Source organism: Sapajus apella, unplaced genomic scaffold (genome assembly GCF_009761245.1).
Source record: "Sapajus apella isolate SASKATOON/1434 unplaced genomic scaffold, GSC_monkey_1.0 scaffold72, whole genome shotgun sequence".
Taxonomy (NCBI): Eukaryota; Metazoa; Chordata; class Mammalia; order Primates; family Cebidae; genus Sapajus; species Sapajus apella.
The window spans coordinates 3,377,576-3,449,664 of NW_022437012.1; the positions used below are offsets into that span (position 1 = coordinate 3,377,576).

General features: G+C 39.0%; 1 protein-coding gene across 4 annotated transcripts; it reads right to left on the reverse strand.

Moving 5' to 3' along the window:
* Positions 1-15,534: 15,534 nt before the first annotated feature.
* INSIG2 (insulin induced gene 2) lies at positions 15,535-37,645 on the reverse strand. 4 transcript variants are annotated; one of them, XM_032250657.1, is made up of 6 exons: positions 37,519-37,645; positions 30,349-30,746; positions 22,919-23,043; positions 19,650-19,816; positions 19,363-19,462; positions 15,535-18,254 (listed from the first exon to the last, which is right to left on the reverse strand). In XM_032250657.1, the coding sequence occupies exons 2-6, from the start codon at positions 30,590-30,592 to the stop codon at positions 18,213-18,215; spliced, it is 678 nt and encodes a 225-aa protein (XP_032106548.1). In that variant the 5' UTR covers positions 30,593-30,746; positions 37,519-37,645; the 3' UTR covers positions 15,535-18,212. The 4 variants fall into 4 exon arrangements, with proteins under 4 accessions (XP_032106548.1, XP_032106547.1, XP_032106549.1 ...); XM_032250656.1 differs by having other exon boundaries at positions 30,739-30,746; positions 37,519-37,640; XM_032250658.1 differs by lacking the exon at positions 37,519-37,645 and adding an exon at positions 37,394-37,510.
* Positions 37,646-72,089: the final 34,444 nt, after the last annotated feature.

Here is a 72,089-nt window from a genome sequence, read left to right on the forward strand (position 1 = left end):
TACGGGCTCTGAGTAGGTCATTGATAAACACAGTGGAATTACTACAGCATGCTGCAATTCATGTCTAAGGACACATCAGGACCCTTTGGGTGGTCTTGGGCAATACTGCCCAGTTAACCACTTTGCAGTTCCTTTTTGTGGAAAGTAATGGAAAGATTGGAGTACAGGCTCTGCCAGGAGACTTGAGCAAATCACTTAAGGTTTTGTTTTCCTCTTTTATCCAATGAGAGCGTTAGACCAACATTATGGGCCTGGGATGGTATATGGTTTATCAGAACACATGCTAGGGCTATTTGTGCAAGAGCAAGCCCAAGTTAGCCTAAAGTTACTGCCACTTTTTGACATTGTGATTTTCTTTGCAATGGTCAATGGTAGGTAGGATCGATGACTATGGCTGTTCCATGGGCACTTGAAACTAAAATATATTCCCTCTAGTCCACATGGAGCAAAGAGACCTTACAGAAGGAAACTAACAAGCACATTTGACATTTAACTCTGACCTAAAATTCTGTGACATATTACTGCTCTTGTGTGTGATTCACTTGGAGTTTAATTTTGCAACAAGAACACAGCTCAAAGTGCCTTGTATAAGCTAAAATATTTAACATTAGTAAGGAACTTAAATTTTTGAACAGATAAAATGATCACATGGCTCAAAAAGGAAAAATGATATAAAAAGATGTACCTTAAGAACCTTGCCCCACTCATGCCCTGTCCCATTTTGTGTCCCCGTGAGTCACCAGCATCATTAGTTTCTCATCTGTCCTTCCAGGGCTTTTTAATGCAAATACAAGCATGTGTGGGATTTTGTCAAATGCATCTTCAGTATCTATAGAGATTATCACACAATTGTTTTGGTTTTTTTTTTTTTTTCTCCTTAGGTTTATTTTGACGAACTGTCTTTTCATTCTTAGAATAAGCTGACTTGGTCATGAAGTATTATGCTTTAGGGACGCTGCTGCATTCTGACTGCTAATGTTTTACTTAAGATTTATGCATCAATATTCATGTGTGGGATTCATTTATCATTTCTTTTTGTACAGCCTTTGTTATCAGTGTCACACTTGATAAAAAGAATCTGGAAGTTTTTCTTTTCTTTTGTCTAGGCTCAGAAATGGTTGAAATAATGTTGGAGTCATCCGTCTTTAAAGATTTGGTTAAATTTGATGGAGAAACTTCTAGTTATGGTGCTTTTATTAGTTCCTTCTTAATTTTCTCTAGTTTTTTCTATGAAAATCAGTTTATTTATATGTTTTAGAGTTGGTTTCAGCAAATTATATTCACCGAGAAAAGTAGCGGTATCTTTCAGATTCATAATTTTATGTACGTAAAATTGTGCAAAATAGTTTTAAATATCTTCTTGGTTTCTAAATTATCTTCTTCTGGTTACTTATTATTTTTGTTTTTGTTCTTTTATTCTTGATTTTCGATAACACTTATGTATTTTGCTGTTTGGATTCATCCAATGATCCAGTTTTTCACTTATCATTTAATTTGCTCTTCCCTCTGTTACTTAACTCATTTGAACCTTTTATTTCTACTTTCTTCCTTCTAGTTTTCTTTGTGGTTTTTTGTTCCTCTTTTTTTTTTCTGTTTTTGGGGGTTCATTCTTAATTTCTTCAATTTCATTCCCTTTATAAAATTGTTTTAGGCTATGACTATTTTAGGCTATTATATATGCTTTAGTTCTATCCTCTAGATTCAGAACCTAATATGTAGTATTTTCATTATCATTGTTTTTTAGGACTCTGCAAATTGGATTTGTAGCCAACTTTGACCCAAAATTTGTTTAAATGACAACTTTCATAAATTTCTCCAATTTTGCATTAATTTTTAATTTTACTGCATTGTGAACAGAAAATGCTATCTACATCATTGCTACTTTTTGACATTGTGGTTTTCTTTGCAATGGTCAATGGTAGGATCAATTACTGTGGCTATTCCATGGGCACTTGAAACTAAAATGTATTCTCTACCTTTAGGACACATGGTACAACATCTATCCATTATATCTACATTTATGATTATGTCGCTTAGGTCTTTTTATATCTTTATTCATTCACAGTCAAATTGATTTGAGAGGATGTGCTGCTTTTTCGACACTGAGATGTGCAGAGGTTGAGAAGGAGCCAGTTTCTGGGGAGAAGAGGAGTGTGGAGAAATCACAAGGTCTATAGATCATCTCCAATCAAACAGCACTCCAGCCGTAAAGAAAGCGCCCTGCCCCAAAATTCAACAGGATTTTATTTTCTAATTTTTATTGGTACTATTTGAAAGGAAGAAGAATCAACTTTTTATTCAATGATAATTTTTTATTGTTTTCTAACTTTCCCATAAATAAATCTTGTCTCCCAAATCAAGTTGGAAAATTCAGTCTTTCTTTATATCTTCATGATGGGTAGGACAAAGTCCTACTCACGGCTTGATGGATTTTAAATGGTGATGTTGGTAATAATTACACCTAAGCACTTACTATGAGACAAGTTCATACTTCATATGTTTTAGATTATTTAATTCTTACATCAATGTTAGCACCACCATTTTACAATTTTTTTTTTAAGCAAGGCATATGGATGTAAAATAACTTGCCCAGGTTCAGACTGGTAGTGAGAGGCAGAGCCAGGACCCCAGCCTGAGCCACTGTGCTCTATTGCTTCTTTTAGAGATCAGCTCATCCACTGGCTTCACTACATGTGCAAAGGAACAGAGACTTGATCTGCTAGCAAGCTGCCAGCAGAGCTAAAACTAGAGCCCTGGTATTTGGAGCTTTATCCAGAGCCTTCTTGCTGTGCAGCACTGCCCCTCACTATGCACAGAAGCTGTATTTGTGGTAGCAAGAGGTTGTCATTTGCTGGATGACATGGGTTAGTGGTTTAATAGCAACCCCTGTCTACCTCACCCCAGAGGGCTGCAGAGCCAACACCATAGAAAATATAAAGATAATATAATCAAATGCTGTCTAAATAATGTATATTTTTTGAGTCCTGAATAAATCATTCAGCTGTGAAATACATTCACGTTTAATATTACTAGGATACGTAAAATGAATTAGGATTGAGAGGATTGTAAACAAAGAAAGCTAAAATCCCTCAAGGGCTAAATCCTTCTAGGTGGGAAGACTTGTACTACTGTTTCTAAGTACCTCTCTCTCTCCAGTTCCCATGCACATGACCTTCATTCTTTGTTTATAGATTGTGGGTGTCACCCTTGGAAACAGGCACTTTCCCAGAACAAGTAAGAACAAATGTTAGCCAATAGAAGAGAATACTAGTCAGCCCTTAGGGGAGAGGATGGCCATTAAAATACAGTGCATAAAGGGATGAGCTGCTTGTGTTTATCTCTGGGTCCAGCTCACAGAGTCGTTCTCTGTTGCCAAAAGTGATCTAACATCTCCCTGCATAGCTTGGCTTCAGATGGTGAGATTTTCTTTATATTTTCATTCCATTCCACATTTATTCCAGTAATTATGAAAAAAAGAAAGGAGTTTATGACATATTCGGGGAGGCTGACCCAGTGTATCAACTTTACTAAGAAAGGACATAATGGTTTTGGCAAGATAAGAGAATTTCATTCGGAAATTCCAAAGACATCCTATCCCAATGGAATTACTTGACTCGCCAAAAATCAAAGTTGTTTAGCTGGCTGGGGCAGGGACCTAAGCCAGATGACTAAGGGTGACACTCCTGGACAACCCACACAAGAGGCTTTCAGAAAGGGATTCTGATGCTGCGGCTGGCAGTGTTCCACCTGCATTCATTCATGAGCCAGCAAGGTGGGATCAACAGGAAGCCCCAGAAACGCTGGCCATCTAGTGACACAGAGTCTCTGTGAGGTATGGGAACAGAAACAGTGGTCTTTCTCTCAAATCATGACATTATAAAGTAGTCCTACTACCTGCCTGCTTTTGGCCCTACAGTAGAAACTGAATAAAATGTGTTCCTGTTATCTTAAAGACCAAATTGATTCCCAAGCCCTCTAACCTAATATTAGTATGTGGTAAATGCCAGATGAAGATGAAAGCAGCTAAAAATTTGGGATGAATTTCTTGGAGAGATTCTAGAATTTCCTTTCCCAGTTCTGCTAGTTTTCATTTCAAACAAGATTCTGAAATGGTTTCCTTGTGGTTCAGTTCAGCTTCAGGAAAATTGCTTCATTGGTGTCTCCAGCCCCTTTGGCCTAAATGTTCTTACTTGCAAAGAAGATTCCACTTAAAAGGAAGTATGGCCAGTTCATGCTTAACCACAGCAACTCCTCCTTTATACCAAATGAGAAAGTTGGGCTGGGTGGAAAAATGGCTGCAAATGGTGAGTTTTGCATGAAACTGAGTGAAGATATTGTTTGAAAACCAGAGAACCCCAGAACCTTAAATTTCATGGGCCTCCAACATCATTTACTTCAAACCATACATCTAATTGCATCAACAATGAATAAATAGAAAACAATCTCTGATCTGTATTGCAAGCAGGTTTCTCTTCCCACAGAGAAACACAGTTAACCATAGGGCATGTATAACCTATACGTCACTGGAATCCAGCCTTACTTGGTAAAGGGAACATTAGCAAACCATCTTAGTCATGGTCATTTGTTTACAGAGAACAGAAAACCACTCAATTTTTAAATCATTTTTCAAAGAGTTTATTGGAAGGAAAGCACAGGTTTCAGGGGAAGTAGAAAGACAGATGCTCTCTCGCTCTCTCTCTCCCCCTCCCTCCCTTCCCGCTCTCCCCCATCCTCCCCTTTTCCTCATCTCCTGCCTCTGTTTCTCTCTGTAACTCATGCCTTTCTCTCACTTTTGTAGCTTTCTACTTCGTTATGATTATTTGGCTCTGACATTCGACAAGTTTGTTGTTGTTGTTGTTGTTTGTTTTGTTTTCTGTTTTTTGCATTTACCCTCATTTTTGTCATCATATTTTAAAACCAAAGCCATGGGAATTGGTTTTCAGCAATGGACACCTGACCTGACCAAAGCCAATAAATCATGAGACTTTTGCTGAGACTTCAGAGAGGTGGGATGTGGATGGGGGAGGACATGAGGCTGGAGCTGCCAAAGCCATTCTTCCCCCGTGAAGTGCAAGACTAAGGCCAACACAGCAGAAAGGGCGAAGGGCTGGAAAGAATCTAAGTCCTGATAAAGTCTGAATCCCAGCTGTCTGTAAAACCAGTCCTGTTTTTCGATTTGAGAACCAATCACTTTATTTCTTGCCTAAGTCATCCATTAATACAGCTGTCAGCCTTGGATTTGCCATTGAGTCAACCCCATTTCTCCACCTGGCCTTGTGCTCCAGTTTCCCAAGTAGCCTGCTTAAGAAGGATGTGCTCAGGGAGGATTGCAGTTTAATTTCTAGTATATTCTTTCCAGAGTAAATGGGGCAGAGGAAGAAAAAATAATCAACCTCTTCCATTTATATTCATTAATCAGAGCCCTTGATCTGACAATTAGCCTAATCATATTTCTACTGTCCTGTCTTCACTAAGGTTATGAATGTCAAAATATAAAAGATCAAAGTAAGCAGAAGTCACTTCAAACTTCATAAATAATGCTTGTGATTTTTTTTCATATGCAAGTCTAAGGAAAACTTAGAAAACGATGTGTGCATTTCATAGTTATTCTCTTGTGGACATGCCAACTTAAAACTGAAGGCTATATTTAACGACTTAGAGGTTCAAATTTAAGTCATAAATGAAATTGCACCTGGTAAGGTGTACTTTACATTCTGCTTCATTATGAGACCATATAACCCAATTATTTGACATAGAAATATTTCTAATAAGTTATGATGCAAATAATCTTTCACCTCACCTCGTTTCAAGACATCCAACTTAACTGCGCCACAAAAAAACTAAATCTCAGGCTCAGAGCTCCTTTGTCAAGAATTATGTTAGACAAATTGTTCATTGCCTCAATTTAAACTTACATTTGTTTAGAAAAGGCAAGAGCATAACTTTCACATATATCAGTTTAAGTTCCACATCTAACATTGCATAGGAATAAACCAGATTCCACCAACTTTCTTTGTTCACCCACAGGCAGTGCAGATTGCATCCTGGGAAGAACAAGGGTCTGGCTCCCTCCCAGCTGTACTTACTAGCTTTGTGGCCTTAGCAGGTTGTGTATAATCTCTCTAAGCCTCTGTTTCTTCACATATGAAGTACTGACCTTATACTTTACAGATAGTAATAACAACCTTATAGCTTTATTGGGGTCATGAAATGAGGTGGTATCTGTAATGCATGTAATAGACACTCAGTGTTGGTTACCAGCTTCTACTTAAGGTAATAATTGCCCTTCATAATAGAAACATTCATAATTCATAAATGCGCATTTCCTACCAGTTGTCAACATACATGCTATGTTGCTGTAAACCTTGCATAGTTATAAAACTAAATTTCCATCTTTAGTGAATTGAAATGTTAATGTCCTGCTAAAGCTACTGAAATGTCTGATTCTGCCACTGACTGGTTGCGTAACTTGGGACAAACACGTAATCAATGTGTGGTTTTGCTTCTGCGTTTGTAAAATGACAAGATTGGACTGTTCTAAATGAATTTTAGTGTCTCTTCCTAATCCACCATTCTTCTGAGTCTTATATGTCAGTTAAATGGCTGTTTAATATATACGAGTCATCACGGGATAATTGCATATTTATTTTAAAGAAACTCACAGTCCTCTCAGAGGAAGAAAAACTGTTGACACCTAAAATTAGTCTCTCAAATAATATTACCTCATGAAAGAGAAAAAGAGGTGGTGGTAGTACAATTCATGCTCAGATTTTGTAATTTGGGAAATGTCTAAAAATTGAGAGATGTAAGAGGTGATGGCAGAACAATTCACATGCTTACATTTTGTAATTTTGGAAATCTCTAAAAATTATTTTCAAAAGTGAAATTGAAGTTTGGGACGTAGAGAGAGTCAAAGAAAAATGTGTAGCAGAACATACCATTAGGTTTACAATCTGCAACTCCATAGATTAGCCTCCAAACCCAAGTTTCCTTAGTTATTGGAAATCCTAATGACTGACATATTTCTATTTTTCTGGAAATGCAAAACAGACTTGTGTAATTAACTATTCTTTTGGTATTTATTTTGAAACCAACTGTGCATTTCTTGGCCTCTTCACATACAAATAATGCCAACGCCCACACAATCCCACAGAATTCTTGTGCAGTTCTCACTCGCTCTGCCCATTTTTTTTCTTGCTGTCCTCTCCATTACTTCACAAATGGTGAACATTTCAGAAATGACAATCCCATTAGAAGAAGTCTCTGCATGTTCGCTTATAAGGCATGAGAGGAAAAAGTCAAAAGATGAAATTTGCATAAAAGTGGGAAAGGGAGCAGAAATGAAATTTCTAATGGACACAGCAGTGCAAGAAAGCGCTGTGCATCAAGAACCCAGCTTCTGACAGATGGTACACCGTGCATGCAGCTAGCTGGGCAGCGTTCAGGGGCTTGCTCCATTGCAAATACGGAAACAATAAAAATGCTTATTGATTTTTAAAGAGATGTGTAATTAAGTATGACATTCTAACTGATAGAGGTTTATCAAGGCAGAACAGCCGGATTTGAGGGGTTCCAATATAGGATACTGTTTAATTTATTTAAATGTCATTCCTAGAATGGTAGAACTTTAAGAACTTCAGTTTGTCTGTATGTGTGTCTCTGTGTCTGTGGGTTTATGTCTATGTGCGTGCATGTGAACACAACTGTATCTAAGGCTTTAGATGGTGCATACCCACTTGAAATTTTCTTGGAGCTTAGAAAAGCAAAGTTTGCAACCCTTATACTCAGTTGCCTTGGGCAAGCAAGAAAAATATCTGTCAAGACTCAGGTCTTGCTGTTAAGGCTGGAGTTGAGAAATGCCCTCCAAATGCCTTCAAGTCAACATTAGCTATGACAGAAGCAAGACTATTATTTAACAGTAGCAGCAAACGTCAAAAACAAACTGTGCCTGGCATTTTGACAAGACACCATTGAAAGAGAACCACTTTTTCAGCACTTGTGTAACCGTGGGGGAGAATCGACAATTAATATCCTGAGGTCTGGTAATAGGATTTCCAGGCTGCTTGGTGGTTTCCTTCTGATACAAATGAAAGGGGTAGGCAAGTAAGTGGAGGACATGAGCAAAAATAATCCAGGCAACAATGAGGCCTGGAGAAAAGGACTGATACATCAGAAATCAGGTACCTTGTGGCTTATTAAAATGTAACTCCTCCCTCAGGAGACTGCACTCTTGTGGTGGTGACACTATAAAGTATGAGGACAGAGCCATCATCCCTAGGTGAAAATAAGATGCTGACAAAACCTATCTCCTACCTCCCATCTCCTTTCCTCACTCTCCAGCAGCCTCGTGCCACCCCACCGAGCTTCCCTCCATGGAAGCAGCCCCTGCCTGACCTGGCCAAACCCTCAGCCCTGCCATCAATCAATTAATCAGTATAATAACAACCAGCCAGTTTCTTTCCTACATCCTTAGGAACTTGCTCCCTGTTAACTAACCGATGAGTGGAGCTGTGGCAAGGTGTCACCAGGCAGTGATTTGTGTACTGTGGTTCCTCTCATTTTGACAGAAACATTAGGGAAACAACCTAATCCAAAGAAAATGACAATGTGCTGGCTCCGCACTCATGCTTTGAAGTGAATGAGAAGAGAGGGAAAGGAACTAATATTTAACTGGACGGCCCTTATGAGCTAGGCCTATGAAATGTTATCACATTTAATGTTAACAGCTCTCAGACAAAGGTAGTATTGTGTCTCCATCTTATAGGTAGAAACCTGAAGTTTAGAAAGCATAAGAAACGTGCCCGGCGTCCCTGTCTGTAACTCACCCAGAGTTAAAACGCCTGCATTATCTCACTTCCACAACTGACTGTTTCCTGGCTCTCTCCACCACAACCCAAGATCACACCTTGATCAGACTCAGAATGTTCTTTTTCAATAAGAGCCTGACAATGATGCTGCTTAAAAAGGGAACACCATGAATTGTGGTGGGTGCGGCAGTCTTACTTGCAGTCCTCCTAAAAGGAATCCCCATGGGCAGCTGTAGATCCTGCCTGAGCAGACACATGCCCTGCCTGAGAAGAAACATGAGCGTAGGTTTTACAGGAGCCATTTAAATCCTCAAAAAGAAGCCAATCCTTATGTTTTAAAAGTCCTCCCTTCCACCCACTTCCTCTACCTGCGACCTTTACTGCCTCCAGACCAGACTTTCGGTTCTGGAGAGTACATGCACGTATCTGTCCACATGGGTTTCCTGTCCATCACATCCAAGGAGAACGGCCTTGGCCTCCTCCAGCTGGGTCTGCCCCTTCCTTCGAACCCCATCAGTACCTGTGCCCACACCTTTCAGAGCTTTCCTCACCAGTGTTAACACGCTGCTCTTCCTCTTACAGAACGCAACATCAATACAGTCCAGGCACACGACTCCCACAAAACTAGCACTTACACAGTATGGGTCACATAAAAAATGTGACAGCACCCAGCACAATCATTCATACACACTTCTCTCACACTAAACCTTTTTACAAGGTGAGAAGTCAAAACCTGTGAAAACTGTCTCTTTACAGCTGGGCGCAGTGGCTCATTTCTGAAATCCCAGCACTTTGGGAGGCTGAGGCAGAAGGATCACTTGACCCCAGGAGTTTAAGACCAGCCTGGGCAACATAGCGAGCCCCTACATCAACAAAAAACTAGCACTCTACAAAAAGTAAACAAAATTAGCCAGGCACGCACCTGAGGTCCCAGCTACTTAGGGAGGCTGAGGTGGGAGGACTGCTTGCCCCAGCTGAAGGTTGAGGCTGTAGTGAGCCATGATCACACAACTGCTCCACTGCACTCCAGCCTGAGTGTCAAAGGAAGACTCCATCTCTAAAAAAACCCAACAACAAAAAACCATCTCTTTCCTATCTGTCAGATTTCCACATGCTGTGGAAAGGGGCTTGAGGTCCAAGTCAAGGACATTCTCAGGCTTTCTATAAATCCTTTTATTAACTTTCTAAAGAAACTCAGACTCCAGAGTGGAGAACACATTCAACATGAATATGTCTACAAAATCTTTCACTTCTCTACTAAAAAGCTAAGATTCTATTCATACCAGAATGCCTACAATGGCAACTCACTTATTCTAAGCAACGGCATTAGAACTCTGTCAGAAATGCATATGCAACATGAGGCAGGAGCAGTGAAGGGATTTTCAGGGACGACAGACAGGTCTGTGGTGATGAGGAAAGTCTTGGGTCACTGGAGTGAAGTCAAACCAGGGTCTGAAACTCAATGCTGTGCCACCCAGAAAAACGTGGATGTCATCAGCTATAAAATGAGGTCAATACCCACAGAAGTAGGCTGGGGATATTCCCAGGAGGCACCAGGGAGATGCTTGGTTCATTCCCTCCCACACATTTTTTCTTTTAGATGAGATGAAAAGATGAAACTGAACCCCTTCCTTCTTTCTCACCATTCCAAGACTTAGATACAAAGTTTACATTTTATGCATTTTCGAGACCATAATTTTGTTTTAAACTTTGCCACCAAAAATATTTCCTTATACTCATGTTCACTATGAATCACTAAGGGAGAAAAATATCCCAGTGATCACCAACATTTGGTTCTCCTCTCCCTTTGGAGGAAGGGTTATATATCCCAGCCCCCTTGGAGTTAGGGCCACAGGATTAGTTCTGGCCAATGTGCGGAGCAGCACATTGCTTCTAGGCCCAAGCAGAGAAGAGTGAGTATGAGAACCTATGCCCATTCTTCCCCTGCCTTGGCAATGAATGAGGCTGCCTGTCTGCAGTGGGGCACCGTCTCCCACAAACCAGACTGTATGTCACGTAAGTGGGAAACAAAACCTGGCTATGTAAAGTCGAGTTACACATCAATGAAAGCAAGCTGCCATTTCAAAATCAGATTATCAAACATTTAAGCATCACTCATTTATTCTTTCTGGGGAAAAAAGCTGAACTAAACTCAACTTTAGCATGAATCTTACATATATTCTGGGAAGATATGTTTCAACATGCCCTGATGTGCCTTCTCAAGGACAGGCATGATCTTGATATGCACTAGGATCTGGGACTTTGAAAATCCCACAAAGATTTGTCTTTATAAACATCTTTAAGCTTCATCTTAAATTTGTCAGTCTGCAAGCTTCCCAAGTCCAGGGTGTGAGACTAAGCACCCCAGGTGCATCCAGCTGATCCTGAGGTGATGGGCCAGCACTTGGCCTCTCTGTGATGTCCTGCTGGAAAATCCCAAGCTTTTTTTTTTTTTAATCAATGTAAGGACAAAGAATCGTTTCAAAACAGAACTGCCACTGTCATACTTTGGCGGAGCAGACATTCCCAAAAGATCCAGCAGTGACATGAGATGACTATAAAGGGAATAGAAATGAGTTTGATCCAATGGCAGAAACTCCCAGGGAATGCATTTTAGAAACTTTTCTTCTGAAACAGTTTCAGCACTTGGGTTCTTTCTTTGCTTTGTCTACTCAATTGCTCATCAAAATGAATTGGTCCATGAGCACGTTCTGTGCAAGTTTTCTCAAAAAACATTTCTAAAAGAGAAACAAATCCTACAAACGAAACAGTCTCATGGAAGCACAGTAGCAGTGGGTGAATTTACGGATTTCAGAATGGCAATTGAAAACTATTGTTTTTAAATGGTAATATGTTTCCCAAGTGCTCATTACTTTTAAAGCCCACCTTTGGGAAGGCTACAGAATGATTAGCAGCTACAAATGCTGCCATGTGAAAGCAGAGGACGCAGTTACTAGAGCACAATTTTGATTTGGAATTAGAATTGCCCTTGTTGATGAAAATCCCCACAGAAACTGAAACCAGGGAAACAGTGAAAAGGAAAAATCGCCCACATATGGCAATCAGTTTTGACACGAGGCTCATCAATAGCCCAGTCTTTCCAAGGCACATCATTATCTATCTGATCTGCCAAATCCGATACTTAACAACATTGTCTTCAGAGCAGTTGACATAGCCTGGAAAAGTCTATCTTGTAAATCACAAAGAAAGATGACAGGTTTCACAGATCTCATCAGCGATAAAAAGAAGGGAGGCATACAAGAGCAGATGCCAGTATACTTGCTGGCACAATGAACTGAATGAACTATATGTATTTCAAGGAGGAAAAAAACCTCTATATCACAATTTTTATTGAGGCCCAGTAAGAAACCACTGGCTTTTTCTCCCCATGCTAAAATGCCAGATATAGGCGATGGGGAGGAAGGCAGCAAATCACACTGCTATGTGTGTACCTATGCAACAATCTTGCATGTTCTTCACATGTACACCAAAACCTAAAATGCAATTAAAAAAAAAAAAAAAAACACTGGCTTAATCTATTTATCTCAGCTCCTAACTAAACCAAGTTTTTGAAACATAGAGACAAATGATCAGGCAGATGGGATGATTTTGTGGCATAAAAAAGTGGTGTGGAAGGCTGAATCAGGTCAGCAGGGTAGACATGCTGCAGCTTCCTCCACCTACCCCAAATCCATAAAAATAACAAAACTAAAAGAGATTTTTTAAAAAGAAAAGGAATCCACAACTATATGCAAAATAAGTATGTTCTGTGAACCAGAAACTACAAGGAATCCCCAAAAGCAAGAAACAATTGTGGGCAGCTGGAAGGAGGAAACCACAGCATGAAATACTCAAGGAGAGGACTTGCTAAATATGAAACCAGGGGCATCCTAAGCTCAGAGGTAGCTGATGCTGGGAGCTGGAAATGCCAAGGACAATTGACCTAATGGGTTCGACCAGGCTTCTGTGAAATCAGGCAGTCTGGCCAACCCTTCTACACTTCTCCTACTTGCCAACCTTGGACCATGCAGAGACAGCATAGTATCTATTCCATGATGTGAGTGGTAAGTGTGGACAGTCTCAAGAAGCATGGCAATGTGCCCAAGCCAAACCAGGGGGCACTCACATCCAGAGACCAGCTGGTGACAGGCTCATCCCACCCTTCCCTGCAATGGCTCTTTAGAAGTGCTTAGAACTTTAGAAGGGCAACAAATATCCTGAGAAGAACACAAGAATGGCAATATACTTCCATTGAAAAGTATAGCAAACTTAGAAACTAAAATTGCTTTCAATAAAATTAAAAATTCAGCTGATGGGCTGAATGGATACAGCTGAAGAGCAACTCGCTGAGCTGGAGCACCAGTTACGTAATTTTTCTAGAAGGTAGTGCAACAAAGAAAAGCCTTAGGGATATATAAAAAACAGAAACAGAAGGGAAAATATATCTAGAAGACTTTTAGAAAAAAGAAGAGAGAAAGTGAACAAAGGAATACTAACAACAAATACAAAAGGAAATTTCCTAGAATTCAAAAGATATGTCTGACTGAACAGGATTACCAGAAAAATACCAACTCCTAAACATATTCTGGTAAAATTTCAGAACACCTAAGATGATAAATATCTAATAAATTAATAAATAAATAAATAATAAAAGGGGAAAGGGATTCTAATTAAAATCCCAATATAATCAAGGCACTGATATAAGTACCTACTCAAATGGTCAAAAAGAGTATAAATGACATCCTTCCTTCCCACCTGACCTTTGAGATCACTCCAGGTAACATCAATACCAACATCAAAAATCTGTTCTCCCATGCACTGGACCTCTGCTCCACTGCTGTTCACCTCTACCCACTTCAGTGAACTATGTAAATACAGTTCTTTAGATCACTCCTTGGACCTCATCAAGATCTGGAAATGTTCCACTACATTCCTCTCTGCTTACAAACTCCAAACCTACCACACTTGCCCTTAAACTGGATTTTTAATCTCAACACTTGCAGTCATTTGACCTCACCCTATTTCCTCAGGCCATCAGGTCAGCACTACTGATTCAACTTCCTTCCCCAATTTGCCTGGATCCCATGATTATGTCTGTGGCTATTTCACTGGGAGCCTCTATTAATTTTTCACATATCCTTGTGCCATGTCTACCAGTGAATTCTCAGCTAGAATCAACCTATTGCACCATGACAGGTCCACACTCCTGGGCTGCTGAGCCCACTAAGGCATGGCATAACCATGTCAATTGGCTCTCTATCCACACATGGATCCTTGATGGCCTCAAAACTGTCTGGCAGTTCTTTCTTCATCTCTGGTCAGTTCCTATTTCCATGCTTCATAGATGTCATCCAAATGTCCGCCATTCTTTATTAGTTCTCTAGTTGCCCCAAATCCCCTCACTCCCAATAAAAGACTCGGTATATAATCAGGCTTTTCTTTAAGATATTTTGTGAGCTATTTTATTAGTACACAGGGAGGTATTTTATATGCCAAGGTACAGCAGTTTAGAAAAACATTTTCAATGTAAAACAACATCTCCTTTATCATCAAGATGAACACATCCTTCCAATTGTACTTCACTGTACCAGTAACTCTCCGCCTGAAACTTCCTCCTGCCTTGGCTTCATCCCATCACTCTTCTGGTTTTCCTCTCACTCTTGATCGCTCTTCTCTTTTCACCATAACATGCTCCCTATGTGATTTCATCTACTCCTAAGGCATCATTTATTACTGTCACATGCTGATGGCTCCTCATTTACATCCAACAGCCCAGACTCAAATATCCAAGTGCTTACAACACCTTTATCAGATGTGCCCTACAGAACTCAACCTCAACATATCAAACCAAACTTGTTAACTTTATCCACTCACCTGCTTCTCTACATTCTCTTTTAGTTTATGGAAATATCCACCTAGTTTCTCAAGATAAAAAAAAAATGAACTTACCATTGACTCTTCCTCATCCTTAACCTTCACATATCCTTAACCTTCACATCCTTAACCTTCACTAAGTTCAGGTGATTTTATTCCAAAATGTGCCCCTCATTCTTCATTTCCAATGTCATTACCCATCTCATCTCTCTCACCTGGACTCACCCCATTATTTTACGCATAACTACACTGATAAGTGGCAACCTGGGCTGCATATCAGAATCACTTGGGGAACTTTTAAAAATCCTAATGCTCAGGGTATACCCCAGACTAATTATATCAGAGTCTCTGAGGGTAGAACCCAGACACCAGCATTTTCTATAGGTCCCAAGTGATTCCAAAATGCAGGCACATTTAAGAATTTTCCAGAATTGAAAACATGAGCCCACAAATTGAAAGTGCACACCAAATACCCAGCAAAAATAAAAATAAAAACAAATCTACAACTAGCCAAATCATAATGACACTGAAAAATGTTAGAAGATAGAGAGAAAATCATGCAAATGTCCTAGAGTGAAAGATAGATTACCTACAAAGGAAAGAAAATTAGGGTAATGGCCTACTTTTCTGCAACATTAGGTGACAGAAGACAATGAGTTAAAAAATCTTCAAAGTACTGAGGGAGGGGGGAAAAAAAAAACTATGAACCTAAAATTCTACAGCCTGCTAAATTATTCAAGAATGAAATAGACCTTTTCAGATACACAAAGCTAAGGCTCTACTATTCAGACCATCACTGGAAGAACTACCTTACACAGAATATACTTCATTATAAAGGTAAGTGAGCCAACAGGAGTACAGAAGTATTTATTGCTATTAACCAAGTCTGGCTTCTGCCTGGAAAATACAAGATGTATGAAATATACGCATCATTGAGAGGTCCCAATGTCCTTAATAAAGGTAAAACAGCTCAGTGCAAATAAATAAATTTTACATTAAAAGTATTAGCAGGGCTCTGGCTAATTTGAATTGTTTTCTTACATGTTTGTAGAATTTATTCCCAGTTTTCAACTGTGCAAATTTCAATAACTTTAAATAATAAAAGAAAGCACTGCCAATATAGCAATGTTAAAAAGTTTCCCATTTTCTTTCATTGAAAAAAATAGGTTTTATACATTTATATATTTATCAAAATATCAAAACAATTTTATTTTTTGCTATAATTATCTTATTTTCTAGATGACCTAAAAATAATTAAAGAATTCCAATGACAATCATTCAATCTCATCAATACTATATACAGTTGACCGTTGAACAACACGGTTTTCAACTGTGTGGGTTCACTAATATGCAAATTTTCTTCCACCCGTGATAGCAAGACCAACCCCTCCTCCTCTTCCTCCTCACCCTACTACTCAGTGTGAAGACAGCATGAGTGAGGATGGTCTACTTCCACTTAATGAATAGTAAATGCATTTTCTTTTCCTTATGATTTTCTTAATAACATTTTCTTTTCCTTAGCTTACATTATTGTAAGAATACAGTATATAATACATATAACCATACACAATATGTGCTGATCAACTATTTATTATTGGTAAGGCTTCCAATCAAGAGTAGGCCATTTGTAGTTAAGTTTTGGAGGAGTCAAAAGTTATACATGGATTTTCAACTATGTGGGGAAGTGGTGCCCCTAACTCCGGTTGTTCAAAGGTCAACTGTATTTCGTTTCTTTTCATCATTTCTTGGTAACTTCAACCATACATGTTAATTTTATTAGATTAATCCATAGTACCATATTCTAAGACTTACCACAAGGAAGAAAAACAGACTCTTAACCCAGATGATAATTACATATTTAATACATGTTGCTTTTAACAGCAATTTTTTAAGTAAATACATCATAGACCTTATAACTTATTAAAGATTTTATAGTATTTACAAAGTTGATTCTAAAAATATACCTTATTTGTTCTAAATGAATAACATTATCTGGAAGATATAATAATAAATTATAGTAGTATGTTTTCCTCCACAATAGTTAAGATTGTGTGCACATATTCAATATAAAATCCTCTTAGGATTTTCACACCTTCAGCCTGAAAACATAAAAGCAGATTAAAGTTTGGCATACAAGATCTCAGTCTGACAGTAATTGTTTTAAAACTAAAAATGTAAAAATATCTACTCAACATTCTAGGAAAGCATGGGCACATGCACAGACACATTCTCTCACTCACTCACTCCAACACACAGAAGCGTGCACACATACACACATCCCAGAGTACTCAGAAGATCTTGCCCTTGTGGAACAGACAACTGCCATCAATTTCAAAAACTGATGGAAAAAATTAGCTAAGAATATGTTTAAACCATATTTAAGTGTTGCTAGGTGCCATAAAGATCTTTAACATGCAGAGGATGCCACCTCAATACATTCTTAAACAGACTTGAACTGTTCACTAATGGACATATGAATAAGAAATTATGTACCCCTTCCTCTTCCCACTCCGCATTTAAGATAAAAAACTAGGCATTCCACTAACAATGAGTCATATGACTGAACCCAGCTAAAGCTAAAGTGGTTTGCTTCATAGAACCCAATAGATGACAGAACCCAACAGAATTAGAAACTTCATTTTGATCTGTTTGGAGTTTCCTATATGCTTCATGTGCAAAAGCAATGAGATTCTGTATTGCAAATGACAGCTAATATCACTTTGCACTTTTGTGGCACTGCAAGAGGTCACTGTATTTCCAAAACATATATTTATTCTAATTAAATACTCTAATGGTCCTTACTTTTTAATTATATAGTGTTCCAAATATAGAACAAAAACAATTTAATGCTGGTAATCTGCTCATCACATATACTTCCAGTAAAATCTATCAAAACAGAAAATTATTCTTTGGGCTGTCTCCAGCAATGCAGGTTTGAAACCAGAAGTTCATTTTCACCCTGTATCAAAGCTCTCCAAACTCTATGAAACATTAAAATAGAAGCTAACCACATATTAGGGCACGCATACCTCATACTGCTGTGATTAGAATAATAAAAAGGCACAACAGTAAGCTAAAGAGAAAATACCAGCTTCCCATATGCTTTTTGTTTGTTTTTGGCTTTCCTCATTTTATTTCACTAAGTTTACAAATTTTCAAAGCATTCTTATACTCTGCATGACAGGAACAGTATTTTGGCACATTAACATTGTGATACAATGTATGGCATGTTTAAAAAATTAATTTAAAAATTTCATCTATTAATCAACACTTTTTAATGTAGTACATATATATCTTACAGTTATTTAAGTCAAATACATAAAGGTTTGTAACTGATTTACAGATGAAGCAATCACAGATTGCAGTAATATGTGTGTGTATACGTGTATATTTACCCATATATACACACACATCGATCAAGGGAAAAACTGCATCCTGGCAATTTTACAGTCTGAAGTTTTGTTGGTATATCTACCATTTCACATCCTTGTCATCCTGTTTTTCTGTGCAAAAGATATTTTTTTGCCTTCTTCATTCCTGATGAGATTTTTCTGCAATAACTTTACATTCATACTGCAAAAATTAAAAGGTTAACAGATTGAGATTTCTTTTAAATAGCAACGTCCAAATACACTAAAAAGCTCTAAAAATGAACAGTTTATTAATATGTGCCCATTTATTCCTCAAAGAATCTAAGAGTTACATAATTACTATGATTAAATGACAAATATGACAGGGAAAAAGATAATTCACATTCTGGAAGTGAAAAAGCCATAGTCAAAAGCAGGAGAAACATGAGATTTCTGCATTACAAGCAAACAGTGGCAGTATATGATTTAGAATTTAGATCAATCTTTTAATAGGAAAGGAGGCAAAGTAGGTTTCTTTGAGTACTCAGTAAGGCAAATCAGCAAAGAATAGTTCATGAACTTAAGGACAGGGCTGTTGTGGTGAACTCAGATCACCGTATTTTCAAATCACTTTATAATATAAAGAAAAAATATTTTACATTAACAAAAGCTTCCAGTCAAAATAATATTCTTAAAGTACAGCTATAAAAATGTACACCCACAATTCAAAATAAAGGAAACCAATAGGGTAGGATAATTGGTTGGCTATTTTACCAAAAATACAGCAAAGTAAATCACTCAATTCTCCTAACCTGGCTAAAAAGGTAAAAGTGACAGCATTTATTCATAAAAATGCTGTGGCCTCTGAATGTCACCCCCTAACCCTTGCCGTCCATGACTGGAATTGTCAACAATGTCCTTTTCCTTCATATCTAAAATGATCAAATGTATTGATTTGTTAGAGACAGTCCTAATTTATACCTATTGTAGCAACACAGTTATTAATAGTGACCTTTATAATTTTTAAAACTGTCCCTTTTTGATATAGTGGAAACCTGTAGATTAGTTTTTTAAAAGCCACTAATATCCCCATATGGTGAATAAATCATATTGCCCTATCCAAAACACACTTTGAGCTTTCCTCTCCAGTGGCTCCTCAACTTTTGAAACACCTGTGATTAAAGTCTTCCAAATGATTTATTTCAATGCAAGTGCAAAAGAGAAATCAAAGAATGTTGTCTTCACAAATTGCTTTCCTTTAAAGGACTACCATTTAGAGAAAATTTGTCATACATCTCATTCAGAAAAGTGATTAATAAGCATCACCTTACCATTGCCAGTTGCCGACCAATATTTCCCATTGTTATGCCTCCAGCAAAAAATATACATGGTAACCAAGAACGAACATAGAGGAAATCTGGAGATGTATATCTGGAATAATAGACACGTCTTTAATACCCACACAGCAACTGCAAGGACACTTAAGATCATTACAATGAAAATAAACTACTCTGTAGATTAAACTGGCTAACCTCATTTCATAATCTTAATACTGAAACCAGTTATCATTTATTTATCTAGCAAAAAAGCACCAAAAGAATTAAGGATTAATACTTACTGATAAACACCATTATATACTAGCAATTGAGTGACCACGGTTGCCAAGAAAGCGATTCCTACTCCAAGGCCAAAACCACTTCTAGATCTATCAAAAGTCCACCACAGTCCAATGGATAGTGCAGCCAGTGTAAGAGACAACTGTATGTTGTTATCAAAATCCACTTTCTGAGATCAGTGTTAAGAAGTCATCTTAAAACTTATAGCCAAACAGTATCATCTGTTCATTTTTCTAAATAAGAGATGCCTCTGTTGAGAAGGGAATTAATCGCTTCTACTCAAGTACATTCAGTCTTCTAGTAAAATGTACAAAGCTAGGTAGGATTAAAACTGTCTCCAGTATTTACTTAATACCAGATACATAAAAGACATTCATCAATAGATGCTACCAACCTGTAACACCTCAAAAAAAAAAAAAAAAAGTCTACATGCATTCCCAATTATAAGGCTTTACCCATTATTTAAGAAATGCTTTCTTTGCTAAAAATGTAACTGGAAGCCTCAGAGCACAAGTATAGCTAAAGAAACCCACTTTTGCAAAAAAAGGAAACCAATATTACATCTCCAACAGGTTTAGAATTACTTGAGAATCATACAGGAACTTGAAAATAGAAGAGTTGACAGCTATTTAACAGGGTACCACATTCTCTCTATGATTTACTGACAGACACATTTTATAATAATGCAGTTCAGAAACAAGAGTACCAAGGACACAGTATCCCTTTCTATTATGTCAACTGTTCTAGTTTTAATTTGTTGAGGATAAAGCCTTGAAGTGAACATTATCTTACAACCTGCCAAGCTATTTTGGTGCCTGAGACTTTCTGGTATAGGACAGTTTGCTCAAATGATATTTTATTTTCATCACCTACTTAAGCATCTATTCACAAATGTATGGCCCTTTTCCACACCAAAATCTCTGGGTAAAATGAAGCTTTACAAATTCAGTTTTCTCATCTCTGTGCTAGAGGATTACAGTAAAGAAATTAATTTCGGTTGTCATTAAAAGGGCATTATCTATGTCCCAAAGGCCACATCTTGGCTCTATAAGCAGTTACTGGGGAAGCCAGGGGAGGTTGGGAGGAATACATATCACCAAACTGGCCATACTACAAGTATAGAGAAGTCCAAAAAAAAAAAAAAAAATGCATACAAAGCCATTTCCCACTTCCTTTATCACTCTGTTTTTTACCGTTTCTCCACCCCTACCAAGCCAGTATCCTAAACACCCAGGTTGTTTATTTCTCAGCATCTCAGGACTATTGTAAGCAACTCCCTCAAAGTCCTTCCTTGTTAAGGCTTGATTTAAAAAGAAACCTACAGTTCATATGGGTATGCTTTCTGGAAAAGCTTTTCTGATTCTTTAGGTGTCATTATACTTAAAGTTCAAAGAAAAGGTTTAGAGCTCTAATTTCCCTATGAAATAAACACTCATGTAAAGAGTGGAATTTGGTATTAAATGAGTTTCATGTTTGCTAACTAAACTTCATTAAAAGTCACAGTGAAGCAAGGAGGCTTCCAGAGTAAACTGATACATCAATCTGAAAATAGTGCCATATGATTTTGTAAAGTCTAAGTAACCTAATATTAGAAGTGCATGCTATAAATTTGGTAAATATTTTGGACTTTGCTTAAAGGACAGCAGAACATCTAAGATTGCTATATTTAAGTATTTCATTGAGAAAGAAAGTGAACAAAGCAAAGAATTTAAATTTATTAAGATTTTACAATTTCAGAAAAGCCTATATTTCTCCGCTTAAAAACAAAAATCAAAGTGGAAATGTCTGAGAGAGAAAGGTCTAATCCACCCGATAGGAACTGACACAGTTATGAGACTCCTGGGTAAGAAAATGAGATGTTCTTAGACTTGAGTCAGGCTCTCTAGGGACTGTTCTCAGCTCTGCTGCAACGTCGCAGTATAAATGACTTAGTAAATTACCTAACCTCTCTAGCCTCCATCTGTCTTATTAACTTCACAAAGAAAATGTGGAACTAGGTGATTTCTAGGTTCTCCTCTAGATATAATAGTATATGATCTTATCTTTTTAAGCCCTCCTGACTACTAGATATTTTATAAAATCTTAAATCTCAAAAAGTTCGCCAAAATAAACATGTGGAAATGTCCTCAATACAAAAGGAAATTAATAATAACAGCTACTGAGGGACTTACAAATTCACAGGCCTCCAACAGCCGGCACAACTGTGCAGTGGAAGGCAGATGTGTTTTCAGAATCTAGGACCCTGCTCCTTTCCAAGGTTTCTGCCCCCAAGCTTATCCGAAACACCTCAATACTTTTTGTGAAAGATGCAGGGATCTGATATATGGCCAACACTCTCTCTCCAGCTAACTCTGCCAGCCCTGAGTCCAGTGCAGAGTTACAAAAGCAAACTTTTGGCAGCCTGGGTCCCACTTCTTGCTCTTCCAAGTACCCAAGGCTCCTGCCGCCTTCATTGTCTAAACACCTCCTAGAAAAAGACAGGAATAACATTTCCCAGTTCCTCTTCTACCAAGGAAAGTCAGAAAGAATGCAGAGGCAGTAGAAGAGACAAAACAAGAGGGATGACAGGAGGAAAACTTTATGAGGGCAAACATTTTTTTCTGGACAAAGAAGGTAGAAGGGAGAAAGGAAACAGGAGTTATCTGGGACACTGTAAAAATACTCATCAATCATCAAATAAGATGTCCATATCTTTAAACAATAAAACTTTAAAAAGATGTACCTTAGGGAAAAAACTTATTTTTGGCCAAGGTCTAAGTTGGATATTTCTACTTATGCCATTTGTGTGGTTTGTTGGTATTGATTAAAACCAATGCATCTACCTTAAAAAAAAAAAAAATAGCTTCTTTAAGTTAAGAAAAACAAAAGACAAACAGAATAGCACCTGAAGCTACAACATGTCCTTATTGGCAATTTTTAAATGAAGAAAGAAATAGAGAAAAAAATTCCTTTGAAAGTGTACCAGTTTCAAGTTTAGAATTAACTGCATGGAAGTAATTAAGTAACCAAATTTAAGACAAACAAGTAATTTTTTTAAATGTGCAAAGTTTCTAAGTGATACTGAAAAATATGAAATTAAATGAAAGGCTATACCCCACTCTATAATTGCATAGCTGCTACACTGATACTTCAACAATGTGGTTCACATTCTTCTTCTGACTAAGTAGGCATATCACAATTTGACAACAGTGAAGGTGCAAGGGGCTGTTTAACCTTTGGTTTGTTGGAAGCTGCTTTCTTATTATGCATTTCATTACAGAGTAAAGGATACAGCACTGGCATGATTTATACCAACGAAGACTGCTACACACCGCATTACACTGGACCACTCTCTTTTAAATTTATGTGGTTCTCCTAGATGTCTGTCAATGCAGGGGTATAATAACCCAATCACAGCTGTGGGGAAAACAAAGAAAGAAAATTAAGTTATCTCCAATGTTGTACTGGCAACACTTAAACTAAAAGAATCACTACAACCACCACAAGCATTTTAAAGATTCTTAAAAAAAAAAAAAAAACTAAACAAGTTATTTCACATCAATCACTAATATTTTTTAACTTACCTTCCAAAATAAACGAAATAAGGATAACACCAATGAAGAAAGTACTGCGAGTGATTACAACATTCAAAATTATAATAAACAAAACACTCTTCAAATGTATGATTCATAATTTAGCAGACTAGACTAGATGATTCATGCTACTTTTCTACTACTGATATCTACGAGACCTGAAAAGTATCAAAACAGCAAAGTCATGTTCTCTAAACTACAAACCGTAAAACAGGTATTACATGCCACAATTCTAAAGAGAATCTAGAAGCATAAAAGTGTGCAACAAGCTCATCACACACACGATGTTCTGATGGTTCTTGCTGGCCTCTTACGTAGCTCAGTCTCACCCCTACCAGCTTCCCGTCAGTCTTCTGCATCTAGCACCTTTTGCTGACACTCCTTTCTACTCTGGCCCTTTAATGAGGCTGTAGGTCATATTGTCCAAGCAGAAAAACTCACAATAGAAATCTACAGGTAAGACTCATTCTACACATAGAAACAATGGAGGAAACAAGGTGTACAGGAATTTAAAATTTTCAGTTAAATTTTAAATGCATAGTTAAAAGAAAAGAAATTATCTTAGTACTTTTCTTAGTTTTGGAAAGAACACCTTGAATGCTGTGTAATTAGTTACATATAACTGTATATAAAATGTTAATGATTGAGTCCCAAAATCTTCTTATCCCTTTCTTAAATATTTGTCAACCCTCAACATTTTATTCATTTAGGGGGAAAGAATTTTAAATGCTAAATTAGCTATTAAGAAGACTATTTATTGAAAACATTCTAACCTTCCTAAAAACAGATTGATTATGTTGTGCCATTCTGGCAAAAAGACACTATTGTCACATCAGTTGAAAGCATGTTTAAAATATCAAATACCACTTAAGAGGAATCATGAAATTACAATGCCAAAATCTAAGTGCTTAAGGGATGGGAAGCCCTCCCTCTACCCAGTATTAGCTAGCTATATCTCACAGGCAACGTACTCACTCTTCAAAGAAAAACTGAAACGAATTAGTATCAAAAACCACAGGCTAGCAGATCAATGGTGCAGCATTTGAAAAAGGCTGTGTGACCACCCTTCTATCTCAAGATGAGATGCTGCAATACTGTATGCATTTTCTAGTCCACAACTCTTTTGAGTTAGGCATTTGATGAGTATAGATGGCTCATAGAACATCAAGAGATTAACAACATATCTCAGCAATGCAGAACTCCAATAACTATCAGTAAATCCAGAAGTTTCATATTACATTCCTATTTAAAAGGCTGCTCCAAAATCCTCTGAAGATTAACTGACAGCATTTCTAAATTTCTGTATTACAAATAAAACAGCAACAAGCATCCCTAACAGTTGAAATGTAATTAAATGAATACACCTCTTGTTTTTCTCAAGGGGTCATAAAACTAACAGCTCATTTGCCACCCCACCCATCCATATATATATCCTCCCTTTGCCTGTTGCTGAGCAAAGTCAACTAAGAGCAGGCATTCCAAGTCAATTTTTTTCGGCAACTGATGCCATAAGTAAAGAATTATCACATAGAGAATACTGACATGTGTGTGCAAAGATCTAAATAAGTAAAATTGACTATATTTTTATGCATGTGATGTCAGACTTGCAAGTGAGAGACAACTGAGGAGAGAAAGCAAAAACACAAAAAGAAATTTAAACTGCCACACTGCCAACCCTGGGATTTGCCAATAAAAATCAAATCCATTGAGTATGCATGGTTCTCAGTTGCTCACTGAGAGGAAGAATTCGAAGAAGCTTGTCACTTCCTATTAAATGTCTTCTTTCTTTCCCTTAAATAAAGGCATGGCAGAGTCTGATAGCAATATATACAACACTGTGAGGTTCCACTGTTTGAGAGCTCAGCAGAATATGTCTGGGCCTCTTTTCCTCTTCCTGTGCTTTTTTTTTTAAAAAAGAAACAAGAAAGACTGTTAAAATCATGCCGGTGTAAAATCATATGCAAACACAGTCCTGCTTATAAATCAAATGGTTCTCTGATAAAAAAAATCACATTTCTTTTGATATCTTTAAGTTATTTCCTGGTGACTAGTTACAGTCTACCAAAGCTAAACACTAAAGAAGTTTGTAAAATATCAAGTAGTAAGCCATCATTTTTTTATGGGAGTGTGCTTAATGCAGTGAGGCACTAAAAGGAACACAGCTAAAGCCAGTCATTTTGTAAGAAAACAGGAACTAAATAAACGAAAACACGCCATGAGATATACTTTGATGGAAAACTACAAGATAGGATTTTCCTTCAACAGATACTTAAGCCCTGACAATATGTCTGGTTATTTGGTATTTGCTGGAGATTTTAAAAAGCAAGGTTGGGTGTGGTGGTTCATGCCTATAATCCCAGAACTTTGGGAGGCAAAGGCGGGTGAATCATGAGGTCAGGAGTTCGAGACCAGCTGGCCAAAATGGTGAAACCCCATCTCTACTAAAAATACAAAAAATTAGCTGGGCGTAGTGGCAGGCACCTGTAATCTCGGCTACTCGGGAATCTGAAGCAGGAAAATCGCTTGAAGCCGGGAGGCAGAGGTTGCAGTGAGCCGACATTGTGCCACTGCACTCCAGCCCAGGCGACAGAGTGAGACTCTATCTCAAAAAACAACAACAAAAAGGCAAACAGCAAGATATGATTCCAACTCCAAAGTGACCACAGAAACAATTAAATACAATCCTGCATTAACGGGAGCGCTGACAGGACACAGAAGCCCCCAGGTTTCTCCTTCCCTGCGCTGGGGGAAGGCAAGGTCTGGGCTGTCAGAAAAGCTTCCCAGAAAGAGGTGACCTTTGCAGCAGGAACACTCAGCAGTAAATGGCACAGAAACAGTCCCCTCATCAAAGGGAGATGACTGAGGACAAGCGACAACAACTGGAAACTGCTGGTGTTACGAGGAAGCTGTAAGCTTCTGACACAAAGGGAGCTGCAGGGTCCAGAAAGACTGAAGAAGATAAAAGCAGGCAAGGGCCATATTATAAAGACTTTACCCTACAGACAACGGGCAATCAGAAAAACAATGTCATCACTGTTGCACCACAGAGAGGCCATCTTCTTAGCAGTGAGGGTACCACACAAGGGGGCTGGGTACAAAACTAGAGGCAGGAAGAGAAAAGATTAAAGACTACAAGCAGAGCCCTTGAGGGGTGGACCAAGAAAGAACAGAGGAAAGACGTAAAACTTGGAAACTGGGTGTAGAAAGGAAGAAAAAGGAAGGAATCTTACAAGGCTCCACAGGGCAATGGACTGCACAACCAAACAGGAAAGACCTTTCTCTTCTTTTTACATTAGACGTTACTTTCATGCATTTGGACACAACCAGGCTACTTGTGATTTTTGAGGCAACTTCTCTACTTATTTTATCCACACAAGTTGTCTTTTTTCTATTTATTCTTTGGAAAGATTTCTTTGTGGCCCTTAACAATGCTGAAAAGATTTCTAATTCCAATTCTAGTTCACGGAATACATAAAGAAGTTAACTTGTAACATCAGCATTATCAAACTAAAAATACAGAATTAAGAAAAAAATGTCGCCGGGCGCGGTGGCTCAAGCCTGTAATCCCAGCACTTTGGGAGGCCGAGGCGGGTGGATCACGAGGTCAAGAGATCGAGAGCATCCTGGTCAACATGGTGAAACCCCGTCTCTACTAAAAATACAAAAACATTAGCTGGGCATGGTGGTGCGTGCCTGTAATCCCAGCTATTCAGGAGGCTGAGGCAGGAGAATTGCCTGAACCCAGGGGGCGGAGGTTGCGGTGAGCCGAGATCGCGCCATTGCACTCCAGCCTGGGTAACAAGAGCGAAACTCCGTCTCAAAAAAAAAAAAAAAGAAAAAAATGTCATCAAAATTAGCTTATCAAAGTTCTCTATTAGTTGTCCCTCCAGAAGCACCACTAGCAAATTTTCCAGGATTGTGCTATAGAGAAAAGTGGCAAATAACCAGGAGCACTTTCCACACACAGAAGGTGGTGATTCTGGAGCCCCTCTAAAAGGCAGCTGCTCAGTCTATGAATGTTAGTTGAATAGGAAAATCAAAAGATGACTATCAGTTTTTCTGACTTCGGAAGGTAAGAATCTAGAGGGGTCTTGAAAATGCATGCCAGTACATATACACAAAAACATATACATATTATATAGATGCACAAACAAATACATTATGTTTCTTACATCATTCACTTCTTTCCCATTATATTTTCCCTAAACTAATGATGTGGGGGATGGCAGAGCAGAGATTTTGCAAGAATCCATTTTCCACCTTTGGCACCTTACACCAATCTGATACCTATCACTTTCATCTACTAAACACCATGACTTAACTAACAAAATTGGTAGCAGAATGGGCTGGAATCTAAATGTCCTAATGCCTCTCTACTTTCTTTTGCCCAAGGACCTTATGATACAAACTGCTTTCAGAAGAAATACTTAAGCAAGAAATGTACCTGGAAATGCCCCAAATGAAAAGGTATGAGGCTAAGTTTGTAAGTGTGGTAAACCTAGTGGCTGGGAATAGAAAGGAAAGTAGTGGCTGAACTGTGGTATTGGCATTTGAAATTTTCCTTCCTAACATCTAAGTTAATGGCGAAAGTGCTGACATTACAGAGGCAGAAGGACCACGCAGCAGGTGCAGCCCCATTACTCTTCATAGTGGAGGTACAATGAAACCTCAGCTAAGTTCTCCTGCCCCAGCCCCGACTGCACAACACATGCCAGGGAATTCCATCTAGGTCTGGCACCCAGTCTGGAGACTTGAAAAGAGGCATCTGGAGTAGGGGAAAGTGTGAGCAGCGTCTTCTTCCTTCCCCAGCATGTGACATATGGGCCCCAGTCACACCATTCACTGGCTCTGGGACTCTAGGTTCACTGGTTTTCTTTCTTCATCTCAGTGAGTGTCCTCATCCTCCCAAGACAGGCACAATGCCAAATATCTCTCTCCCAAAGTTACTCTACAGAACCCTGGGATTAGAGGATGAACCTAACACATTAGCAGACATTCAATAAGCAACACTTTCCCTTTTTTGACCTTCCCTTTGTTCTGTCCTGAAAGACACATATGTTCTTCCACATTCCAAAAAACTTCTACTGGCAGCCAGACTATACCAAAGAAGAAAAGAAACAAAGAACTAAAAAAAGTTGAGAAAACTTTTTTCCTCTGAATTTCAATGCAAGAAAAATGCATGAGGACCAGCACATACAACAGAGAGTGATACAGTATAGCTTGTTTTTTTTATTTGGACTGCTTTGCCTTTTCTCCTGGAGGATGATAACCATGGGGAAACTAAGAATCACTGCCTTCATGACTTGACTTTTAATGTGGAACACGGTAATAGTGAGACATCAGTATATAAACACACTGAAACCTTACTACAATGATGCCCCACTATCCATCCAGCAGGATTCTGTAATTGCCCAGTAAGTTTCACAAGGCTATTCTAACACTTCTCTAAACTGCAACCTCCAGCTCTTGGATGGAAGCCAAGAAGGACCTATATTATGTTGCAAGATATTCATGCATGTATGTTTAGTATGAGACACCCAATGAGTATTTAGAAAAGCAATTTTCTTCCTCAATCAGAATTATCTTCTGCCACATAATTATGGATTCCTACTACTTCATTATTAAAAACAGTATTAATCTATTGGTCTTAGTCATTAGAAAATGCTAAAGAGCTATGCATTATGGAAGTATGGCATCAATAAAGTATTGAGAAATGCTCTACTCTATGCATTCATTGCATACTGCCCACCACCAAAAAAATATCTAAAGTAACTAACAGGATAATAATTTTTTGAGGGGGAGGGGATCGATTCTCTCTCTCTCACCAGGCTGGAGTGCAGTGGCAAATCTTGGCTCACTGTAACCTCCGCCTCCCGGGTTCAATAGATTCTCCTGCCTCAGCCTCCCAAGTAGCTGGGACTACAGGCGCGCACCACCACACCCAGCTAGTTTTTGTATTTTTAGTAAAGACAGAGTTTCACCATGCTGGCCAGGATGATCTCGATCTCTTGGCCTCGTAATCCACCTGCCTCAGTCTCCCAAAGTGCTGGGATTACAGGCGTGGGCCACCATGCCCAGCCTAACAGGATAACAATTTTAAGCAGAGAGAGTCTACCTTATTGATATCTTTAAACATTTATTTTTTTATTTTTTTTTTTGGAGACGGAGTTTCGCTCTTGTTACCCAGGCTGGAGTGCAATGGCGCGATCTCGGCTCACCACAACCTCCGCCTCCTGGGTTCAGGCAATTCTCCTGCCTCAGCCTCCTGAGTAGCTGGGATTACAGGCACGCGCCACCATGCCCAGCTAATTTTTTGTAGTTTTAGTAGAGACGGGGTTTCACCATGTTGACCAGGATGGTCTCGATCTCTTGACCTCGTGATCCACCCGCCTCGGCCTCCCAAAGTGCTGGGATTACAGGCGTGAGCCACCGCGCCCGGCCTAAACATTTATTATTCTTAAGGTACATATAAAAACAAGATACCAATTTAAAAAAAAGCCTATCCAAAAATCTAAAAAAATACAAGAAGCTTTAAACTTGAATTATTCAAGTTTTCCAGTTTTTTTTACTTCAGAAACAAGACCACAACACACACATCAAACCCTTAAAACCAAATAGTGGTGCTCACCATCAAAATAACATAAAATAACACTTATATGAGTTGAAGAAAGAACAAAATTAAGAGATTAAATGCCTCACCCCTAAGGGAAACAAGATTGTTTTTAGAATTAAATGTTAAAAGTTTACAGGTCAGACAGAAATGAGACACAAAGGAGTACAGACTTTATGAGTCCACTTATACTGCATTCCAAAACAGAGAGAAATCATTCATGGCAACAGAAAGCAGATTAGTGGTAGCCTGAGGCTGGGGGTGGGGAATGGACTGCAAGAGGACACCAGAGACTCTGGAGGGTGATGGAAATGTTCCACAGCTGGATTGGCAGTGGCCACGGGACTGTATGCATTTGCCCAAACACATCAAGTTGTTCACTTAAAACAGGTCTAATGTATTATATCTAAATTACATCTCAACATATTTTCTTTTAAAAAAAGGTTTATTGCTCAGACAATGTCCATAATCATTTACCCTACTTCCTTTCTAAGCATTACAGAAACATCCTACACATACCTGAAGCTGTGCCACAGCAGGGTGGTACCCACCATGCAGAAGAAAAGATGCTTGCAATCACATCAGGTGGAAAGAGTGTCACATTTCTCTGAATCTGAAGTAAATTTAACACTAATGCAAGAAATACTCCAATAAAAAATAGCACCACTCCTCGAATCATCAAGTTCACACTCTGGCTAGTGACAGATGAGATATATGGGCCACACTTTTTGGGCCCAGGTGACTCTGTCTCTCCTTCCGCCATGGTTTCATAGGTTCAGTAAGCCGTTTAAAAAAAAAAAAAAAAAAGGAAAAAAAGAAAGGCTTCCCAGCTGAAAAGCTCAACTGTCTGTGAATGAAAGACTGACGTTTCAACAGTACCACCACATCTTGTCCTAAAGTAGGACCTACCAGAAATCCTGCAAGAGATAAGAAAAAAGAAATTAATGTATATTTACTACATATTATTATAATTTTACTGATTTCAATGCTAGTTAATTTAAATGGACAAATAAGAAAATGACAAGCATATATGCTAATTTCTGCAAATTATTAACACTTATTTATTGAATAAGAAAAAGGTTTTAAAGTATTATTATATGCAATATGTAACAAAATATGAAGTACTACCCTTACATTTACTAGGACAGCAAAAGTGACCTAAGAGACCTAAAGGTTAGAATCATAGTAAAAACAGCTTGCTCCATCTCTGAGAAAAGCAGAACAGGTAATCTGACACCTCCACTAGAACCTGGAGGGTCAAAACTCGGCTCTCTAATTTTTCTCCCTAAATCTCTAAGCCTATCAGTTACAATAGTGTATTTTATATTTTACAGATAAGCATATTCTGACTGAAGATGCTGTATTTTCGCAATAAAATGTGACTTGCTTATGAGGGAAACTTCCACAGAAAAGCAAAATGACCTGTTGCAATGTTTACTGCTTATATATTTGGATATCTGCACAAGAACATTCTACAAAACCAGATCACCATGCACACACCCACGTATACACCAACCACAGAAACCAGACCTGACTCGTTCTCCCCAGGGGCACAGCTGTCCCCCATCCCTGCCTCAACAGTCTGCCCTTGTTGCAATCACAGAAGGGACTGTAAGAAAGCTGGAGGATGAAGCGAAAGAAAGGAAGTGAAGAAAATGAAGAATGATCTAATGGCTAGATTCTACGGAGTTTTATCCACCTTGTCCCTGACTCCTAAAACCCAAAACTTTGCTACCACAATCAGTCTAGGTATTTGTTCGTTCCTCTAACCGAAGTGATCTTTCCTTTTAGGGCTTCTTAAGTGCTGTTTTAAGCACCTGACATATGGCAATTCATTTAACCCTCACGATAACCTTCAGAGGTAAGAGCAATTACTATGCCCATTTTACAGATGAGGCAAAAAAGCAAAGCAAGGTTAAGTCACTTGACCTAGGTCACATCTCCAGTAAGAGGCAAACCTGTGATTCAAAACCATGCAGTCTGACTGCAAAGCCCTCATTCTTACCCTGATGTTCAATCTCCCAAACTATAACATATTTGATGTGTTTTCTATGAATACTAACATACTACACAGGCTATTTTGTAATTTACTTTTATCCCATCCAACAATATATCTTGGGCACTTTCGTAAGTCAGTACAGAAATATTTCCTTCAATCTGAAAGCAGTTTATTTTTAAAAGTATAGCACTTATAATGACTATAATTACAGGTACAGTTGCTTTATGGATTGTAAATGTTTTATGAAGGTCTTATTCACTATTATATTAATACCACTGTGTCTATGCACCCAGAAAAGTTCCTGCTTAGCTCACAATGGGAGCACCACATAATCATATTTGCTTAACTACATTGGGTTAACTCTTTCTGAATCAAACCATATAGGGTTAACTAGGCCTTTCTGAGAACAAACCTAGCTCCTAATCATCACTTAAAATATACACATTTCCTTTAAGTTTTCCAGTCTCAAACAACCTTCAAACAAATTTTGGAACAAAACCCTCAGGTAAACTGCAGAGAATGGGGCTAAATTACAAGTAAGTAGTAAGAAAAAGAGAATATTTGTAAGTACTAGTAACTTCCATAGCCTATCAGTTCCATGTGATAAACACTTAGACAATGGGCCTTTTTACTGAGGCTGTGACACATCAAAGCTCTATGTCCAACATTCAAGAGAAAATTCTGTTCCCAAGCTAGTTCTCACTGATCTACTGAAGTCTATAATGTAATTGAACTCTTGGCTTAAAGGACTAAAGAACAGTATAGCTAATTCATGGGAAAACATACTCTAAATGCCAACTGAAAATGCCCAGAAAACATCTCCACCTGACCTGGTCCTGCAGACTATTCCTTGCTGTGAAATCCAGGCACATGAGCATGCCATGCATTCCGGTTGCTTTTAGCAAGGTTCAGTAGCTACAAAGCTCTCTGTGATCATCATCATCTGGTTGCTTTTAGCAAGGTTCAGTAGCTACAGAACCCTCCATCATCATCATCACCTGTTGCTTTTAGCAAGGTTCAGTAGCTACAGAACTCTCCATCATCATCATCATCATCACTCTTTATAGGGCACCCATTTATAGAGGGCCTACTCCATGCCAGACATGGAGTAGATTCTGTAGCTACAGAATCTCCATCATCATCATCATCATCATCATCATCATCTGGTTGCTTTTACCAAGGTTCAGTAGCTACAGAACTCTCCATATCATCATCATCATCACCTGTTGCTTTTAGCAAGGTTCAGTAGCTACAGAATCTCCAGCATCATCATCATCATCATCATCTGGTTGCTTTTAGCAAGGTTCAGTAGCTACAGAACTCTCCATCATCATCATCATCATCACCTGTTGCTTTTAGCAAGGTTCAGTAGTTACAGAATCTCCATCATCATCATCATCTGGTTGCTTTTACCAAGGTTCAGTAGCTACAGAACTCTCCATCATCATCATCATCATCACTCTTTATAGGGCACCCATTTATAGAGGGCCTACTCCATGCCAGACATATAGTAACTTTACTCTTAAAAATAATCATAAAGGTAGGAATTATCATCCTCATTTTACAGATGCGGCTACCAAGTCAGAGATTCAGCAACGTGCTTATGGTTACATGACATGCAGTATCAAAACTGAAATTTCACCTCAGGTATAACTGACTCCAAAACACATCCTCTTGCCTCTATACCTTTAATCCCATTCCATCTCAACTGCTCAGACTTCTATTTGGCACATTGATCTATACAAAGGTGTTTGGTTACTGAAAAGATGGTTAGATGTTGAAACACCATCTCAATTACAATTTACTCCAAGGTACTAAGCCAATACAAGTAGGTGACTATACAAGTGCACAAAGACAATGAGAATAAATGCACAAACACCTTGACATTTTCTTTAAAAGTACTAGATGAAGGCGTAAAAAATGTTTTAAAGTAAAAAGAAAAAACAGCAAACCAACACACTATATGAGAACAATAGTTGACTATTTACTTCCCAAAATCCCAATAGACACAACACATTCCCCTCATCTGCTGCTAACAGCTACTAGAAGATGGGCATAGTTTCTGAGTAACCCAAAGTGAGAGAGTGTATCATTTGTTTCTGTTTTTTATTTTTCCAAAAGGGAATTAATGGAAAGGGGTATTTTATGTTTAATAGTATTTTTAAAAAAGCAAAATAACTTCAGTTTATAAAAGCTATTTCAGTCATGCTAGCCCCCATCTCACACTCACCAGCATTTGTCAAAGGGCACTGGCATTTTAGGCAGGACAATTATTTGCTGTGTGAAACTCTAAGCACTGTAAAACATTTAGTATCCCTGGCTCTCACCCACGAAATGCCCCCTCCCCTATTTATGATAACCAAAATTGTCCCCACAATGAGAGCCACTGAGTGCTAGAGACTTCATTTTATTTCAAGACAGCTAGATTTTCTAAACTGTTTGTGTTTTCAGCCACAGCTGTTTATTTAACCTTTCCTGGCAGTGCTTGTTTAGTTCCTACTTCACCCGAAAAGGTTTCTTTAAAAATAATACACTTGTTTGATGTTTACTTAAATGAGATTCGAAAAGCTAATTTTGTAACTACATCATAATACAATAGTATATAATTACTTGGGACAAAAAATAAAAGCTTTAAGAAATAGCAGGGAACTGGGAGATCATCTATTCCAAGGGGTATGAGATCCCCATACAAAACAAAAAAGTTGCAAATATGTGCATTTTTCGGGGATGGTTCCACAATTCGTATCAGGTACTCAAAAAAGTCCATAATCCAAACAAAGTAAAGAACTAGTAATCTAACAGTTGTTCTCTCACTCTAATATCACAGCCAATTAGATGCAAAGTGGTCAACTGGAATAGCAAGATCAAGACATCCGATCAGTTCTTATCACCACAAACATGTATAGTGAATGCCCAAAAATGACCACACTCATCAAATGGATAGAGGCTTCCACAAAACCATATTACCCCCTACCGTGCAACAATGAAATTCCTTTAAAAGCATGTTTATAATATCAGTCACACACTAGAGGAGTGGGTTATTTTCAAGGGAAAGTAAGTTCCTTTAAGTTTACTTTGAAGTTTGTTTTTCTGATTATGTACTGACACCATTTTCTTAAAACAAAATGCATCTATACCTTTAAATATTAGTCTTACATCAATGATAAACTTGATGCTCCAAAAATTTTTTTGATCTATATTTGAAAAATTTAGATTACTTGATAAATAATTTGCTGACCAGGGGGGAAGTCTCTGGTATAAAGATACTATTTAAAGGACAAGATGACAAGATCTCAATAGATTCTCGAAAATAATCCTGGCAAATAGGCAGGTGCTATTAGTTCTCATTTTATGAAATCAAATAGGTTAAGTTACTTTCTAAGATCACAGAACCGTTACCAGGTAGCACCAGGACTAGGCCCACCCACTCTGACCCCAGGTCGAGTTCTTCCTGCTTCACCATATTGCTTCCATCCACAAACATAGTACAAAACAATTTAAGTGCCACACAAGAAACCATTTTTAAAACCACGTTGGTAAACTACCATTAATACCAAATTAATGTTTTCAACAATTCACAAAGAAAAACTTTCCACCAGACTTGAAAAATCCTGCCTTGAACACTGGCCTAAAATTTCGGGAAAGTACAATACTGAACAAAAAGAAAAACAGTTCAAATAATTTGCATAGATCAATGATGAACCATCAATACTGGAAAAACATTATTCCAGGTGTATGGCTGCCTATTAATGGGTTGATAGTATTACTTTTAGGTTAAAAAAGAAGATTTACAAGTGATTATGGGCTTTGTGAATAAAAATTGAAGTTCATGTTGGCTACTGAAACAACTTAGAAGCAACAAGCATTTGAAAACACATACACAAAATCTTCTAGTAACCTTAAGAACCTGTTGCATTGTAACAACCGCAACACCTCCAAAACCAAATGACCAGACCATTCCTTCCAATGACTAGCAGTCACAGAAGCATTTTTACTCCCTCAGATAACCCTGTCTCTTCAGGTGCTTAGGTCACATACGCTACTAAATAATAAAGTTAAATTACTATCTCACATCTTTTTCTTCATATACTCTGTCAATTAGAATAGCATTCTTGAAATAGAATAAGCACTAACATTAGAAAAAAACAGACTTAAATCAATGAAACGTTTAATTCTCCCTAAATAAAAACACATCTACATGTATCATGGGCTAGGGACGTTAAAAACTTCTAGGAAGAAAAAAATATATTTGCCTTATAAACACTCTAACTCTTTCAACTTTAAAACCCAAACACAGAAACCAGTAAGCTAGCTGCATTCACACTCCATTACAGCTTTTAAATATCACATCTCCGTGCCTAAAAAAGCTACTCCATCGTTTCGAGATAAGTTTCTGAGAACAAAGAAAACTCTTTAAATTACTGAACTGCATTTAATCCTTTGCTTTTCCGTGTGACCATCTGCGAAAGCAACAGTTGTCAGTTAAACAGAATCAACCTCTTTCCCAAATGTACATGAGTCACTGCTTGGTCACTGTATAGCAGATATGAACTGAGAACTATGACATAACACAATGACAAACCACAGTACTGAGCACAAAGTCCAGGGAAAGAAAGAAAGAGAGAAACAGGAAGAGCACACGGCTATTTTTTTGTCTTTGGGGCCCCCATTAGTAGCATTCCCTTCATCCATCTTCATTCAGTGCTTCACTAACAGGACCAAACCCAAAAGTTAGAAAGAACCGTCTAGCTACTGTTTGGCTGCTTTTATTTTTTCTGCACCAGGACTGGAGCACGCATTCCCCTGCAGTCCTCTGCTCCACCGCAATACTGATACCAAACAGTATCACCCGCCCAGCTGCCAAGCCTAACCATTCCTTCTTAAAGCCCTTCTTTATCAGTCCTACAAAACAGCAAGTTCTTCGTGGTATATTTTCCTAGACTATCTAGCTAATATCATACTTTAACAACTTTTTCCAATGTTAACTGGACACGGGTCATATCACTTAAGTGTTAGCACCATTGCCGGCGCCCACCCCCATAATCCACACTGCCTTCCTTCTCCATATTGCCAATCTCCACTGAGCGACCCTAAAACCCAGTAACTATCATCAAATCCACCTCTAGGCCCTGGCAAGAATTCTTTGGCTTTACCCAAACACCTATTCCAAAGGTATCCAATTACAGTCCAAAATGCCAGAGTCCTACTCCTCAACCCAATGCCCTATCTTTTTAGTGGATTCTAAACTTACTACGATATCTACCTTCTTTGGATCCATCCCCCGCCCAAGCCTGAGTCGTGTCTCCCAGGCTACAAGTCTCCCATTCCTGGCAGTTCTCTGTTTTGACAGCTCGCTGACCTCCACCTCATCAGACCTCTGGGTCGCCCTTCCCGCCGTCCTCCAGCCTTCTTCCCGCTCAGACACTCAACCACAGTCCGAGGGGCCTCGACGCCTCCTATGACCCCTCCCCGACCCCGCAGTCCCCTACTGGACCCAGCGGACTCCACTAAGGTAAGCGTAGCCCCTGGCCCTGCAGGCCCATCAGTGGTCCTGGCTCCCCACACCTGCCACCAGGGTTCCCAGGCTGCAAAAACATAAGTAGTTCTTCTTCCCGAGGGCCACCCTTCTCCTCAGGCCGCTTCCCTCAGCACCACGTCACCTGCGCTTAGCCGGGAGACCCCCAACTCACCCCCGCCTCCGCCATCTTCTGGGACCAGCCCCCGTCCCCCCCCCCACCGCCTCTTCCTTCTCCACTCCCACAACTCCGCCCGAGCTCCACTGCGCTTGTGCAGCTAACGCGGCCACGCGCCGGCGATCGGGGCAGAGGAGCTTCCGGTTCCTGCCGGCAATAAGAGGTGGACCAGCGAGCCGGGGCAAAAGGGCTTCCGGTCTGCGGAAAACGGGCTGGTAGTGGTGGGCGTGGATAGTCGAGGTGACTGGAGGCTGTCGGTCAGCTGTTTGCTGACCAGGCAGTCGTGGGTAATGATGGATGCCCAGACCCTGTGGGCGGAGTAAAGGAATCATGCAAAGAGACACGGACACTCACCGGGAGGCGCGGCCGCCTGCGTGACCCTCATCTCGTAGCCTAAAGGGGCGCGCTCCGGAGCAGGCCGCCGAGTACTTCCAGCAGGACACCGAGCATTATACTCTGCTCCTTTTCCTCCCCTAGTAAGTTATAACTTATTTTGAGAGAAGAGCATAGTTGTCCCTCGTCTCCATGCTACAACACTTTATGCGCTTTTCATTCAAAATCGTTTTTCGAGGACTACCAAGTAACGATTTGGGTGGGGGGGGCAGTTCTCATAAAAAGGGCTTTAGAAGTTTACACCAACAGAGAAAATTTAAAAACCTTTAATCGCTTATTTGTCAGAAGTATTATTTTTCGTTTAAAGCCATACTTTTAGAACATGAAACCAAACCAAACAGATTTTTGGAATTGTGCAGGCGAACTTTTTTTTTTTTTTTTTTTTTTTTTTTTTATGAAAGTGGTGCCATGATTGCAAAAGCAAGCCCTTAAAAGTGCCAAAAGGTATTCATCATAAGAAGTTGCTTCTCTACTCTGAATTTGTTTTTTTTAAGCAACTCTTTTTTAAAAAGAGAGGAAAAAAAACCTCTCTTGAATGTATTACGTTACTGGGCTATTCCATTTGGGGTAGGTTAACCCAAAACATGTTATGGTTGTGGTAAGGTTACAATGGACTTGAATATTCTAGATGAAATCTGGGCCGAGAGTAAATGCATAATAGTTTTCCAAAGGACTGTCTCCTTTCATTTACTTTGAACTGATAAACAATAAGATGGATTTTTATTTTTCTGACTTTTTTATCTACATTTATTTCTGAAAATTGAAAAAGAATCAATGTCCAACAAAATGTTTCTAGGCAAGTATTGTATGATGCTTCTCTAATTTTTGCTATAGCGCTTAGTGTTTTCACTAATGTTTTCTATCGCTCTCAAATTTCACTCCTGTAAGTTTTTACACTACCAGTAAGAAAGATCTGGGCCAATTATACAGAATGGATGATAATTTTTAAAACAAAAGAGAAAGCACTCAGAAAAAAGACAATAATTTCACAGTGTTCTGACATCACGTATTTCCTTAAAGCAATACAAGTCCTGTATGTCTAGTTCATGCCTACTCCAACCGAGCTTTTTTCAGACACTTAGAAATTGCCTTCAAGAAAATCCTTATGGAAAATTTTAACCTAGAGGGGCATTTACTTTATCTTAAATAATTATTAATTGCAAGTAGTGACAGAACCTAAAAAGCAAAAACCATATAGCAACAGTTCCCAAGATTCCTACATTCAATGCAGAATGTAAAACCCCCAGGAGAAATACAAAGGGCCATTGTCTTCTTTAACCAGATTTGAGGACAGTTTTCATGGAAGATGTGGTCTTTCAGTGGGCATTGAGGATAAATATGCAGATATGGTAAGCCTGTGCATTCTGGGGGAAGTTCAGAGTTAGAAAAACATGAAACAGATTGTAGAATCTGGCATGTAGAAAGAGGTATGGTGAGACATGTAAGTTCTAAACATGAAGCTCATGAATTTGGACTAAATTTTTGTTATGGAAACATTGAAATCCTAGATTAATTGATGCCAGAATATAAATTGGTTAAGAACATCAAGAAATCATAGTAACTTTGAGTTATTTTGAAGTTGGTGTAACGCAATCAGTGGAATGCTGGTGAATGATCCTTGAAACCTGGATTGTAGTTTGGCGCTACGGCAGCATGTGTGTAATCACATCCAATAAATTCGGTTTTTTAGGCTTTCCTTTCTTCATCTGTAAAATGAGAGATTGGTCTGTATAATTCCTGAGGTCTTTTTCATAGGTGAAAGTATCAACAATTTTGTAATTCTTGACTTCAAGAAAGGTTTTTTCCATTAGCTTTATATGTTGTTTGGTCTCTCAACAGAACAGATCAAAAGATAAGTTAGGAAACAAAAAGCCCTTTACTTAGCTAATACAAACACCCACAAAAGTTTTTTTGACCTTGCTGGAGTGAGGTATTGTGGGACTCACCTTAGTTATTGCCTACAGGTTGATGACTAAGACATTCAGTAAGCCTCTAAGAACTTTGAACTTGGAAACATTACCCAAATTAAAAACACCCAAAATAATATTCTTTTTAAAATACTGCAATTTTCCTAGTCAGTAGCTAGAACCCCACACACTAGGGACCATTTTACTTTTTTGGTTTTGATTTTTGTTACAGTATTTCATTGTGAGATATAGCTGAGGGACACAGAAAGTCAAGAAATTTTGCTTTTTGGAGATATCAGGATGGATTATTTATTAATCCAGCTATCACCTGAGCACCTGGCAAGTTCCAGACACTTGGCACTGGACTTCAGGAGGAAATCAATACAGACAAGGCACCTTCCCTTGTGAAGCTGCAGTCCTGTGGGTGAAACATAGTAAACGGTGGAATTAATATATAATTACAAACTGAGATAAGTGCCATGAAGATAGAACATCTCCATACTGTGAAGGAGAATAAAGGGGAATACCTGGTGACTATGGGTTAGTTGAAGTTTGGGAGGGATCTGCTAAGAGCAGGATAAAGAACAGGTGTAAGGGCACAATAGCTGAAAAACTTGGTGCATTCTGGGGATTGAAAGAAAGGCAGAGCTGGGGTAGCAATTGAAAAGAAAATTATAAATTGAAGTTGTATTTTAACATCATGATTGATGTTAATCACTTTCTGTGTGCCAGGCACTATGCTAAGTAAAATCTCATTTTACATGCTCAAAACCCATTTGAAATAGATACCAAATAGCAGATGAGAAATTAAGGCTAAAAGCAGTGATTCTTAACTTTGGCTGCATATTAAGATCATCCATAGATTTATTAAAAGTTCTAGTGCCTGAGCCCCACCCTCTGTTTATTCTGTGCTCTTTCAATAAATTCCTTGTAAATTTCTAATGTGTAGCCAGTGTTGAGAATCACCAGCTTAATGTTAATTTGTTCAAGGTCACTTTGTAGCTAAGTGGCAGAGAAGGCAGAAATTGAAGCTAGATCTATTGGATTCTAAACCTGATGCTCTTAGCCACTCACTAGTGCCCTGTCAACATTCAAAAGCATATAGTAAACAGCAGTTATGTATGGGAACTCTGTTAAACACTGAGATACAACGATGAGTAAGACAGAGCTCTTGACATCAATAAATTCACTGACTAGTAAAGCAGAAGTTAGGCCAGCCCACATATACAGAAGCAAGACAGCTGAGAACTCTCAATGAGGTCAGATATGTTTTTCCTTTTTAAGCTAGATTGGTGTAGGTAACTGATGACAGAGTATCTACGTAGGCTGCTAGTGGGATTGTCAGCCGAGAGGTGGCGTAAACTGAACAAGGGCAATGGCGGAGGGTACAAAGAATCGTCAGGATTTGCTGACTGCTAATGTTGAGAGTGAAGAAAAGACGGTGGAAGATGATTTCAAGATTTTGAGTTTGAGGGACTAAGCAAAAATAACATCATTGATCTAGAACTAGTACAAGAATTGAATTTCAGGATGAACGAGTTCAAAATACTTGTTGAGCATTCAGGTAAAAATGTCTGGTAGAGCAGTGGAAATGTGCATCTGGAGTTTGAATCAGCAAATTGGTCTAGAAATGAAGATCTGGAATTACTGACTTATAGGAGGTAGTTGAAACCTTGCTTTGCATAACACGTATGCAGTGTACGGAATTTGTTAAAAGATAATAGAGTTAGGAGAAAGAAAAAACCCTGACATTGCCATATTTGAATATGTCAATAAAGCTATTTTTTATCTACAGTGATATTAAACACAATCAATTCATGATTATCCATGATGAGTTTTTAACACTTTCTAGGCTTTCCCTGGCCACATAGCAAATGTAATAGATGAGATGTAGCCAGGGAATACAAACCAATTTTAAATATTGGCTAAATATTTAAGAAGAATGCCATACGATGCATTCAGAAATGCAGTAGGAATATCCTAGAATGGTGTTTTCACACAAATAATTTTTATATACCCCTCATATTGACTTAAATTATTTTGATCATAATATTACTTAAACCTGAAAAAGCTACAATGTTCTAAACATTAAAACTAGAGGGAGAATTCTTAGGCTTAAGCTCATATACACCATAAAAGGAAAACATTTGCAAAATAACTATGAAGAAAAGCATAAAGTAAGTAAGTGTAAAAGCACAGTAATGTTAAAGGACATCTTGAAATTGGTGTATAATGTCAATATTGAAGTGAGTGGTGGGGGGCGAGGGGAGGTTTGCACATCAAAAGCTCCAAAAAAGGAGGAGAATGAGGACAGTTATCTTTTAGTGGCATAGCATTTGGGGGGCATTTTTGAATGGGTCTGTATGGAAACAATGACAACTAAAGTCAATAAATTGAATGTATATAATGTCAAATGGTCCCTGTAAGGCTTGGTGTGTATCATCAGGCAACAAATAAACTAAACAAAGCCCAAACGAGGTCACTACGGATGAGCAAGCAAATGCAAAATACACCTCTAACACAAAGCCACTGAGGTGTAAAACATCAGAGTGAGAAGACACCTGGAAAGATTATAGACTATAAATTCTTTGTCAGAGAGGCAATGATAGAGACTCAGAATATAAAAGCAACACTAGCTATTAATTATTACAAGGGCCCGTACTATTTGAGGTCAAAAAACATAACAAGGTGTTCTCTACGATATTTTTGTCCTGCTAATTCGCCGTACTGTTGTTGCAGCTGTGGGACACTCCATTCAAACTGAACTCACACACAGGGGAGTTTATATAATGTTAGGTCCCTCCCAAGGACAATGTATGTATTCTTATCTCTAACTGAACTTAAGGTATGCTTATGGTTGTCTAAGAGCGTATATTATTTTTGTAAGACACTGATGGAAGTTTCAGAGAATTTCCACTGACTTGCTAATTATATGTATGTGTGTATGTATATGCATTGGTTCTCAAAAGCAAAGGGTTTCATTTGATAATAGATGAAGGACATGATGATCCAATAATTACCCAAAAGAAATATGTATAAAGCTAGCTGATGTAACAGACATAAAACGCACTATAGAAACTCGGGGACTTGAATTTAGATTTGTTCTGGGATTGAGACTTCCCAAAACCAAAAACTATCAAAAGAATTTCCCATCAAAGTAAAGAAATTATATGAAATGATTTTAAATTTAATCCCTTTGGAATTTGAGAAAGATTGCTTTTTTTAAAGGCGAGGAATTAATACTTTAGTAATGATTGCAGAAAAGTAAAAGAACATAAACTTTAAGAAGCAGATCTTAGATTAATAAAATTAATTTTAGTATTGAGCTATGTTAGAACCATCATCTGGAAAGACATTCCAAACTGAGAAACAGTATGTGTATCTCACAGATGGCCCAGAGATTCCTGGTGATGCTTAATATTCTCAGAGGATGTATTAGCTACTCTAGCTTCAGTAGATCGCATTTCTCCTTCGAGAGATTGATCCAGGGTCCTCTCCTGGAAATAAGAGCTCAGTTGTATTTGAGGAAGCCTTGGGCCTGTGCACTGTTTAGAATAAGGCATATCTTGTGTTGCATTCTGTGCTCTCCATTACCAGCTGGGTATCCTGGGACAAGTTATTTCTCTGTTCTTCCATTTCTTCATCATCCAAGTGCCTCCTGTAAGGAATAAGTATGATGAAGTAGTGGCAAAAGGTCATAGTTTTGCAGATTTATTCTTAATCACTTTGATATTATCCTTGACAAATGACCTTCCTATGTCTGTCGAATGCCTTCAGGATTGGAAATTCCTCACCTCTTGAGGAAACTGCTTTTATCTTTGCATAGATCCAGGTTCAAGGGAGTTTTTCCTAGGCTTCAAGTGTCCCCAGCTTCTTTATTGCTCCCACCCATTCCCACTCAATTCTGTATGCCAGCCTTTAAATTGTTAAATCCTCTTCCAGCTCCATGCTCCCCGAAGATCCTTGTCCTGTGTAAATATATCCAGTTTCTTTAGTCATTTTCCATATGACTTGTTCTCCATCCCTTAACTATAATGGTTGCTTTCTTCTGGACATGCTTCGGTCTGTCACTATCCCTTCATAGGACCACTTCCAGAATAAACATCACAGCTGCATCATCACATCTTTTGTTCTGTATACTTCTTTTAACACAGCATCCCATCACAGTGGCATTTTTGGCAGCCACATCCCACTATTAAGTTGTACTGAGCTGTTAAATTTAGACAACTCTTAAATCCTTTCCATGTGCACAAACCACGTTTTCTCCTGTTTATTGTTGGGGTAAAATTTTGTGGGCATTTGGATTTTTTTTTCTATTGGGAGCAAGGGGAAGGTGCCTAAACAAAAGGGCTTGTAAGTTCCCTGTTGAATTTCTTCTTCTTAAAACCTGTCCACAGTTACTACCTATCAAGATGTTTTTGGTACAGATTCCAGCATTCAGTATAATGGTGCACCCTGCAACCTGCATCAGCACACCTTCATGCTGTCAGAACCTTATTTGTAATAAACATTTTCAGTAATGCAACACCAAGGACAGGGGCCTGTGGTGGACTCTGGAGGTGTGCCTTTTGGTTAACTAAATCCATTCATCAGAAATAATTATTTGCCTACAGCTATTCTCACTGTGTGCCCAGCTCATATTCAGAATCATGTCATTAGAGATTGGTAAATTCATACAGAAATTCCGGTTAACCGCTTCGTCTTCATGAACTCATGCTGACTCCTTTGCTGAGAGCTTATAAGCCATCCTTCTGAGGATTTGTTCTGGAAGACAACCCAGATCTGAAGCCTGGCTACCTAGGGTTCACAGGATTCACCTCTGTTTTTATAAGAAGGCATTTACCCATTTTCAGGTTTCCCTAATTCTCAAGATTCTTTGTAATGATTGACAGTAGTTATGTTTTATCCTAAAGTTCTTTTGGTGTCTGAGAAATGTACCTCATGTAGGTCATGAGACTTACAAACAGCTTCAGTAGCCAGTGCTTACTTATAGGTTCCTCACCCACCTTATTTTTTAAAACCAATGTTAGTGCTGCCCTTCTCTATGTGACAGTTGTTCATCCAGAGGGAAAATAGGAATTAAAGCAGTTAGGGAGTTCTCCTTTCCTCCTGTTATCTGTTAACATTGTAAGTGTCTGGGACTATCAGGCTCCTTTGACCTTCGGAACATTTCTGTGTCACATAAAAATGCACCTTGCGTGGCTCATCACATCAGCCCTGACCCAAATACACTGGTATTGTTCAGAGAGTGCAGTCATGAATGCTTACGCTCCATAGCCTGATCTGTTTCCAGCCTGATCTTAATACTTATTTTCATCTTTCACTCTTACTTCACTCCTTAGACCTGATACTTCTCACACTTTGAATTTGTTGTTTGGTCTCCCAGGAGTAAATGAGCATTTACTCTTGTAAGTAAACATGTGCTTTTCTCTGGGTGGATACTCTCTGGTCTGACATTCTCACCAGCTGTTTCAGTTATTCATTGCTTTGTATCAAACAAGGTAGCAACTGTATCACCTTTTAAGTTACACATGGTCACTTCTGCCATACTGTGTTGGCCAACCAATCACTGAGGTTATCCTAGAGAGAAGAGAAGAGGACATCTGGACTCCACCTCTCAATGAGAGGAGAGAGAGCATTTGCAGACAAGTTTTAAAGCCTCCATATGAGGATTAGCAGAGCCCAGGAAACAGATTGCAGGCTCCATGAAGTGAAGATACTTGTTACTTGTTCTCCCTTCTCCATGGAAGTGTAAGCTTCCTTTTGCTAACTAACATGTTTCATATAGCTCACTTACATTCTGGACATTAGCATCTAATATTCTTGCAGGTTTATATTTCTACTTTATCTTTAAATGTGATTACTTGTCTATTTTCTGTTTAAATTCTTCAAAGAACATCCTCTGAGCCTATATTAGTTTCTTAGGAGCACCTCCATTGGTTCCAGCCCACTGTATTGCCAAAAATTAAACTTTGAAAATATCATTCCTTTTCTTAGTGCCTCTTTAAATGGATTCTGCCAATCTCTTTCTTATTCTTTCTGCACAACTCACTTTTACACACTAGATATTTGCATCTTGTTAATGCTCGCCATCCCTTTCTTAGGCCAGAGAGTATAATGGAGTGGTTAAGAGTCAGACAGACATGGGTTTTAATTCCTGCTCTCCCTTACTATCTGTGTAATCTTGAGAGCACTATTTTACCTCTTTGAACTTCAATTAATTGTATGTGGTAGTCGGAGATTATAAGGGGATTAAATGACAGTGGTATTAAGTGAGAGAATATAAGTACATAGTAGGCACTCATTAAATGGTAGCTCTTAACAGTATTCATCTCTTATCTTTTTAATTGACAACTGCAATAGTCTTCTCCATTCTGTGCTTCAGGTCTGCCTAAAACATACAAACACGCTGGCAGGTGATTTTGTAATGTCATGTTTTTTTTTTTTTGTGAGCTGTTGCATATATTTTTGCCTGGTTTTGTTTTTGTTTTTGTTTTTGAGACAGAGTCTTGCTGTGTCGCCAGGCTGGAGGGCAGTGGCACAATCTCGGCTCACCATAACATCCGACTCCCTAGTTCAAGCCATTCTCCTCCCTCAGCCTCCAGAGTAGCTAGGATTACAGGCGCGTGCCATCACACCCAGCTAATTGTTGTATTTTTAGTAGAGACAGATGGGGTTTCACCATGTTGGCCAAGATGATCTCGATCTCCTGACCTCGTGATCCACCTGCCTCAGCCTCCCAAAGTACTGGGATTACACGCATGAGCCACTACACTCAGCCTTGCCTGATTTTACCAACAATTTTAGCAAGGTCTGCTAGGGTCAGATTCATCCACTCTTTCTCTTCTTTTGTAATCTTTCTAGCCCCTAGCTCAGTCCCGAGCTAAAATGTCTAGAGGTGCATTCTATATTATATAAACTGATCCCACATTCAACGATTGAGTGTCAGAGCCAAGACTGACTGTTGCCCCAAATTCTCTTTGCAAACAGCTCTAAGACACCTTCCTACAGGGAAGCTAATGTAGAGGAATGTTGCCTGTCTGGAATGATTGCAGTGCTTGCAGGTGTATAATTAGTCACTAGTCAGTGTATAAATACACTGTAAATTGCTTTATTTGTTAATGTGAAAAGCTCTGCAGAAATACAAGGTATTATAGGAACCAAAGCTGAACATGGGAGATAAGGTATTGTGGGAGAAGAACAAGTGAGTGAGGCATCAGTGTGTGTCATGTATCCCTCTGCTGGGACGAAGCTTATAGGTTCTCCCCCTCTCATTTTCTGAGAACACTGACTCCCCTGGGTGAATAATTTAAAGGACAAATTACCACTCTTCTGGGTACCAAAGCCAGCCATAAGCTGAAATTAAATTAATTCATAAAGCCCTACAAGAAACTGAGGGAAGAGTCAGAAATAAAAAAACCAAGCGAATCCAGAGCTAAGGATGAAATATTAGAGTCAGTGCGATGTCCTTGCTTTCCTGTGCTGATGAAGTAAAAAACTGAAAACCACCCTGGTACAGACTTAAAGGACCACCATCAAATATCCATTGTTAAGTACTTGGCAGTGGCTATTGCAGTGATTTCAATTCCGATGGGGTATTGGAGGGAGGTAGGAGAGAGAACACTAGATCAACTTCAAGTCCTTGTACTTAAGCTAACTAGCTAGGTGACCTTGAGCCAGCTACTACCCAATCTGGGCCTTTGTTTCCTTCATCTTTGGATTGAAATAAATGTAATCAGAGTTTGTGTTTCTATTTTGTTCCCCATATCAGCTCAGCCATCATAGTGAGCTAACAAAACACACATACAATTTGCCAATTAAAATATTGAGAGCTTATTATCTTTTCTCAAAGCACAAGCCCTATTACCACAGTAAAAAGTTTCCCTGTACTCCTTAGTAAGGGACCAGGAGATAGAAGGGCAACTGTGGACGTGGAAGACCTTAAGGTTTTGTTAAAACACTGTGTCCTCACAGTTTCCTCCAGAGGGAAATGAGTATTTACCTAGTGGATTAGAGGGGCGGGACTACCCTGTGTCCAGGAGGTAAGCAGTACTTTAAATGCCCAAGATTGGCTTCTGAGAAAGAAAGTTGGCATGCTTGTACTGCAAATCTAATAATCTGGTCACTTTACATCAATGGAATGAGAGAGAATTGCGAAATAATTCCTTCATTTAATCTATAAAAAGCAAGGACTTTGGTAATCAGTTTAGCAGCTGGTCTGCTGCCAATGTGGAGTGTAGGTTGGAAACCAAGTAAAAGTCAAAAACAAAACAGATGTTGTTTTCTAGAGTGCCATATCACTGAAACATGTTCTAGGTCCAGCATATTAAGCTTAAGTCTATCAACATCACAGCTAAGCCTGATTAGCATTTACTACCATGATAGTATCACAAGAAGAGAAAAACAAAATCCTGAAATTCAGTGGTTCTTTGTCATGCTAGAAAGCTATGCTTGACTTCTGGGCATACATGGGTAAAGGCTGCAATACAGGAAACATCTAGAAATACTCACCTACCTGGTAGTCCCCAGATCTTTGGATTTCATTGGCCACTAAAATCTCAAAGGAAGAGAGAAAGAACGCGAGAGACTGGGACAAATTTGATGTCATTGCTTAATGAAAACATCTGGCTCATGCCTGCACTCCTAGCACTTTTGGAGGCCAAGGCGGGTGGATCACTTGAGGTCAGAGTTTAAGACATCCTAGCCAACATGGTGAAACCCGTCTTTACTAAAATTACAAAAATTAGCCAGGCGTGGTGGCAGGTGCCTATAATCCCAGCTACTCAAGAGGCTGAGGCAAGATAATTACTTGAACCCAAGTGGCGGAAGTTGCACCGAGCTGAGATCACTCCATTGTCCTCCAGCCTGGGCAACAGAGAGACACCGTCTAAAAAAATAATAAGAAAACAACTATTATCCATTACTACTATCATATTAAAGGATGTTTTAACACAAAAATGAGGAAGGACACTGTCTCAGAATAAAGGAAAGCCCTTAAAATTGCTTTGATTTTGTTATTAGACATACCGACCACGTTACCCTTTAGTTTTCTTAGTGGTCATGGATCAGTGAAAACTTCATCCTCAAGCAGAATAGTTCATCTGTGTGAATTTGGAAAGCCCTGCTCTTTGGAAGATCCTCTTAAAACTAGAAAGCCTTCTTCTCCAAGAATTCTAGTCTTAAATCCCCTCAGGGCCCAACTTCAAACCCGATTTTTACTTTTAAGGTTTTCCTGATTACCTAATGACCACAATGATCTACTTTCTGAATTCCTGCAGCACCTGTAATTTTAATATATAGCCTAGCATTTTTATTTTGTGAGAAAAGTTTTTGAAATGTAGAATGTTTTGGAGATAACAGTTTAATTTTTATTTTTGAGATGGAATCTCACTCTGTCGCCCAGGCTGGAGTGCAGTGGCATAATCTCAGCTCACTGCAACCTCCGCCTCCTGGGTTCAGCAGTTCTCTGCCTCAGCCTCCTGAGTAACTGGGATTGCAGGCACCCACCACCACACCCAGCTAATTTTTATATTTTTAGTAGAGACAAGTTTCACCATCTTGGCCAGGCTGGTCTTGAACTCCTGACCTCGTGATTCACCCACCTTGGCCTCCCAAAGTGCTGGGAATACAAGTGTGAGCCACTGTGCCCAGCCAACAGTTTAATTTTTAAGTAAACATTTAAAAGCTTTATTACCAACTGACAAAGCCATAAGTTAGACATTTCTAAAAAAAAAAAATCTAATTTAAGAAAGAAAAAAAGAATAAAGCTCTAGAACAGAGATGAAGCTTCCATTATTCAAAATGCTTCTGAAGGTGGCTGAAGTCTTTTATGTCGGCAGTATAGAATCCAAAATATTTTGATCGGTAGGCTAGACTTATATTAAGAAAGGCTCATTAGCCTTTGGATTTTAATGTTTTCTCTTCTCTTCACCAGGATAAGTAAGCATCAGAGCAACTCTTCTCCTACTTCCTGTTTCAAATGATCCCATATTCTCATATAGCTAGAATAACAGAATCTTATGTAATAGAAATTGATCTTAGAGATCATCTAGTTTATATCCTTGTTTAACAGATGGAATATCTATAGCCGAGGTGTAGTGAAGTGACTTGCCTCAAATCCCAAATTGATCAGAATTAGAACTGGGTTTTCTGCCATGATCTCTGAGCTTGCAAGTATTTTAAGTATGTTAGTCTTATGTTTTCGTATCTTTAGAAATACAGTACATTGCACATCATGATCCCTAAACAAGATTAAAAAGACAAGTTTTCCCCATCCCCTAGGCTGTTTCACTTTTGGCTATTTCTTCTTTCCTTCCTTGGCACCTGTTACCCCTGATCTCTGCTCTCCCCACCCCACCCTACTTCTAAACCCATTAAAATCTAGGTTCTTAGGAAAGGCTATGAGAAACCCATCTACACAGTGTAAATTCCTCAGAGTTGTTCATGGAGTGATTGATGTGTGTCAGACGTTTTTCTAGGTTGGCTGAATGTGGGACTCCTTGCAATTTTACAAGGTAGGAAGAAATAAGCCAACAAATTGAATCCTCATTCAACGGACAAGGGAGACTTCTTATTTCTTTGAAATTACCACATATCAGCAATGATTTTACTTCTAAAATCAGCCAAATTCTTCAAAGTTGGAAGCCTGCCCTCCTTTTGTCCCTCCACTACAATTACCACAAGTCTGACATATTTAGAAATATTTACAAATCTATAGTGACAACATAACAGACCCTTTTTCATTTTCCTATTTGGGAACTGGTCTTTTCCACCTTCACAAAAACCAAAGCCTTAACACTTAAATGGAGGTTTTACATATTTTAAACATTTTTAGCTGTTATTCTCAAAACCAAGTAGACCTAGTCCTAGAAATGAGGGCTACCTTCTCTGGAACAAATTTACTACATGACCTTCTCCAATTCTCTAAATTTCACAAGTTTTCACATTTGTGAAACAGAAAAATTGTTCTTAATGGAGACTGAGGTATTGGAGGGTTGGGACCACACCTTTTAATCTTCCGTATGTTACCACATAGAGCCTCGTCTCGGGCTCTGCCCACGCAGATGCTCAGGAAATGCTTGCTAACTGAAGATTTTTATGATCACTGATAGAAAGACAGAATAAATGCAAAACACGATTTTTCCCTTGCCCCGAGTTACCCAGGAGCGTCATTCTCATTCAGAGATGACCACATTTCAGAAAGTGGGTCTCATAAAACATACAATTTAATGAAGCCATCTGGGAAGATGATTGTCATATAAATGCAAGATATTGATATTATCTGGCTACTTGGGGAAATACCATGTAAATGAAGGCGCAACCCAGCTCCATAATTCAAATCTAGTATTGATGTACAAGGTCTTTGGATAATGGACTTTGCAGATTGATATTTCTCACACATCTGAAGCTACTTTTCTCCCCTTCTTTGCAATTTTACTATATTTGCAGTAATATTTTATTTTACTTTTTGAAAACATCTTTTTTTGTTTAACAGGAATATATCAGTGTCAACTGGGAGTCTTGAAACAGATTTTACATCTGTATTGGTGTTTTTAAGCTTCTCTTCTTTTGAAGCAACGAATGATGCAAATAACATAGGCATTTCTTTGCTGCTCCAGTAATTATACAGGATGTTGTTCAGTTATTCAGTTTCCCAATTGATTTGGCTGCTTTCTTTTCTTTTATATTCTTTTCTTTTATATTCTAGCAAGAAGGAATGTTCTACTTCTGATATTATCCTAAAGACTATTCTAAATGAAACCACCCAGTAATCTGTTCTCCTCTCTTAACAAATGTTACCTCCTTTCTCTGAGCGACAATTGCTAAAACAATACCAAATTCAGGCATGCCAGCGGTCACACAATGATAACATCCAGCAGGCTTTGGCACTCTGTATCTTTTATGTAGTCTGAGAAATGGATGGAGAATTCCCTCTACAATTAGGACTCTGTCTCACTACCTCTGCTGAAGAAATTACCATTGGCATTGAGGCAACAGCTGCCCCCACTGTGTAAACCAAAGTTCTTCTGAGGTCCTCACAGTCTCTCACAGGAAAGAATAGGATCCAGTATTTGTGCTTGCCCCACCTGACACACTGAGCCTGTTTGGCCCTGGCTGTCCCTAGCCACCCCATCACCACACGCTCACCAAATAAGACTTAAGGGCAGTCCATCACCACAGTCTTCCTAGAGGTTGTTGGAGCTCATGGACATTGTCCAAGCATATGTGTCATGGGTTTGCTCACCCCAGGAACCACACATGGTGTTCAAACATGGTGTTCCTTTAGAGAATATGCATGGCAGGGGTTAGAGGTGCAGAGGTAGAGGGATTGTTTCCCATGCTGTGTCAGGGCTGATGACTGAGGTGGATGGAATAGATAGGATAGGGAGCTGGCAATATATTCTTGATCTTTAATTCTTTTCATATTCAATAAATAAATTCCTTTTCCCATTGCTTAACTTCTTGCATCCCTAAATCACAGACTAGAGGTAAGTGTGTCCAGAGCTCAGGGACAAGACACTTGCATGCTTTATATCCCAGGGTGGAGTTTGCATGCTGAGAAGCAGGGTCAGAAGAAACTCCTAGCCCTCTTTCTCCTTGGTCTCATACAGGCACTGTCACTGCTCATCCCTGATGGGAAGGGAATATTCAGAATTTAGTCTAATAAGGCTGAGGAGAAGAGAGTCTTAGAAATAATGTTAGCAAATGTATTCAGTGAGTGCTATAGGCCAGATACAGTGTTAGGTACAGAGCAGTGACATCACCAAGATGGCTTAGTAGGAGATGTTAGCCTTCCTCCCCTACACACAAAAAACAAATGCAGGTGACCATTGAACAATGCAGGGTTAAGGACACCAGCCCCCCATATAGTCAAAAATCCATGCATGACTTTTGATTCTCTCAAAACTTTACTATTGTAATATCTTACTGTTGACCAGAAGCCTTACAAATAACATAAACAGTTGTTTAGCACATATTTTATAAGTTATATTATATATTTTCTTCTTAAAGTAAACTAGAGAAAAAATGATATTAATTGCAAGGAAGAGAAAATATATTTACTATCCATTAAGTGGAAGTAGATCATTATAAAGCACTTCATCCTTATCATCTTCCATTGGTGAGGCTGAGGAAGAGGAGGAAGAAAAGGAATTGCTCTAACTCTGTTAACAGTGGCAGAGGCAGAGGAAAATTTGCATATAAGTGGAGCAGGATAGTTTGAACTTTTGTTGAAGGGTCAACTGTATAGAGGGCTCAAGGACCTATTTAAAAATCTGCAGCAATGCAGTAGAGTAAAAAATGGTGAATATCTACACAGGTACTACACATGGGGTATGGTAAGGAAGAAAACCCAGTTTGTGCCTTCAGAGAGTTCTCAGCCTGGTAAGCGGCTCATAGCAGATTTTATATATATACATCTGTTAATATTTCAACATTAATTTTAAGAGTCTCCAAAGTTGTTTTATTCATGTTGCAAAACATGACACTAAAATTGCAAAGATAGTGAGAAAAATAGTCTAAACAGCTCTAGGGATTGGAACTCTAACATAGAAATAGCAAGTAGAGAGATAATTCCTTCCAAATAGCTGACTGTATCATATCAACGACTAAGATGTTGAGAAAAACAGCAGATTTGTGGCAAACAAAAAAACATATATACCAGGGAAAACCTTTCAGTTTCTCATAAAACATTACATAATTATGGGAGTCAAATGTTTTTTTTTTATTTTTATTTTTTGAAATGGAGTCTTGTTCTGTCACCCAGGCTGTTGTGCAATGGCACAATCTTGGCTCACTGCAATCTCCACCTCCTGGGTTCAAGCGAATCTCCTGCCTCAGCCTCCTGAGTAGCTGGGATTACAAGTGCCCACCACCACACCCGGCTAATTTTTGTATTTTTGGTAGAGACAGGGTTTCGCCATGTTGGCCAGGCTAGTCATGAATTTCTGATCTTAAGTGATCTGCCCACCTCAGCCTCCCAAAGTGCTGGGATTACAAGCATGCACCACCACACCTGGCCCAAACATTTATTTTTAAAAAGTATCTTTATATAGAGGGATTAGGCATTCCAATAACCACTTTTTTTTAGCTGACTTCTATTCAGAGCTAGGTTGCCACAGTAAAAAGACAAAGAAATGTAAAACAATCCTTTCCTTGAGTCACAGTATTAGTGAGAAGATGAAGTTTTGAATGCGGAAATATTAAAGGTATATTGATTCACATTGTAAAATATTTTTACAGTTGAGGAAAAATATACACAACCATAACCAAGAAGTTAAAAATTGGGTTAGGGGCTTTTTGTAGTTAATTGGGGTACAGAGGGACACACATAGTGACAAAAGACATAGCTGATGAACTGCTATTCTTACAAACATAAAGCAAAATCCTTTATAACCATTTTTCCCCCAACCAATTTTCTGTAAGCATCAAAAGTATAGATGATACTTAGAATGATATAGGGCTTCATAATTCATCATTAAAATGTTAGAGAAATATTGAGCCAAAAATAGAGTTGTTTCAAAAAAAAAAAAGGAATCAATTTCTTTTTTAAATTTTCTCTTCATAGCAAAACATTCAGACTGTATGGCAAAGAATAGAGGGAAAAACAAGTCACTCATAATTCTGCCACACAGAGATAATCATTAGCATTTAGGTGTATGCTCTTTCAAGCATTTTTCTATGTATGTATACACAAATGTTAAAATACAGTTTTTTAATATAAAAATGGAATCACACCAGGCATACTGTTATTTAATGCATATTTTGACTTAATAATACAGTGTTTTGCATAGCAACAATACATATTTAGGGCTGGGTGCAGTGGCTCACACTTGTAATCCTAGCACTTTGGGAAGCCAAGGTGGGAGGATCACACGAGGTCAGGAGTTCGAGACTATCCTGGGCAAAATAGCAAAATCCCACTTCTACAAAGAATTTAAAAATTATCTGGGCATGGTGGTGGGCACCTGTGATCACAGCTACATGAATGCTGAGGAGTGACAATCACTTAAACCCTAGCGTTTGAGGCCATAGTGAGCTATGATTGCGCCACTTCACTCCAGCTTGGGTGACAGAGTAAGACCCTGTTTCTAAAATTATAATAACAATAATAATAATACAGATTTAAATCGGTCTGAGCTGAAGAGTGTTCTCAAAACTTTATGTCTGCCTAAAACCTGAGAATGCAGTCACCTCATAGATGAATAATGAATACTGATGATCTACAAGTTTTTTTATCCTGTGCTTCATTAGTAAAAAAAAAAATACACCATGCACCTTGAATTTGTATATTTATTTATAAATTACAAACATGTACTATTTTGCTATATGCACTTATAAAACAATCTCAAAAATGGAAATTTCAAAGAGATAAGATAAAATTTTTTAAGTGTTGGCATTTTTTCCCCATTCTAGCGGATCTTCTTGAATACCCCCTACCCCAGGGTTCACATAAACCACTTTAAAGATCCCTGATGATACAATATTCTCAATTACAAGATGTTATAGTAATGCAATGGGTTCAAGAATGTTCTGATCACCCGAATGTGCATGGAATCAATGAGCAAAATATTTCTGGAGGACCCAAGGATCTGCTTGGCACAGATGGCTTGTTGTTTCCCACTTGCTCATTCTTCAAGAGTCTATTCTACAATTATCCCTGCATGAAACTTCTCGGGACATTTCAGGTAGAACTGACAAATGCCTCTTTTGGATTGTCCTATACCTATGCAGATATCTACATAACGTTTGTAACACTTGATTACACTTATTGGTTTCTGTGTCTGTCTCCCCATCTGGATTATCAGCTTCTTTAAAGCAGGGATCATATCATAGCCTTCATTAATTTGCCAGTGCTTGTTATCTAGTAGGTCCTTAATAAATACTAGGCAAATGAGTCAACAGAACTAGAGAACAATGCAGTGCATAAAAATTAGGATGTCCCGAAAGCATACAGAAGAAAAAGAAAATACTATGAGACACTACATAGAGCTTCTTCGACATATGATTATGTTTAATTAGATTATAATGTCTGACTTGTTTGCAGCAAATTTTACAGAATCTTCCAGTGAATTCTCCAGATGCTTCAATGAAATTCATGGTTGCTTCGCTCATCTGCACAGCTCCTTCTCCACTCTACAGAGGAGGGGAGTTAGCCCTGGATTGGGATGTTTATGTACTTGCTAATCATACATTTGTTTTTCCTCTAAGCTTAGTCCTGCCTGCCAAGAATAGCTCAAGATGACAATCATTTTCATGTTTTCAGTCAAACAAAGGCTCCATACGGATAGGAAAAAACAAAGCCAGAAGTGTAACATCAACAAGAAGGAAAAAAGAAGAACATAAGTTTAAATACTCTGCTCCCATGTTTTGCTATCCTATGTCAGCATTTTAGTACTCCTGTTCACCCATAATTGCTTGGCACATTGGGGATGAGAAGGAGTGGGTAGACTTTTTAAGTAGCTACAATAAATAAGAAGGCTCAATTTTACCCTTTGCTTATATCCCTCAAGAGCCACTGGAGTTTTTAAATCTCTCTCATTCCCTTACTTCTGTGTGTGCCCCTGTACATGGGTGCCTTTCATGTTAACTTGAACCCACAACTAGTAACTGTTACCAATATTTATTTCCACACCTGCTTCCTTAAATTGTTGTTTTCCAAAATAAATTCTATGACATGTCCATAGATGCTCTATGAAAAAGGGTTCTGTGGTCAAATGTTGGGAAAAGTTATAGTTATACAAGTTAAACAGATGTCTTTGCACAAAGATTTCTCATACCCTTTAATTTACCAGTGTATCTTGTCAATCTTCAAGACAAAACATGGGTTGCACCAAAGAACCCTCGTTCCCAGAATCATCTGGGCAAACTGTATTCTATTAACATACTTTAAGAAATGCTGCCGATTTGACGTTAAGGGTTTGGCTTAAACTGGAAGCTCTTGTCACCAGAGACACAGACATTCAGAATTACCTCGGTCACTTGGATTGGCAACCAAGCTCTTGAAAAAATGGAGAAAACATCACAAAGAAACACTCCCAAATACTCATAAAACTCTAAAGTCATCCGTCCTGTGGGCTGGCATCTCTATATTCTAGAGCCTGAAATGCCAATGTTGCAGAAAGAGATAGGCTAGAGAAACAGCCAGGTGGAAAGGCAAAAGGACCTAACCAAAGTCCTATGGTTTTAGGAAAATACAGCTCAGGACCTGACTTACACGTATAATCTCTGGGCAGTTGTCTGACAGAAGTGGAAATCCCCTTCCATCTTGGGTGGCTTTTATGGAGAGGCCCACGTTTTCCATTTTTACTCCACTAACCACCACATGAAGCCTTCCTAAAACACATAGTTTTGTTTACATCGTGCTCCCAACAACATCTCCTCTATACCATGTAACCATCATAGAGTGTACATATGCAAACGTAGATGATACAGCCTCCTACACACCCAGGCTGTGTGGGATAGCGTATTGCTCCTGGGCTGTAAACCTGTATAGCATGTTACTGTACTGAATACAATAAGCAATCATAGCACAATGGTAAATTTGTGTACCTAAGCATATCTAAACATAGAAAAGGTACAGTAAGAATTCAGTATAAAAGATTAAAAAATGGCACACCTGTGTAGGGCACTTACCATGAATGGAACTTGCAGGACTGGAAGTTGCTCTGGTGAATAAGTGAGTGGTGAGTAAATGAGAAGGCCTGGGACATCACCATTCATACTGTAGACTTCAAAAACACTGTACACTGAAGCTTCATTAAATTTATTTTTTAAGTCTCCAATGTTATGGTAACTTTAGTTTACTGTAACTTTTTAACTTTCTGAACTCCTTTCTAAACTGTTGACTCTTTTGTAATACCACTTAGCTTAAAACAGACAGTCTAGATGTACAAAAAAGTTCATATCCTTATTCTGTAAGCTTTTTTCTATTCTTAGAATTTTTTTAACTTTTTAAACTTGTTTGTTAAGATATAAGACACAAACACACGTTAACCTAGGCTTGCACAAGGTCTGGGTCTTTAATATCACTGTCTTCCACTCCCACATCTTGCCCCACTAGAAGATCTTTAGGGACAGTAACACGCATGGAGCTGTTGTCTCTTAGGCTGACAATGCCTTCTTCTGGAATAACCTATCTGAGGCTGTTTCACAGTTAACTTTTAAAAATATAAGTTGAAGAGTATACTCTAAAATGACAACAAAATACACCAAAGCAGTAACATGATCATCTATTATTATTATGAAGTATTATGTACTGAACATAATTGTATGTTCTTGTATGTGCTGTACTTGTATACAACTGGAAGTGCAGTAGGTTTGTTTATGCCAGCCTCAACATAAACGTGAGTAATGCGTTGTGCCACAACATTAAGCTGCCTGTGACACCATTAAGCCATAGGAATTTTTCAGCCCCATTATATTACGGTGCCACCATTGTATGTACGGCCCATCGTTGACCAAAATGGTATGCGACACTACCGTATTTCTCCATGGTAGCTGTGAAAATTACAAAACGTTAATACTCTTTCCATAAACTATACAGTACAGTGATTCCAACTGCCCCAAAGCATTTACAACCCCCTCTCCCGCCACACACATTACTGAAGCTCTCCATGTGTCCTAGCAGACAGAATGTGGACTGGCAAAAATTGATCAATACGGTTTTCTGATGGCCATCATGCCAATCTTCCTAATGGCCACTTGGAATCGCCGTCCAGCTCCGTGCATCTGGGTGGAACGAGTAGCTGGCTGAGACCTATCATCCCAGGCAGGACTGCTCTGCATCCGCCTGTCGTCCTAATGCTGGAGGATGCTTACATAAATAAACCTCCAATGGATGAGACTGGAGGGGACAAGAAGCTGTTTGCAAAGCCGTATTATCTATTCTAAAGACCTCTCCCATGAACATTCGTCAGGACAAATGAATATCCTAAGCTAAAAGTGATGAAAGAAGTCTCTTTTCAGAAAGAAATCCCCTTCTTTATTAGCGGCTTTTATATGCTCAGATGGGGTTAAATACACCACTGAAAACGTGTATTTCGTTTGTTCAGTGCCGATGAGTGGGGCTGAAAGTTGTATGTGCGGTTGACACATGCCTAGGTGCATTTTCATGGCTCTGAGCAGTCGTATGTGCTGGGCTGGATTATTAGTTGGTGTAAAGCAACCAACAATTTATTCTATCCACAAATAAGATTGCCCTCAAAAAAGGAAAGCCAAGATTCTCACAGCTCTCCTGCAGCAGGTCACCAGCTCCAGCACTTCCATCAGAGTGACTCATCTTTGTTTCTGAATAAATGGGAGCATTGGCTTAGGGTTAGATGTAATGTGATCCTATCCTGGCCTGGCCCCTGTTTATGGCCCAAGCAAAAAGATGATTATATTTTCTATTGTGAAATTGCTGAAATAGTTTATATGTAGATCTTTAGAAAGTAGCCTTTTATAGTACTAACAATTTTCTGTAGCTACAGTTTTCATGGCGTCTACTGGTTGAGAGATGATAGGACTTATTCATGGAATTTACACTCTGGTGGTTTGATAAATATATAACATGTTGAAAAGGAGTTTCGTGGAAAAGTAAACATTATTCATCAGGGCTTTAGTTTCTCTTATATTTGCTTTCAGCTGAGAATATTGTAAGTTGTTTGTTTGATTTTTATTTATTTTTCATTTATTTGGCTTCCTTTCTAGATCCTTTACCTAATCTAATCCAAATAAGAACAGCACTTAACAACTCTAAATATGGCATAGGGGGAAATGTGTATATCCTTTTCTTTATATTACCTTTTGTTCACGTATTGAGGGCTAAGGAAGGCAAAATGTGATGAGGTGCTATTTTATAGCATGGTTAATGCTTATCAGTGATTTTTTCCCTCTGACCTTCTGCCTCAGACAATTAATTTTCTTGAACTGCTCACACACTGGCAGAACATGGAAGGGGGATAATGTTAGTACTAGTGAATATAATCTTGGAAGAAAAGCTGTGCAATTATTCAAAGACCTAATCTTATCTCTTGTTTCATTTTTATATCACAGGTCTACATTTAAAAGTATTAGGTATCCTGTTCTGCTGTCCCACACCTTCAAACCTCAGTAAATAAATGCTGCTAAGTGCCACCAGGAGTGAAAGAGCTTGTAATGAGAAGTGTGAGGAGATATGTGCTCCATTCATCATTCTGTTCAGGCCAATATTGAGGCTCTTGTTATCAGCAGGATTCGTGGCGATGTCATCATGGCTGGCATAAATCTTCTGTCAGTGTGGGTCGGACTGATGCCCTATTAAAACTCTGCTTTCACCTAATCACAGAATGACCTTTCGATGTCTTTAATTAACCTCTGACCTGAACCATGCCAATGTCTTGTTGGTAGGTAAATCTATGGCATGACATTTGCTTATGACACTACATTTGTCTTGCTTTAATCATCATACCTTTCAGATTATGGCTTGAATAAAATACAGTTGGGATCCCTGTTAATAGTTGGATTAATTTTTAAAAGGTTAGAACATAATATTTTCCTCTGAGCTCCCAGTGATATCTTTGCAGACATTTTTCCCTAGGGAGTTAGGGTTCTCCATTAAAGTAAATGCAGGTGAGCCTTCAGTTTCACCAATAACAAAATCTTTTCTATCCAAGTTATTTTTTTTTTTATGACCTGGGAGCTGGAAGCATTCTAGGTCTTATGGATGACCAGAGGACAAAAGTTTTAAAATATAATGTAGCCTCACTTGTCCAAGATATTTGAATGCAGTAGTTGCATGGAAATTAAAGAAATAGAAATAGAGGGAGAGGGGAAGGGAGACAGGAACAGAAGCTTTTTATCTCATTTAGGGAATGTGCTTTTCTGCTCTGCAATATGTGTGCCTCAGGTTCTGAGACTTTTTTGGATAATAAAATATCATTCACATCTGATTCTTTCACTAAGAGGAAGTTTATTTGTGAACTCCTATCTGAATTAGTAAATATTACCAATGTAAAATATTTATAATGAAATATACTTTTCCTATAAACAAATGTAATTATAAATTGATTGAAATGGCTACTAATTCACATAAATTAAGTAGGTTGTTCAAAATAGCAGGTCGTGACTGGCCTATAAATCATAACGTTATATGAGTAAAATAAAAGTTTTGAGCGACCTAAGATTTATCCAGTTTTATACTCAATCAGAAGCCTCTTGAAGGGCTTAGACTAGATAATCTCTCAGGTCTTTTTCAGTTGTAAAAGTCTATGATTCAGTGTCTCAATATTACAAATGCTGGGTTTATTAAGTCTGAATTCAGAAAGTTTTCCTGCCTTTAAAATTTAATTCAAAAGTTATACTGTAAAGACTTTAAGAGCTGGGAAGTTTTCAAGTACCCCACCTGGCTTTGCCCTGTTCCCTGCGTCTTCCTCCTACTGAGCCTTTGTTGACTAACCTATAAAATGAGGATAATAATACCTACCACTAGAATTGCTGTGAAGATTAGAGAAGATATATATACCACACCTTAAACAGTGTCTGGCATGTAGTAACGCCCAGTCCATTGAGGATGCTGGTGCATTATTAGTATCTGCTGCACTTGCCAAGAGATGTTACCTTCTAGGCCTAACTTAATCTCTTTCCTTCTAAAATTATATAATGTTATGGTTAATAACTTTGGAGTCACTCCTGGGTTCAAATAACTGCTATATCACACCAGTTTATGGCCTGTATGATCATGAGCAATTTAGTTAAGCTTCCAGTGTCACAGTTTCTCATCTACAAGATGGGAAAATAATTGTGCCTAATTAATAGACCTATTAAATAAGATAATGCATGAAAAATACCATCTCTGATTTTACTCAATAGCTTATTCCCATTGCCTAGTATAGTATCTGGCACAGGGCAAGCACTCAACAAATATTAATGAAGATTTAACTGTTTTATATAATTATTTTATTATTTAATTGCATATTAGCATTATATAACTATTATCAATAAACCTGTACTATTTATAACACACCTTTCTTGGTATAGAAGTGGTAGTCATATATTTAGACAAAAGTAGATTTTAACATAGAATATACATAGACACAAAGAGTGGAACTACAATAGACACGATTTTACTTGAGGGTGGAGAGTGGGAAGAGGGTAAGGATTGAAAAATAACCTGTAAGGTACTATGTTCACTACTTGGGTGATGAACTCATTTGTAGACCAAACCCCAGTGGCATGCAATTCATTCATGTAATAAACCTGCACCATGTAGCCCCCAAACCTAAAATAAAAGTTGGAAGAAAAAAAAAGTGGATTTTGGTGAGGTCCTAGTCTGAAGCAGGAAAGTAATGTTTATAATGATATCATCTCTTCTGTTTAATAATTCATTTATTTAGGAAGCCTTTTCTGAGCCAGGCTCAGGGGATGTGCCGGGCTCTGGGGATACTACAAAAGCTAAAAGATACGCAATCTCAGCTGTCATGGAGCAAAGAGTTTATGAGAGAGAGACTGATGCTAATCAAAGAAGGACACTAACAAATGAACAATTGTATCGCTTTACCAAGGACCATGAAGGAGACAGACACAGCTCTATGAGGGGGCTTTGATGTAGGGAGGGAGGTTGAAGTCTGAAGCAACGGATGGAACAGCCTGACCACATGGCGATTGTATGACATGTTTTGAAATTTATTTAATAGGGAGTAGGGGATAGTATCATAATGAAGCTTGTGTTTCCAAAAGCTTACCTTGATTACAATCTGGAAGATGAATCAGAACAAGACAAGGAGATATAGGGAGATGTTAATGTCAATGATTTCGTAGTTAATCCCAGGGAGGTGGTCTCCATGGTAATTCTGTCTTTGAATCTCAGCAGAAAGTTAGGTTGATGCCTTGTTCATAGGCACCAAAAAGGTAAAGGGGAAGAGACCACTCCCCATGCCCAAATATACGAACTTTTCTTTTCACAGTTAGTATCCATATTGAGGACAAGAGATACCACGAAGCTCTCTGAATTTGTTATTCTTCTCTGCCACTTTTGCTGTGTCCACAAGAGAACAAAGCTGTCCATATTTCATGTTTTATATTATGGGCAGTCACATGCCCTCTAATTGGAGGATTGCATGCCAATGGCCTAGCCTCGTAAAACATCACTGGCTCTTATAATGATGGGGCCAGACCACGATGTAGAGTGATGAAACTTATCTCTAAACCTTAGTTCTAAAAAGGACAGAAAAAAATTAACCATTTCTAGCTAGAGAGCTCTCATGGCAACCAACCTTTTAAAGGAATAAGGCAATGAGTTTATTCATATTTCATCCTGCAAATATTTATTCAACTCTTATTATGTGCCAGCCACCTCCTGAATATTAAATGGTGAATTAAGCCCAGTCTTGAGAGGGACATCTGCCATATCATGTGATTTAAGGGGGAGGGCTACCATTTATGAACTTTCTGTATACTTTATATAGATTATCTGATTTGTTCATCAAGACAACTCCACAAAATAAAAATTATAACCTCTACTTTAGGAAAGTTAGGTTTTGAACCTAGATCTATTGACCACAAAGCCCTTTCCCATCCATTATACCATGTCGTTTACCAGAAAGGAGTCCCTTTTCAGAGATAACTCCCCAAGGAGGCCAGAAACTCTGCCATTAGTGAGTTTCCTTTGTGCCAAGATTCATCCTGTCTCCAGCATTCTCTTTTTAAAACCACAACAGGATTTCTCAACCTCAGCACTACTGGCATTCAGAATTGGGTAATTTTTTGTTGTGGGGGCTGTCCTGTACCTTATAGGATTTTTAGCAACAACACTGACCTTTACCCACTAGATGTCAGTAGCACCCCAGTTGTGATGACTAAAAATGTCTCTGGACATTGCCAAATCTCCCTAGGGAGGACAAAGCAGAGGAGGAGAAGGTTGTTTGAACAGCCAAGAAAGCAGAGTTACGAGAAAGAAATGGTTGTCAAAGACAGCTGTTGCCGAGAAATTGTGTAAGATATGGGCAGAAACAAAACGATATTTGTGTTTGCTGCTGAAGAGATCGTTGGTGACCTCAAGGAGGGCAGTATCAGAGGGCTGGTACGGTCAGGAGCCTGAGGGTGGGGTATATGTGGAAAGCATGGGAGTAGGGTCAGTGAGAAGTGATTCTCCTTTCAATAAGCTTGAGAATACTGCAGAAATGAGGCTGTGCCAGCTCTGGGCACAGGACTCATTATCATTTCTGTATCTTGGAATACTCTCTCTGCGATCCTGAGCATCTATATAAGATGTTCAACCAGCCTGAGACCACCATATGATGATTGTACTTTCAAATGAACCCAACATTTCACCTGTGCCTGCCAGACAGCAGACATGCAGCTGAAGCTATCTTGGAGCCTCTAGACCAACCCATCCACCTGCTGAATACCAGCGAGTAACCTACATCAAAGCTACTAGAAGTGGAATTGCCAGCTGAGCCCTGCCTACGTTTCCAAGCCACACAATTGCAAGATACTATAAAATGGTAAGTTTTATAGCAGTGTGCTACCCAGCAGTGTGGACCTGGAACAGACTACAGCACGAGTCCTGGTTTCCCTCTCCTAGTCAATACAAAGACAGGGATGACAGGCTAAATGCCACCCAGTCCCCTCTGCTCTGAGAGTAGCCCCTAAGCATGTGTTTTGTGTCATGGTGATGGTCAAGCCCTCAGACTCTAGAGTCATACAGACCCAAGGTCAATTCTTAACCTCTCTACTTCATGGCTTTGTAAAATAGGGATTTTTACAGGTCTCATTCATAGAAATGTTGGGAAAAACATGGAGTGAAAGGCATTTATGTAAAGCATTTATGCAGTGTCTGCCACAATAAATGCTCGCTAAATGTTAGCTTTCCTTTAAAACATGAGTTTTTCTGTCAATGGACAGCAAATCATCACATTCTACATGAAATGAATCTGACTTCACAAAAGTTTGCGCTAACTTCATCCCTCCCCACTAGAGGGACTAATGAGGCCTTCTGCTCTCACCTGCTTCTTCACAACCACAAGTCCATTCCTTTTGTTCTTTTAGTGGTTTCCAACCTCCTATTCTGACTATTTGACCTACCAACCTTTAAACGCGCACACACACACACACACACACACACACACACACACACACACACTACAGGAGAATGCCTGTAAACCACAAGTTCCCCTGTGGGAGATGTGTGTATTAAAGGATTGACTTCTGAATGCCCTTTTAGCAACCACAAGCATTTCAATTCTAGTCTGCATGACTTGTGAATCACTCCTGTTTGAAATAACCAGAAAAATTAAAAAAATTAGGTGTTGGGAGCAGAAATAAAGGCTAAAGGATAAGGCAAAGGAGGAGTAGAGATTTTGCAGTGAAGCATGGGGTACTCTGAAGGACGTTGAAAAAAGAACAAGATGCCTGATTCTTCTAGGAGTCAAAAAGCTAAGCTGTGTATTAATAGGGCCCCAGGCAGAGCTGAAGCTATAATCCTGGCTCCTCGACAGATATTTCAAATATACCAACCTAGCCATGAAAGCAGCCCAAGGCCTTTTCCAACTAACACACCTTACTAGTCTGTGTTTCTGTACCACAGGGGACCCAGGGTCTTGGCTGTGGGAGTTAATACTTCTGAGTTCAAACATGAACAAACACTGAACATTTAGGAAGAGGAAAGACACAGAGAAAATGTCTCCTCCTGTTCCTGTTATCTGATATCTGAAAACACAGTTTACAAACATTTCACTGATTTTCTCTGGGAAAGAATTCCTGCTAAATTGCTCATAAGTGATGGATAGTAAGATAAAACTAATTTACAGCACCCATCATAACTAATATGAGTGGGTGAAATGTCACCAGAAATTTATTTAGTATGCTCTCTTTATTGTTTTATGTTCAGAAACAGAAAAATATAAGATGAGTGGCAACCTCTGAGCCTTAACTCCAATTTTCACATTGTCAGAAGTTCCTTATACTCCATGGGCTTTTCAACAAGAGGGCTAAGGATAAATACTGGTGTGTGGAAGGGTTGGGCTTAACAGAATGGTAGCTGGTAGTCAGGCACTCTGCTAGGATCCTTTTGGTGCTATGGGAACAGGAGAACTTTGTGGAAACAAGTTGATTTGATGCCTCTTGAGTCAAAGGACTTAAGATGTGTCTGCCTTACTGAGAACTATTCCGTGGACCACAGGGCACGGAGCCATGGACCAACTGTGCTTCCTGTCTGTAGAGGTTCCTTTGAGTATTAAAATGGCTCCCCACTCAGTCCCATTTAGACCTCATTCCCCACAGTGAGGGCTTTTCTTGGCAAGACTGAGCATAAGTGGGGAATGGGAAGGAGAAGAGCCAGATCTCACATTCATAAAGGGCTTGGAATTTAGACTCTTGGCATTTTCTCCAAATGCAGTTATATGATCACTATAATTAAAATATTAAAGTATTAAAATATTAATTTATTAAATGTAAACATTTAAAATCTACCACACATTTTCACACCTGTTTTGGCATCTCTTCTATTTTTAATATATCTGGACCCTCAAAAACGAAAGTGGCCTGGGTTCTTTCCATCTCTGGGAAACACTGCCCAACCCAGCAATCATCCACAGCACTTTCCCCAAAATGTTTAAAGTCCTGAAACAAAAGGACTTAGATGAGGAGCCGAAAATGGGAGTGATAAGTGAATATGCAGTGGGTCTGTGCAGGCCCAGAGGAAAATACTAAAATCTATTCCATTAAGCCCCACTAGAAGGTACATCCCTTGAGAGCTGGGGCTCCATCTTTCATCTCCATATCTCTAATTTATCGTGCAGTCCTAGAACACAGTAGGAGCTCAATGCATGTGTGTTGAACTGGTGAATGAATGAATGAATGAACAACACTAGCCTGGACAGATGATTCTTTATGCAATATATGATACTGTCAAATTCAACTGCCTGCAAGGGAATCATTTGTCTATGGAGTAGGCAAATTTTCAATATGAAGCTGACTTCAAGCTATTGCTCAGACCAAGTGCCCAACTAAAGGAACATAAATGATTCTTAATATCTGACAAGGAAAAGTGTAAGTGGGAGAGGGGATCTGCAGCTGGAAAAAGCAAAGCGTATTCCAAAACCAAAGAGAAATTCCTTTTGGATTGTCAATTATTTGGGATTACCTGGGCCTGGGTCACAGACCATTGGTGTGGATAATCAAGAATTGACTGCACATGTGGATGTCAAGCCTGCTTGGACTCGGGTATCCCCCAGTGGCCTGATCACAGCCTCCACTGCTCCCCATCACACAGAGCCCAGGGTAGGAATTGGAGGCATAAACCCACAATGAGACTGTGGGGCAGAAGCCTTCTAATACCCTCAAAGTTTAGAGTTTTCCCCCATAGCGGCAGGAATGAACTGGGGTTTGTCAAGAACTTGGCAACCAGAACAAGGGTTAGCACAAATAGGGGTGTCATGAAAAAGAGAATCAGGAGTTGTCTGCGCCAGTTGCATTTTCCTTGTTGCTACAACCTTAGTATTGTCTGTCTTAATACATTACATATATTAAAAGTAGGGACCACTATGAACAAAGTTGAAGGGTAGGAATTCCTGCTGTGGGCACTGCTGCCCTTGTCTTCACCTCTCTTTCCCCATCACTTGGCCTCCACCGCCGGCCCATGAGTGGCTCAAGGTCTTCCCTGGACAGCGTTTTCTGAGGATGATCCACGTTCTCAGCCTCTCGTCCAGCTTCATAACCAATTTCCTGTTCCACACACTGTTCTGACAGAGGCCTGCCCTCAGCTCTCGAAGGTCAAATCTAGGATAATTTGATAAATTAATCTGGTCTTTCAGATTAGTGTGTTAATGGATACTCTTTCTGACAAGAGTTTTCAAGAGAGTTGCCCTGTTTGTGTCGGACCTCCTAATGGAGTGACTCAGAAGGAAGCCATCACAGGGCTAAGTCAGGTGTGGGCAGCCAGCGGGAGAATATCTTGGATTCTGTGATCTGAGGCTCTCAAGACACTGTTGGCTTCCTATGGCTGGATCTCTCTGGGATAAGTGTATGAGGATAGGGATTTTCTGCACTGAGGGACAAATGTTGAATGTCACCTGATAGATTTCTACCCCAGGGGGCTCCCGGGGGCATTTTACAGATTATTCTAGTTTCCTGAGAGTATGTAAGCAAACACAAAGGGAGTCAATTTGAGAAAATATAAATACAGACAAAGGAATCCATGAGAAATGGGAGATTCTGTGGCCCATTCTAGTGAGGGAGGGCAGAGGACGCACAAGAACTGAAATTCTGCTCCAGATTGAGCTTTCTAAAGGAGCCCTTAGCCTCACCAGAAAGAGTGGGATAATTTATAGGTTAACATTTCCTTTTAATGTGGATAGCATTTTCCTCATTTATAGTTAATTAGGTTAAGCATGCATGGGGAGCAAGGGAAAAAGGCTTTTAGTGATGCTCTAAATGATTAGTAATTTGAATAAAGTAAAGAACCTCTAAAAGGTGGAGCATTGGAACACGTTGAACAGGCTTCTCTTCTAAGTGCTAGAATCAGCTCGCTCTAATTTTGAAGATACTGTGGCAATTAAAGCACTAAAGATAAAAAGACACAGAATGTGCTAAATATTTTGAACAGGTTTTCAGCCATATGTATGTGTGATATTAAGTGATTTCAAAACAAATGGCTTAAGATTGCAGATGTTGTCTATTTGGCATCCTGGCAACCCCAGTGTTGAGCTTTGGTCCTGAATCATACCAACCTGCTAGAGCCCAGGGACAAACTAGTAATAATAGACAAGAGACGTCATATTTTGAGCTTAGCTCCCTCATTTGCTAAATGGGAGTAATAGGGCTAGGTATGGTGGGTCACATCTGTAATCCCAGAGCTTTGGAAGGCCAAGGCAGGAGGATCACTTGAGCCCAGGAGTTCAAGAACAGCTTGGGCAACGTAAGGAGAAAATTAAAAATTAGCTGGGCAAGGTGGCGTGCACCTCCCAGCTACTCAGGAGGCTGAGGTGGGAGGATTGCTTGGGCCCAGGAGGTTGAGGCTGCAGTGAGACATGATTGTGCCGCTGTACTCCAGCCTGGGCTGCAGAACAAGACCCTGTATCAAAATTTAAAAAATGGTGGTGGGGGGAGAGAGGGGGAAATAATAATAGTGCCCTTCTTCCCTGACTGTGGTGTTGTTATGATTAGAGATGATATATGCTTATCATTTAGCAAACAGTGGGCACCAGTAAGTAGTAGCGATTGTTATAAGTTTAAAACCTTCGTTTAATGGAATCAAACATTTCATCATTTCTTGTCCTCTTCCTTTTAACCAATCCAGACCTCTTATGTTTAGGGCTGCTACCAAATGCAAACAAGGTGCAAGTTTTACACCTAGTTTTCCCTAGCGTTAATCCAGCTGGAAGAGTTTCAATAACTGCTTCCTTACCAATAATTTTAAACAAACAAAAATTTAAGCAACACAAAGTCTAACTACAGTTTACAGAAGATAGGTTTTTTTCTATCACAGTGTATCAGCTTTAAGGCATTCTTGGGATATCCCTAAGCATTTCCTTTCCTTTGCACAGACAGGCAAGTGTGGTGTCACGAAGAACCCAGGAAACCTTACGAGGATCTGGTTTTGCCACCCCTACCTATGTGGCCGTTGGCGAGTTCCTAGACTCTCTGGACCTGTTTCTTTTCACTCTTCATAAAATGAGGACTATCTTCATAAAGTACGTAAAATAAATGAGAGAATTATAAGTCTCAATCTACCAGTCAAGTCATCGGTTTCTGAGACACCAAGTTTTAATGGTTTAAAAGAATCGTTTGCCCCCATTTCTCTGGCTGACCTCTCAGCAGTTTCCCTTTATCAGCCTCCTGGTGAGGGCTTCCAGGTGACTTTGAGTGGAAAGAGCATAGGCTTTGGGCTTCAGAGCCAAGCAAAAACTGAAATTTGGATCTCTGCTTCCATTTACTGGCCATGTGAGCTCCGGCAAATATCTTAGCAGACTGAGACCTCAGTTTGTTCCCCTTTAAAGTGGCTAAACTAGCACAGAGCTCACTCCCAGCGTCAGCACGAGGTTGCAATAAAGACAAAGATAGTTGTCGAGGAACAAGTTTCACTTCCCTTCCTTCCAACGATCAAACCGGACGTGGTAGGTTTGCAAGATCTGCTTCCCCTATGAACTCTTGCATAGACCCCTGAAAGTCAATAAAAAGGTGCTTTCTATCTATCTCTTGCACACACACACAACCCTTCCTCACCACCTTGACTGCCTTTAACCTTTGCCCACCTTCCCCATTTTCCTCGGAAATGAAGCTTCCATGACAGCGAGGTCTAGGGAAGACAGGACCATTTAAAAGCTGTGTAGATCCTGGCAGGGAGGGGTCATTGCCTTCCAGATTCCTAGCCACCCCACCCCCTCCAGGCAGCTGGCCTGATGAGGAGCAGGTGATTTCTTTTTTCCATTGTTTTAATTTAATTCTAATTGAATGTAAGGCTGGAAATGCCTTCAATGGGCCCTTTTTTCTGGTTAAATTTCCTTGGGGAGTGTACCCTAAGACCTCTCTCTTTGTGATAACTTATTCTGGCCAGCAGAGCCAGGGTCTATTTATTACATCTCCCGACCACCCCCCTCCACAACCCTAGCAGGAGGGGCCCCTCTGCAGTTGCTGATGACTAGAGAATTACTCAAGTGTGAACTGTTTCACTGTCTGTCACTTTGCTCATTAGGCAAGTGAGAAAATGTATCTATGGCTGTGTCTCACGGTCCTCATTAGCTTAGAGGCACATTTTTACTTCCCTTATTTGTTTTTAAGATGAATGTGTAAGAAACAGTATTTAGTTTGTGTTCCTCAGTATAATTTTAAGAAGCAAAAGCCTGGATAATCTTATTATCTTCCCAATAATTGTGTTGTTCAGATGGTAGGGAAAGGGTAATTGCCTCTACTGCATTTCCGTCAGGGTAAGAGGGGTGTAGCTGTTTTAGCTGTAGTAAGGATGCAAGTCCTCAGCACTGGGGGAAGATTATGGTGTTTTCAGAAAGGTGGTAAACAGATACCCCCAATAAGAACAGCTGAGGAGCCTGTACCCTGAGAATGTTGTTTTGTTTTCTTCTAACACTCTACTCTCTGTAGGTATAAAATATAGTATTATTATTACTACCTTTGTGTTAAACGTAATCCTATTTCTACCTAGAGGTTTGGTAAAAGGTTAGTGTTTTTTTTGGTAGGGGCAGGGGTGGAGGATGGTGATTGGAGAGGGATAAGATTTGTTTTTTATGGAGCATTTTTTACAGGTATTTATGGTTGTTTATCATCTCTAGATTTATTTACTGAGATGATAAAACAAAGCTGAGATCACCCAATATCATTCAAGAGTTTGACATTCTGGTTGCCTTCCTGACAGAAATGTGTCAGCCTATTTCTTGTTTGCTGCGCTTGATTTGGGGTGTTTAGGATCCATTTTTGATCAGGCACTTAAATGTTGTTCCAAATTCATTAGCATCTGTGTGGAGTCCCAGACACGGATGCCCTGTGGCTGATAATTTAAGTGGAGAATGTCTGTCTCACAGGGCTAAAGGAAGAAAGAGGCCAGTTCTTGTCTTCACCTTAAAACTTCTAACACATATGGAGCATGTTAGGCTCAGCATTAGCTGCCTGCGTTAGTTCACAGATAGGTCTGCAAAATAGACCAAACAGATGAACTAGACTGGTAAATATAAAGAGTGTATTTCTGTTTATTTGCATTTTCAGATTTGAGTCTTTAAGAAGTGCAGAGAAAGCAGCATTCTATTTGTTTTAAAAGCTTGATTCTTTCAGTAATAGTGCCAGTCAAAGTGACTGAATTTTCATCTCCCTCAACCATTTTCTTCATTCAGAGAAATGAGAATGCACATCACCCATTCAAGGGAAATATAATGCATTATTATAATATGCCTTGGCCTAAGTAGCTAATCACTTTTTATTAACACTTTTTGGCCCAGGGAGTTGGGATTTCTCCAAGCTGACTGTCAGGGTAGGGATTCTGGGAGTCCATATTAGTAATTAGCATTGCAAGATCTTGACTCCTGGGGTGATTCAAATTAATACAAAATAAAAGTGCAAATTTCTAAATAGCTTTGAAAGCCATATCTATTATTAAATTTATGTTATTAAAGCCCTTTCCAGCCAGTATGACAGGAGTCCAAAGCAAAAGCTTTCTTTAAATATCTGCACGACTCGTCTTGGATTCTTTAAAATTAAATAAAAGAGCATACGATGAAAGATCAAAAGAAATTTCTGTACAATTGAGTTACGCCCTGGCAGTAAAGTTTTCCACCAAACCAAATCCCTACAAAGCAATATTAGTTT

Excerpts from the sequence above, each read along its gene's own strand:
- INSIG2 (XM_032250657.1), bottom strand. The coding sequence starts at position 30,592 with ATGGCGGAAGGAGAGACAGAGTCACCTGGGCCCAAAAAGTGTGGCCCA. Across the intron at positions 23,044-30,348 it reads CTGCTGTGGCACAGCTTCAG|CTGTGATTGGGTTATTATAC; the intron begins GTATGTGTAGGA and ends TTTTCCCCACAG. Across the intron at positions 19,817-22,918 it reads GTATAAATCATGCCAGTGCT|AAAGTGGATTTTGATAACAA; the intron begins GTATCCTTTACT and ends CACTGATCTCAG.